Here is a 72,089-nt window from a genome sequence, read left to right on the forward strand (position 1 = left end):
ATGTAGCTCACCGCCCACCCCTGGAGTAATGGGGTATGTCGTGGCCGACCCCACACGCAGCTAAAGGTCTGCTCACGCTCACAGGCCGGACTGGGGAGACTACAAGGATCTATATTATCCAGCCTATCACCCAGCCGGCAGTTGATAGTAGATCTGAGGATCAAAAAACAAAAAATATAAGATCTCCTAGGACCAATGGGCCGACTGGGAGCCAGGTCCTTTTCTCCTATGCAAGGCAGAAAAAACTGAGCTGCTGACTGCAGAGTGAGGGGTTATGACCAGAGGGCCCGCCTCCTGGGCGGTGCTGTTCGGCTTTGCTGTATTACATGTATACCTAGTCCTCTCCTGATAGACAGAACATAACCCTACTGTCAAGATTGTTTAGAGCCGTCTCCGTCCATGAACAAAAGCGAAACTAAAACTGTGCATCACCCTGAACACACCGTCCCCACCATGAAACATGGCGGTGGCAGCATCATGTTGTGGGGGTGCATTTCTTCAGCAGGGACAGGGAAGCTGGAGTTGATGGGAAGATGAATAGAGCCAAATACAGGGCAATCTTAGAAGAAAACCTGTTAAGAGTCTGCAAAAAAAACAAAAAACCTTGAGACTGTGGTGGAGGTTCACCTTCCAGCAGGACAACAACCCTAAACATACAGCCAGAGCTACAATGGAATGATTTAGATCAAAGCATATTCATGTACTAGAACGGCCCAGTCAAAGTTCAGACCTAAATCCAATTGAGAATCTGTGGCAAGGCTTGAAAATTGCTGTTCACAGACGCTCTCCATCCAATCTGACAGAGCTCCAGCTATTTTGCAAAGAATGGGCAAAAATGTCAGTCTCTAGATGTGCAAAGCTGGTAGAGACATAACCAAAACGACTTGCAGCTGTAATTGCAGCAAAAACCTACGTTAGACTTACCGGTAACGGTATTTCTACGAACCTTCCAGGGCGGCACACTTGAGAGATGAGGGCTCCTCCCCACAGGAAACACTATCAATGAGAACTTGTTATAAGTCCCCACCCTTCTCCTTGATCCCCAGTATGTAATAAAGTAATCCCGACTGTTCAACAAAGGGGGGGGGGGGGGGGACATCGTTCCATATAATTACTTACCACCTAGCGTTTAGCTTATCTTTCCCTCCACATAGGGCAGGAAGTAGGCCTGCCGTCCTGTAAGGTTCGTAGAAATGCCGTTACCAGCAAGTCTAACGTAGGTTCTCTCCTATCACCTTCCAGGACGGCACACCTAAGAGGATAATAAAGAAACTAAAGGTCTACCTTAGGATGGGACCCCTGCCTGCAATGCATTTCTGCTAAATGTCAGATTTTGACTTGAATTTTTTTTACCTCCACTCCCTAGTGTGTGATGAATGTAGCTAGCTGGATCATGTAACTGACCTGCAGGTCTGCTTCACCTATGCCCCTGCCTTCTCTTCGGATGCAGGAACTAGGTGGCATGGGCTCTTAAAGATAAAATCTGAGAGTGTGAATTTTTGAAGATAGAAAGATTGACTGTGTCATCCTTCTAGCAATCGTGGTCTATAATGTCTGTAACTGCTGCATAGGACCACCAAAAAGACTAATCAACATTTGTTCTGTGAAACAAGGAACTACTTTGGTCAACAAAGAACATCTGGTTTTAAACCATTAGTCTGTTCAGGAGAATGGTTTAGAAAAAGGCTTCCTGACAGACAATCCTTGTGGGTCCCCTTTTTATTTGTTTGCCATAGCCATGGTGAAAAAGGAAAAAAAAAACACTTAAAGCGGAGCTCCACCCTCAAATTAAACTCTGCATGAGCACTTTTTAAAAAATGTCATTAGCTGAGTAAAAAAAAAAAAAACATTTTTTTTACATACCTTAAAACGGTTGTTGCTAGGCAGACTTCCTAATCTGCCTTCTTCCTGATCCGCGGTCGTTTTCCTCTGCCTACACCGCACAGACTCCTGGGATTGTTGAGTCGCCTCCCCTCCTAGTAACGTAGTATATGCAGTAACACCCCCCTCCCCTCTGAGACGCAGTCAATAAGTCAATAATCTTTGTATAATTGTCACTCGCAGCTCCCGCGGACCCCCCTCCCCGCTTCTCAAGAAATTTTTGTTTGATCTTCACTCGCGGCTCCTGCGGTAACCCCCCCCCCCCCCCGCTTCTCAATAAATTTTTGTTCAATTTTCACTCGCTGCTCCCGCGGTAACCCCCCCCGCTTCTCAATAAATTTTTCTTTGATTTTCACTCGTGGCTCCCGCGGACCCCCCTGCTTATCAATAAATGTTTCTATAATTGTCACTCGCGGCTCCCGCGGATCAACCGCCCCCCCGCTCCAGCCCCCCACCCCCCCCGCTTCTCAATAAATGTTTCTATAATTGTCACTCGCGGCTCCCGTGGATCACCTCCCCCCCCCGCGCTCCACTTCTCAGTGCAGCACTGAGCATGTGCAAGGTCTGCAAAGCTGAAATCCAGGAAGTAATACAGTCTGGCTTCATATGCCCACACTTAAGATGGCCACGGCGGCCTAATGCTAGTTTATAAAGTGTCTAAATGCTGTAACAACCTAACAAAACGGGCCTTAGTTTACAGACTAACTTTACTAGAATACATTAAGCTTGTGTATTACAGGGGTATTTACATTTAAAAAGTGAAATTGTGGCCGGAACTCCGCTTTAAGGATAATAGATTAAGGGAAGCTTATTCCCTGCCCCAGGTCATTATAAAATGACGCCGGCAGGAACCCTCCCTCTGGGTGGACATCATATGATGTCCTTTCTTCCAGGCAATCTAGGGCGCTCGTGACGCGGTGCGCGTGTCTGGCGGCCGCGATGTCCACCGGGCACCCGCGATAAACACACAGATCCACCTTCTGTCAGAGGTGAGGAGACCGATGTGTGTTCCCAGTACAGAGGAACACACATCGGTCTCCTCCCCTTGTGAGTCCCACTCCCCCTACAGTAACAATAACTCCAGGGAACATTAACCCCTTCAGCACCCCCTAGTGTTAACCCCTTCCCTGCCAGTCACATTTACACAGTAATCAGTGCAGTTTTATAGCACTAATCACTGTATAAATGTGAATGGTCCCAAACATGTGTCTAAAGTGTCCCATATGTCCGCCGCCATTACTAGTAAAAAAAAAACAACATAATAAATAAAAATGCCATACATCTATGCCCTATTTTGTAGACGCTATAACTTTTGCGCAAACCAATCAATATACGCTAATTGCGATTTTTTTTACCAAAAATATGTAGAAGAATACGTATCGGCCTAAACTGAGGGGAAAAAAAACTTTTTTTTAAATTGATATTTATTAAATCAAAAAGTAAAAAATATTGTATTTTTAAAAAAATTGTCGCTCTTCTTTTGTTCATAGCGCAAAAAATAAAAACCGCAGAGATGATCAAATACCACCAATTGAAAGCTCTGTTTGTGGGGGAAAAGGACAAATATTTAATTTGGGTACAGTGTTGCATGAACGCGCAATTGTCAAAGTGCAACAGTGCTGAAAATGAAAAATTGGTCTGGGCATGAAGGGGGTGAAAATGCCCTGTCGCTGTGTTCGGGAGAAACACAATCAATACTGGGGATCAAGGGGAAGGGTGGGGACTCATAACAAGCTGTCAATTGATTGTGTTTCCTGTGGGGAAGAGCCCTCATCTCTCAGGTGTTCCATCCTGGAAGGTGATAGGAGAAAGGTGGTTTTACACTGTACAAATGTATGCCACACTTTTCAGATTTGTAAAAAAAAAAATTAAAACCATTTATCATTTTCCTTCCACTTCAGAATTATGTGCTATTTTGTGTTGGTCTATCACATAAAATCTTAACACACATTACCACATTTTGTCATGCTACAGCCAAAAATGTAAAATTTCAAGGGGTGTGAATACTTTTTCAAGGCACCATAACACTTATATAACATTTTACACACAATAAAAATGAAAATATCAAAAAAAGGTAATTTATTCCAGTAATTATATTTAAAAAGTGAAACTTATTTTATTTTATATTACATGCGTTTCACACAGAGTAATACATTTCAAGTTTTTTTTTTTAATTATGGCTTATAGCTAGTAAAAACCCAAATCGTCACTGACTGGAAACTTCACACTGGATCTCATGCGACATGATTACTGTGCTTGATTGGTCAGCAGACTCGCCAGACCTAAACCCGTAGAGAATCTGTAGGGTATTGTCAAGTGGAAGACGAGACACACCAGACCCAACATTGCAGGCGAGCTGAAGGCTGCTATCAAAGCAACCTGGGCTTTCATAACACCTCAGCAATGCCACAGGCTGATTGCCTCCATGCCACGCCACATTGATGCAGTAATTCATACAAACGGAGGCCGACCTAGTATTGAGTGCATACTATACTGTTCATGGACATACTTTTCAGTAAGCCAACATTTCTCTATTAAAAATCCCATTTAATTGGTCTCATGTAACATTTTATTTTCCAAGTTACTAAAACTGGGGTTTTCACAAGCTGTAAGCATTAACGTGATTGTAAAGTTTTTTTTTTTTTGTCATACTTGCTCTGTGCAGTTGATTTTGCACAGAGCAGCCCAGATCCTCCTCTTTTTGGGTTCCTTTTCTGTGCTCCAGGCCCCTCCCTCCTGTTGAGTGCTCCACAGAAAGCATCTTGCTATGGGGGCACTCAAGCCGAGTCACAGCTTCATGTCCATTCAGACACAGGGCCACGGCCTGGCCCAACCTTCTCTCTCTGATTGGCTAGATGACTTTAATTGACAGCAGTGGGAGCCAATGGCACCGCTGCCATATCTCAGCCAATCAGGAGGGAGAGTCTTGGACGGTTGAGACACTCGTGGACATCGCTGGACAGAGATGAGGCTCAGGGAAGTATTAGGGGGGCTGCTGTACACAGAATGCTTTTTATCTTAATGCATTAAGATTAAAAAATAAAATAAAAAATGTGACTTTACAATCCCTGTAATCATCAAAATTAAAAGAAAGAAAATGTTTGAAATATATCACTCCGTGTGTAACGCTTCTATATAAAATATACAAGTTTCATTTTTTTTTATTGAATTACTGAAATAAATTAACTTTTTGAAGATATTCTAATTTTATGAGATGCACAGACATTCTGATAAACAAAGAGAGGAGGATGGGTATATGGCCAGAACCTCCCCTTGTCCATTCACAGAATCTCTTTAATTCTCTGAGCAGAACATTTTTGTGCATGACAAGAGGAGGGGAGGGGGTGGCTACACAACATGATTCCTGCATTATGTAAGACTTTAACTTGCAGCGCTGGAAGAAATGTGCAGACATTAGTATGCGGCATCCTTGACACCATTTTTTTTTAATACTACACAGCAGAAAGCAGGACCTAGGATCACCATCCTTAGTGATAACTCTTTTTTGAGGAGCAGAATTTGAAGAAAATATTTCCTGGTATTTAGCTTTATTTACAAGAGTCTAACTATGAATTACAATTTAACAAACTGCCCTGTTTTGCCGCTATATTTTTCTGGCTTTTTCATCAATTTAGAAAAGTTTGTGGTGTGAAAGAAAACTGCTGCTTAAAAAAGTAACACGGAACCAAACTGATATTGCCTTGAAGTCGTTTATACCATCTTCAAAAAGTAATTCACTTTTAAGGAATTAGTATTAAGGTAATTCAGAGAAATAGGGAAATAAAAAAAAATATAATATTTTATATATATATATATATATATATATATATATATATATATATATATATATATATATATATATATATAGATATAGTTTAACTTTAACACTGTGAGGGCCCAGAGGGAATTAAACTTGGTGTTGTGGCATGATTGAATTATCATCTGCATGTGTGTCAGACAACTGATCGTAACACGGACCTATTAAATGATTGTTTAATAGATTTATACCCTATCTGTTGCTTCACTCAATATTTTAATTGGTAATTAATTGGTTTTTGCTATCACTCGTACCTAAATTGATCACCAATCTGTGCTTGTATGGTCCCCTTTAGTCAGAAGGCAGGGGAAAATGCATACTAAATTTGTGTGCGCTTTCTAAAGCATATGCACACATTACAGAGTAAATATACACAGAATTTAGCCAATAAGATAAAGTTGAGATGTGCGCAAGAAAAACATCTTACCTTTTTCATTTTATTTGCACTTGATTGTGTATGTAAAATGAACACAACTTAATTGTATCTACTATACAAGAACATACGCTTTGTAGAGGAAGCCTCTACTGCTTTGGTAAATCAAACCTCAATGGATAGTGGTTTTATCATTAAATGTAACTATTGAGTTTTTTTTTTATTACAGTCATGCTAAAACATATTTAGATGTAAAAATGTTACAGTATGTGAACAGAATGGATATTTTCATGGAAATAAAATTTGATTACTATGGTATATACACAAATACATTTGCATGTCTATGAGAAAGGTGCTAGAGACTTACCTGGGCCTGTTTCTGTACACCCACAACAACCTGTAATGCTCATCATAACCTGCTTTCCCAACACCATCTCAATCAAATGTCTGTTTTTACTACGGTCATATTACTTCAAATTGCCATTTTACAGGTAGATGCATCTTTACAATTATAGGAGACTCCTGCTATGTTAAGTATAAATTACAGCCATACCCTAAATTCACATAATAGCATAAGGATAAAATACCCATTCAACACTGCAGGTAACCCATGCATACTGAAAATGCTGCAGAGCTCTACCTCCCACATTGAGACCGATTTACCAAAAAAGAGTTGAGAATCTTCACACAATAGATTCACTTTGATTATCCAATCAAGTAAAAAGCAAAATACCTGTTTACTTGTTTATGTCCCCCACACAGGATATGATAATGGAAATAAATATTCAAACAAACTACTGAGTGAAGATTCTCAACTGTGTAGTGAAAAGTAGTTTATTATAGCTGCCTAGGAGTATCATAGAAATTGGTTTTTATCTACAAGCTGCACGATCAAAGGCAAAAATGCATTGCTGGAATGTTGGCTCACCATTTAAAATGCATGAAATAGGCTGCTGATCTTGTCATATATAATTAAAAAATAAAAAGTTCAGCATTTTTACAAATATGTAGCAGAGTGTTGCACTCTCACTTAGTAGTTAAAACATTTTGCTTTATGAGATTCAGGATGCAATTCCTACAAGCACAATGTAGATGTAATATGGTGCACGTTTCCTCCCACAATCTAAAAACCCATTGGCAGAATAACTGGCGAGTGCCCAAAATAAAGTATTTGTAGAAATGTATTTGAAGGCAGTTCGTATCTGCTGTAAGACCATTCTTAGAGGAAGCAACCAGTTGAATGTAGTCTAATAGCATAAATAAATAAAAACGAAGTATAAAAAAAACATATCTATATTTGTTAGCTGTGGTTAGTGTGCATGTTTTTAATAAGTGATTAAGTATTTACTAGCAGCCTATATGTGTAGAAAGTAACTCTAATATCAGTTGCATACATTTTTTTGTCTAAACCTTTTATTCAGAGAATATATATATATATATATATATATATATATATATATATATACACACACACACACACACACACACACACACACACACACACATATATATATATATATATATATATATATTTTTACTGTTGACCAGAACACTGCTTAATACATTGTTGTTGTAAACTTTGCGGGGGCAGAAAGTATGCAGTATTTTTGCTATAATGAAAGTATTTAAACAAAATAATTTTCAGGAAAAATGAATATGTACAGGGACAAAATATATGTTATTAAGGTATGTAAAACATACTTCATGGGAATTTTAATAGTAGTATTAATACTTTAATGACATTTGTTAATTTTGATGTAATTTTGTTTATTTAAATGATGCAATCCTGATTTTAGGTCTGAACTTATAGGGAAACGTGTATTCTTTACTTCCAAAATATGTATAATGGGCTATAATTAGGTTAGGGTTTTATAATATATTACTTGCAGTGAGTTTTATTTCAGAACTGAAACATTTAAACCTTTTTTTGATTACCGTTTCATGTAAAATATTTGGGCTAAAATATTACTTTTTAAATGCAAAACGGTCTATCCAAACCTTGTGCTTTTATACAAAAATCTGTAAATATTTCTAAAGAAACAAGCAAACAAAAAACCCCCACAAAACTCTTTGTCATGGAGGAATCAAAATTTCTAATACCTAAAATATATGGTACTATCACAAAAAAAATAAAGAGTACCCCATTTGTTTTCTAACCATTTCCTATTAAGGTAATATTGTTTTTTTTTTTTTTTTATTGGGTACGTGTTAATAAAAATTCTACCTGTCATACTGTAACTCCTGTATTATTGCATTAAAAGTTACAAAACCACACAAAAGCAATAGGATTAGTGAGTATACAATATAAGGTTTTACATTTTGCTAAAAGTATTGCAAACATAATATGGTCATTTTGTAATTTTATATAATTTATTGAAGTTTGCACACAAATTAAAAAAATTTACTGAACATACACAAAGTACAAAATTTAAAACAGCATAATAAATTACCCTCCCATTTCCTGGAAAATAAATCACACAATGATTGTCAAAGCTAGACAGCAGTCATTCTTAAATTTAGTATTCAACACAGAGCAAGCTTTAAAATTATGCTAGGTCAAAACAAAATCTGCCTATTCATTGATTGTCTTTTCTAAACAAATGTAATTTTATTAAATTGTTACTACAAAAGTATCTAAGCGATGATACATTAAATTCACATCTTTCATATTTAATTTCAGAATGTTTTTGATTTTTAAGAAATACAACGAAATACAGCATACACCTCCCATTTTGGAAAATGCCCCTTATATTAACTGCTATACAATACTGGAGAGTTCTTTTAAATAAATAAATAAATAAATAGACAAATCAGTCTTAAGAATAAATAAATACTCTTTTATCAGTAGGTTTTCCCAATACACATTTTTATAACTTAATTTGTGTAGCAGGAGAATATTGTCATCTTAAGTGCTGGCTAATAAATATATTGAGTGGCCAGGCACCAAGTTACTTGGACATAAACCAATCTATGCCTCTACATCATGTCAGCTAGAGCTTCACTCAGGTGTTTTTTTTTAGATAAATTAACCATAATTAAAGAATCGTTTTGTTTTACAAAGTGCCATAATCAGTGTTCTGCTACATTTTGATGCACAGATCTTCTCTATTGAAAAAGCACTGCACATTCAAATTCGTGTAAACAGGTATATTTTTCTGGAAGCAAGGTGTGTCAGATAAAATAATCCAACAACTTATTACTTACAGTGTGGAGAGACTACCATTTAAATAAAATGAAAAACAACCCACACAACACGGTTCATGGTGTGTTTTTAAGACCACCAAGTTGCAATTGTAACAGCTTGTTTCAAAGAAAACATAATTATCTTGCATATATGCAATGTCAATAGTCAAAAGGAAAAAAAATAACCATGCATTTGTTATAATAAAATAAAAGCAGCATTTGTATGACATCACCTCATCAAGTTATACAAGTTAAACATTTAAATTTGAAGTTTAACACCTCTGATTCACAATCTTTATTTATATATATATGTATATATCAAACTAGGCCCTCTCATAAAAATGTGCAGTTAATCCCTTACCATTTACTGGTAAAAAAAAAAAAAAACTGCTCTTCTGCTCTTATGCAACAGTTTAAAACTTCTACCAAACTGGATACAAATATGTGAAGCTTTTAATTATTTTTTTAAATGTTTAAGAGGTAAGTTTAAATTTAATTTAGGAAAGTATTTTATGGATAAACCTATCACTTGTATCACACGGTCATCATTTCTTGACAGTGTGCTACATGCCTAACCAGTAGATTAATTAAAGTCCAATGTCTTCCTGCCAAATAATAAAATAAAGGAAATCCCATAACACATTAGCCAGTTTTAATATTCATAATATGAAAATCTTGAAACGTGCAATTTTGATACTTAATAACTGCAGTTATGGGGATAAGAAGGTTTTTCAGTTTTGTAGAAGCATTTTGGATACTTACATAAACAAGACAATCATTATAATTATTTATAAAAAATGGCTCATTTTATATTTGAAGACCAGTAACATCCGAAGAAAATTAATTTTAGCAGAGGGAGAGGCAGTCATGTAATAATTTGACAGTGCATAAGTGAATACATGTATAAGCATATACATAGGTTTATAAAATGTGTATGCACAAATGCATGCACATTCCATTTACTTCCAAAGATCTTGTGAACTATCTTCTAAGGTCCAATCTCTTACCACTGGCAAACTTATTGCTTCACTTTTAACAGATAAAGAGTTCACCAGTTCACAATGAAATTTTCTGATGTGTCTATATAGGTCTCCAGACTGTGTGAACCTTCGCTCACACCATTTACATGCATGGGGCTTCTCCCTTGTATGAACTACAGCATGCCGGCTCAAATTGTGGGAGTACTGGAAACTTTTTCCACACTGAGTGCAAGTGAAAGGCTTTTCTCCAGAATGAGTTCTTTCATGACGTTTAAGTGTGTACATGCATGAAAAAGTTTTACCACACAGGGAACAAGTGGGAACGTGGACATCATTAGTGGGCTTATTACGAATGCCATCTTGTTCTCTGAAGTGTGTGCTTAAATGGATTTGAAGAATATGTGGGCTTGGGAAAACCTTATTGCAGAGTGGACACATGAAGATTTGTCCACCAGGACTTAGTATGTTTGAAACAAAAGGAAGTAGGCTGTTGTCCATGTTACCTTCCATTGGAACTCTCTCATTTTCCGGAGTCATCATCTCATCATCACTTGCTTTTTGATCATGATCCAACTCTCTTAAGACAGCATCTTCCCTTACTGGACCAAGGTGAACTGACTCCTGATACTGTGTCCTTAAATCAGTGTTTACACCTTTCACAGTGCTGTGCTCTACATCATACTCATTGGTATCTATATCATTTTCATCACAAGAAACATCTTTTTCTACTTTTATTTGAACTAGACTGCTTCTCATTGTATCTGGTGAAGAAAGGTAGGAGCTGCTTAAAGGCTCAGTTCCTGAAACACTGGATTTCACTGAAAGGTCCAAGACACAGTCTGAATCTGCTATGTTCCTTAAGGAAGTGTTAGATCTCATAGATAATGAGCTAGCTGAGCTGCAAGGACTAGGTACTGTTTTTCCAGCTGTTGTGTGTATTTCTGTGTCTGCACAATTCTGTGTCATGCTTGTTGAATCCGAGGGCATTCGTATCCACATACTCTCAGATTCCACAGTCAAGTCACTTTTACCAGACATAATATTCAATTTTTCAGCTTCACCGTCTTCATCATCACTTACTAGATCACCTGCCATATGGCTGCTACCATCTGAAAGGCTCTCCACTTTATCTGAACAACTTGAATAATCTTCTTCCTTTTTTGTGCTGTCTGCCTCTGTTGAAGCTTTTTCTTTCAGTTTCTTTTTGCAGACTTTTACTATAGCGTACATGTGGAGAAAGCTGGCAGCTGCTAGTACATCTTCAACGGGGAGATCTTTAAACTGGAGTTTTCCTTCATACATGAATTCAAGCAGCAGAGCAAAGGCTGGAGCTGTAACAATGTCACTGTTCAGATTAACAATGTCTCTTTTGTCTAGCTGATCCTTGTAAAAGAGGTGGAAATACATGCTGCATGAAGCCAATACAGCCCTGTGAGCTCGAAAATGGGCATCTCCTACAAGGACAGTGCAATCGCACAGAAATCCTTGATCTCTTTGCTCGCTCAAGCACTGTAGCAAATGTCTGCTATGTTCTGGAAAATCCATACTGTCTTCATAACCTAAAAACAAAAACAAACAGAAAAAAAACATATTAGAGAAAGGTGGTAAAATTTACGAATGCAAAATGACACAATAAACTCTGCTGGCACAACTGCTACATAGACTATAAACAATCTATAGTAGATTTTGAAATCTTAAAATGTTGCATAGAAAGATATGGGAATGCTCATGTCTACCATATTTCTTTTTTTTTTATTTCTTTTCTAAACATCATAATTGATGACAATACTTCCTGAAGAGACAGGGCCTCTGGCATTAAAAGGAAATACAGCAGGGACATAAAATCATTTGTGAATGTCATTTTTAATACCAAGTTATAAAAGTTTATATTAAAATATACTCTTAATGTAAAACTGTTATATTCTGGTTACAGAACATGCTAAAGAATATAAAGATTAACAATTACAATCACTTTAAGTGCCCCGTAACCCACATCAATCCTAATCCTTAAGAGGGCTAAAAATAAAGATTGGAGGGCAGCTCACAAGGTAGCTGTGATCAAATTAGCAGGCTGAAAGGACAGAGGGACGAAGAAGGAAGCTTATAAACATCTGATCCAGCTGACGGTGGCCATATGGCAGCTGCTGCCCAGATAAAGAGATTAAGAATAGAGGAGTGCGATTACAGCTGTCTGGCCAATTCAAGCTGCTCAAATCTACAAGTTCTAAATTAGTTTGCTAGTAGATAAACCAGTCCAAAGCATTAACAAAACAAAAAAAAAAAAAACACAACACAATAAAAAAAAAAGAATATTCATGCTAGGTACATCCAGGAAATCATTGATTCCGGTTACCATGCAAAATGAAAGTGCGATACATGTGGGGGGGGGGGGGGGGGGAAACAATGGTATTGTTAACAAAATACGTTCATTAAATCTTGCTGCATGCTTTATATGTTCTTTGCAGGCCATTCCTGGTTTCATCTTTACACACAGATACATGCACAAATATTTAGCATTTTGTATATAAACTAGAAAGTAAAATTAATGACTCGCTCATAATAATGATACACTTTTACAAACAGATTAAACATCACATTTACATAATGAACTACAAGGAATACAGTAAAATGTGTATGGCTTAAATGAACATTTAACTTTTTTTTTTTTTTTAAACGTCAAACACATTTTTATATACTGTTATGACTGATATACAAAAAATAAAGCATAAATAATAAAAAATGTCATCATGTTACATAGGACTGATCTGGCAACTATATTACTTAAAATATATATAACATGTATGTTGTAAATATTAATAATAATAATTTTCCATCTGCATTTCCCCCCACCAAATAAAAATATGTTCAAACATACACTGATAAAAATGAAAGAAAAAAAGTTTAATTTAAACTAAGAAAACAGTATTAAAGTTTAATTATTATTATTTTTTTAACGAGAAGTCCTACCTTTTTTATACATAGACCTGTATTATGCTCTTTCCCCTTAGAAGTGCTGTATGATGGCTGTAGAGATCGGCTCAAGAAAGAAATTAAAAAAAACGGAAGAAAAAAAAAAAACCTGACAAACAGATGCAAAGTGGAGAGGATGTTAGAGAGGAATAAGATACCTTTTCCCCACACAGCTCTGCACACACTAACTCCCTGGCTGTGTGTTAGAATAAAAGGCTGAGGGATGGCAAGCTGTCAGCTGCTCTGACATCATGTTCAGATGGAAATGCTACCTCCAGCTGTGCTCCTTTTAATGCCATATGCTGCTCCTCTACACTCCTGCCACCAGCTTTTTCTTTGGAGAACTTTTTTTCTTCAGTTTGTATAAACAAAAACTTCAAAGTTTCCTCTTCTCTAAACTTTCTTCACATACCAACTTAACATATGGACTATTATAATTATGGAATTTTCTAACAACTTCACACCATTCTTGATGGTTTTATGCATTGAAGGTATGCACTCCCACAACATGCTGCTTAAAAATATATATTAAAAAAAAAATGTATAGACATGTGACTAACCAGTTTTTTTTCACATTCCTATTTTTCCCTGCCTGTAAAAATTAGATAGATGTTTATAAATTATATTTCACAATTATACGATTAGAAGTACGAAAAAGCTATTGTTACATCACACTCCTTTTTAAAACGAAGACAAAAAATGTATATAATTCCCTTCCTTCATGTTAAAGTACAGCGTTCCTCTGATAGAAATAATGGGCGCACTGGTGATGAGTGTGCGTAGAAAAAAATAATAATTCCGTTCTTACTGCATGTGGCTGATGAAATAGCACTGCAACCTTTTAGAGTAGGTGCACATATCTATTGTGTTCATAAGCCTCACATCTGTGTCAGCCACATAAACAAACACAAAATATTAAGTGGATTGTGACTTGGTTTTTTAATTTGGGTCATAATAGCTGAAGCTACAATTGTCTAAACAACACAGACTTTAAAAAATACTGTTTAGACATTAAGATGGTATATCTGCTTGTGCCTTAAAATAAGCACAAATCTTGCCATGGGACTTGGCTCAGCTTAATTTATAGGAGAAGGTATCACCTTGAAATAAAATGTTTAAACTGAAAACATTGTTTTTCCTTCTTCTATTAAGTCATCAACTGCACATTCTCTCGTGGTTAAAGCACATACCGTAGTTAAAATATGTGTATAGGAAAAATATTCCTTCATAACAGGACTATGGTACTTGAACTGGTATCTCACATTATAACGAGAAAATGCAGAAGGATGTGTTTTCTGTATCAGATTAAAATCAAATAAAAAACACATATAAGAAGTGTATAATCCAGTACATATTTAACAAAAAAAAATAAAAAATATGGGGAATTCCTCTTTCAATAGCATTTGCCAAATGCTGCTGGGGGATGCAATGAGTGTTGAACACCAAGGGATAAATAAATGCCAATGCAGATACATGATATGAAGTAAGGAAGCCTTAGAATACTCTAAATAAATGTTATGCGATAAATCAAAAGATTAAAGCCAGAATATAGTCTGCACAGCTGAATGGCGTAAAATATACATTCATCAAAAAAAAAAAAAAATTTCTATAGGAAATCATATTATATCTTTAAAATAAACAGCAAGGTGGCTTTCATCATTGCACAAAAGGCACGCAAACATGAGCCAGTGATGACCTGCAGTATTCACGTGCACTGCAGTGAATGAGTACATTTAGCACGTCTGTATTTATGTGCTAGGAAACTGAATTCTGACCCGCAGTTCTCGGCTCTGTTAATGAACAGCATCTTCACAAAGATGTCTAAAAGTAGCCGGTAAAATACTGCATTCCATATTTCTAGAGCAACCTAGTGTACAACTACGCAGGAAGTTTTGTAAATCAGTCATGAACATAAAATACATTTTAGAGCGATTTTTACACAATGCAATAAACATACCTGTAAGGCCACATTTGCACACACACATCAATGTGCAGTACTCCACACTTATCGACCATTTATGTCAGCCAGTTAATTTTCAATGGGCTTCCAATATGCCACAACACACCAAAAACCAGGCATTCACTTTTTAGAAATGCACAATGCACAGATGGTTTCCATTTTCATTGTGGTGTGCCACGAAGCATGTTCATTGTGGTGCATTGGGAAGGTGAATAGCACTGCAACACACATGGAAGTTGATTTACTGTAGGGCAAATATACTGTGCACTGCAAGTGCACTTGCTCTAGATCTGAGGGGAATATCTGAAATTAGGGGAAGCTCTGCTGATTTCTATCATCCAATCTTGTGCAAGCAAAAATGCTGGGTTTTTTTTTCAAATTTTCCTTGTACGTTCCCCTCAGATCTAGAGCAACTGCACTTGTGGGTGCAATTGCAGTACACAGACTATTTACCCTTAGTAAATCAATTGTGCGTTAATATTCACTGCAGTAATAAAAGGTAAACCATGCATTTTCGTGTGCATTACCACAATTTACAGATGTGAATCCAGGGCAAGGGCCCATTTGCACCATTGTAAACTGCACATAAGCCCATGTGTTACTGCAATGCATGGTAATGCACATTCCATGCTCTGCTGTACTGCACTGCCATTCATTGTGAATGGCACCTTAAAAACACATGTGCACAGTAATGCGCCGTAGTAAATGCAGAGCCCTGTGCTGTGCACTGCAGGAACATTCAACCTGCCCTATTTTTCTATGTGTTGTGGTGAGTTGTAGTACATTCATTTTGAACGCTCAGTTTAATGAACAGCAATGCAAGTTGACAGCCCTAAGTGTTCAGATTGATGTTGTCAGTGAGGTTTCCATAATACTGCCTTGGTTTGTGCTGAGAAAACTGAGCACCACAATAAGATGAGGGTAGCTGAATGCTTAAAGTAAGAGCTTTAACACACCAGCCCTTTTGGGCTGCATTGGGCAGCGTTGCCCAGTGCAGTCCCAATGCATACACAAGACATTTTTTTTCCTTACGTCTTAGGCTCTACTCACACATTTGATTCCAAATTGCAGCAAAACGCAAGACGCGTTTGCGATGCCATTACTTGTTAATGGCACCCTCAATTGCAGTGCGATTTTGACTCGATAAATTGCACTGCAATCGCAACGCAAGAAGCTCCTGCTCTTTTTTGCATAATAAGCTTTGCGCATTGTGATTTTACCACGACTGCAGCACAATTCATTGCACGGAAAAATCGCATTGAGATTCAGCTGCCATTAACTACTTAAGGACTTGAAGATTTTCCCCCTTAATAACCAGGCCATTTTTTGCAATACGCCACTGCGTCGCTTTAACTGACAATTGTGCAGTCGTGCAAAGACGTACCCAAACAAAATTGATGTTTTTTATCACACAAATAGACCTCTCTTTTGGTGGCATTTGATCACCTTTTTAGTTTTTGTTTTTTTGTGCTATAAACAAAAAAAAGAGTGACAATGTGTGAAAAAAAAAAAGTTCTTAATTTTTGCTATAATAAATATCCAAAAATAAATGTAAAAGAAATTATTTCTTCAACAATTTAGGCCAATATGTATTCTTCTAGATATTTTTGTAAAAAAAAAAAAAAAAAAAAAAAAAACACACACGCAATAAGCGTATATCGATTAGTTATTTTTTTTTTAACTAGTAATGGTGGCGATCAGTGATTTTTTGTGGGACTGCGACATTGCAGCAGACAGATTGGACACCTGACATTTTTGGGAACCCGTGAAATTATTACAGTAATCAGTGCTAAAGATATGCACTGTTATTGTACTAATGACAGTGGCAGAGAAGGGGTTAACACTTGGGGCGATCAAGGGGTTAAATGTGTCCCCTCAGTGTGTCTACTAACTGTATGGGGAACTGTGTAACTGGGGAAAGAGACAGGATCTGTGTGATATCCCCTGTCTGTTTACACAGGCAGATCCCCGTTCTGTCACTGCAGGGAACATTCACGGGTGGCTGGCGGACACCGAGTCCACCCCAGCTACTGATTGGCTCCCACGTGTGCCCACAAATCATTGTGTACGAGCCGACATACGATGATGGTGATTGGCAGGAACCAGCCACATTGCCGCCGTACAACTGCGGCTGGTCCTTAAGAGGTTAACAAGTAATGGTATTGCAAATGCGCCCCGGGATTTGGAATCACGGGTGGAATTGCTTGTATTCCCCAGGTGTGAATGGAACCTTAATGTTTCAATTCACACCAATGCACTGTGTGCTGAAAAAAGGACAGGTTGCATTTCTATGCTGTGCAGCACACTGGGACGTGTTAAAACACATCACAACGCGTTGTGGCCCATACAGTTGAATGCAATGCCATTTGTTAAAAAGCAAATAAAAATTAAATAAAAAAAAAGTAGTGGGGTGCAATGTAACAGTGCATTGCACCAAACCTACATATTGCACACCAGAAAGCACGCATTACACTGAACATAAGTGCACCCTCTGGTGTGGATGGGCCCCAACTCAAACTTAGAAAAGTGGCAGGATGAATCAGAAGAAACTTTTACTGAGCCAGACACACACTGGGGTTGATTTACTAAAACTGGAGAGTGCAAAATCTGGTGCAGCTCTGCATAGAAACCAATCAGCTTCTATCTTCAGCAAAACGTGGAAGCTGGTTGGTTTCTATGCAGAGCTACACCGGAATTTGCACTCCCCTGTTTTAGTAAATCAACCCCGATGTGGGCTCACCATTGCATCCTATAGGGCTCATGCACACTGCAGCTCAAAGAAGATGCGCCTACAGGCATTTGAGCTTTCATTTCCTTTTTTTTTTGCCTGGAAACTCACCTCCACATTACCCAAAGTATAAATGTGTTTTCAGGCACATAAGCTTACGGGCAGTAAAAAAGCAAAAAATACATAAATATATATATATATATATATATATTATATATATATATATATATATATATATATATATATATATATATTTTTTTTTTTTTTTTTTTTTTCTGCCTGTAAGCCTGTAAACTCCTGCAGTGTGCATGGGGGTTATTTATTTACAAAAGGCAAATCCACTTTGCACTACAAGTGCAAAGTGCACTTGAAATTGCACTGAAAGTGCACTTGGAAGTGCAGTCGCTGTAGATCCGAGGGGGACATGCAAGGAAAATAAAAAACAGCATTTTAGCTTGCAGATGATTGGATGATAAAATTAGCAGAGCTTCCCCTCATTTCAGATTTACCCCTCAGGTTTACAGCGACTGCACTTCCAAGGGCACTTTCAGTGCAATTTCAAATGCACTTTGCATTTGTAGTGCAAAGTGGATTCGCCTTTAGTAAATAACCCCCATTGCTGCACTGTGTATGAGCCCATAGAGAATGTTTTTTGTGCTCCAAGTAGCAATATCTTGCTGAATCAGGGAAAGGTGCGTATAAGCATGGTAGTGGGTCTTCAGTACAAGTGTAACTGCACTTCAAGATTACATCACAATCTGTTACTACACATGGGCTGACTTACTAAAGGAGCCAACAATCTTCACACAATAAATTGTATGAATATTCACTTACATCTATCCATGTGAAAAGCAAATTCTTGTTTATTTCATCTGTGCATGATGGGAAAATTACAATGAACATTCACACTTTAGTTAGTCAGCCCAAATGTGTTTGAATAAAAATGTACCTGTATTCATTTTGAGCTCTATTTATACAGGCAGTTTACATGGATGTATATGAATTGTAGTTTACAGTAGTCACTAAACACCAAAGAAGTGGCGTTACAAATGAACCAACACTATCAATATTAAGCCTTCACAAGCTAACAGATATTCCAGGCTTGGGTGGCTCAGCCAACATCATCCTGCACAACGAGCTTCGTTTGAGAAATGATGGCGCGTACACACGATCATTTTCAGCATGAAAAAAACAACGTTTTTCGGCATGTAGAAAAAACAACGTTTTTCCAACTTCATCATTAAAACGACATTGCCCACACACCATCGTTTTTTAAAAATGCTCTAGCAAAGCGCGGTGACGTACAACGGCACTATAAAGGGGAAGTTCCATGCGGATGACACCACCCTTGGTGCTGCTTTAGCTGATTCCGTGTTAGTAAAAGACGATTCGCACTTTTCTGTCTGTTACAGCGTAATGAATGTGCTTACTCCATTGCGAGCGGTAGTTTTACCAGAACCAGCGCTCCCGTCTCATAACTTGCTTCTGAGCATGCGCGGGTTTTTAACGTCGTTTTAGCCCACACACGATCATTTTTTACAACCCGAAAAACGACATCGTTTAAAAATGCAGCATGCTCGAAAAAAAATTGTTTTCATTTTTCAGAAGCTGAAAAATTATGTGAAGCCCACACACTATCATTTTAAATGACATTTTTTTAAAACAACATTTTTTTCATGCCGAAAAATGATCGTGTGTAAGCGGCATGACAGTCGGGCAGAAAAATTTGGTTGAACAGGGACTGCAGCCAATCAGGAGGCAAACTGTTAAAATACAATAGACGGCAGTGAGAGATTCGCAGGCTGAACAAGAAAAAAATTAAATGCTTATGGCCGGGCTTAAGAACTTAAAAAAATAAAATAAAAAAACATAGAAAAGAAGAATAAATAATTGCTGTTGACAATGAAAAATCAACAGTTGGCCATTCTAATTTCCAAATCTGCCTTGGAAACACTACTGAGCATCTTATTGAAAGCCCATAACACATCAAAACGGTTTCCTCGGGTCAGGTGGATAAATAGGTTTAATTAAAATGGAAATTGAACTCTGGAAGCAGAGGCAGGCAGAGGGCAAAGGACAAGCCACCAGCATTGCCTGTGGTCTCTTTGCAGCTCATCTTTTACCTATTACTGACTCATTTTGCCTTATTCTGTGGGCAGCAGAGCCTCCTGCATGAACAGTGAGCAGAACGGTTGTGCACAGTATTAGTCACTAAAACTCTGCGATTAGCAATCAGGGGTAGCAGTGTCTCAGATGCCTTCCACAGCTATGAGGTTGTAGGCATAGGAGTGCCTAGACATCCTCACATACCAAAAAGTACACAGATCATTTTCAGGAGGATTTTAAGACAGGCAAAGGGGTACACTTTCAGGTTACTGCCCGAATAAAAAAAATAAAAATCAGCATTTCCAAATGTACCCTATAGCAAATCTTTGAATGAAATTAGTACAGGTCCACTTTAAAGCCCATCTCTTGGCAAGATTGGGAATGATCCTCCCCCATCCATAAAAAAAAAAAAAAAAAAAATTCCCAATTACTGTTTTACCCACCAATGCCTCTTATAGAAGAAAAGAATGATGATCCACTGCAGCTGTCCTGTCCCACTGGCAACACATCTTGTCATTGCCCCTTGTCATTATGTCACCATGCCTCAGGATTCAGTATTTGGGCAACGTAGCTTTTTTATTCTATGGTGCGATTAGATGGGGGGGGGGGGGGGGTTGGGTTTTTGGGAGGGGCTTCCCTGGCCACACTTAAAAAACGTCTTTTAATATTACCACCCACTAAAACCAGTTGAGGCATGGACTCAAAAAGACCTCTGAAGGTATGCCGTTGTATCTGGCACCAAGCCATCAGTAGCATCCTTAAAGTGGATGTAAACCCTCCATACACCCAATGAAGTGAACAGCCTCAGATGATACACAGAGATTAACCAAATCTCCCTACATAAGTTTTACATGTAAATCTGCTGTGTTCACATTTATATACTGAGATTTTCTCTTCCTGGTTAACAGAGTGTGATGCCTGGGCATACAGCCAAGATAGCTAACATTGCTGATTGGAGGAAAGGCACACACCCCTCTCATCATAGGCAGAGACTCTCAGAGCTGTTTTGTAATAGGAGCTGCTCTCTGCTAATCTATATTAGCAACCTCCTTTGATAAAAGATTCAGGCTACTTTTGACTAAAAGTCAAAAAATATGTCAGGAGTTCTCAGGCTGATAACAGAGGCACCGTTCAGAAGAGAGCTATAAGACTTAGCTCATTGAAGAGAGATAACAAAATACTGCAAATATATGTACCCAGCTCAAATTTCATGAATCGGGTTTACATTCACTTTAAGTCATGTAAATTACGAGGTGGGCCCTCCATGGATCAGCCTTGTTTTTTTTTTACCACATCCCACAAATGCTCAATTGGATTGAGATCGGAAGAATTTGGAGGCCAAGTAAACACCCTCGTATTCCTAAAACCATTCTTGAAGTCCATCAGGCCAGACCACCTTCTTATATTAATGACACGCATGTTTTTTAATGTAAAATCAACTTCACAGTACAAAATTAGTGTGCGTCACTGACAAACAAAAACTATATTGAAATAAATGCTGCTACTTTTTTGTGTTTATTTCAATATAGTTTTATTTCATATTTTTAGCACAGTGACACACGCTAATTTTGTATTTTATCAGCTTCTTACATTGCGCCATGGTCCAGTTCTGATGCACACCTGCCCATTGTAGGTGCTTTTGGCTGTGGGCCAGCATGGGCGCCCTGACTGGTCTGTAAGTATGCAGCTACATTATGCAACAAACTGCGCTGCACTGTGTGTTTCAACACCTTTCTATTGCAACCAGCATTAACTTTTTCATTTGAGCTACATTAGCTCTTCTTTTGGATCAGACTGCACAAGCCAGCATTTGCTCCCCACATGGATCAATGAGCTTTAGCGGTCTGTGGCCCCATCACCAGTCCAACAGTTTTCCTCTCTTGGACCACTTTTGACAAGTCCTGATCACTGCAGACCATAAACATTCCACACAAGCTGCAGTTTTTGGACTTGCGATTTTTTTTCTGCTTTCAACACATCAACTTCAGAGAGAACATGTTCACTTGCTGCCTAATTTACCCACCCACTTTTGGATGCCATTGTAATGAGATAATCAATGGCATAATGTATATACGGCCCCTTTCACACTTGTGAGACTTGTCCTGCGACATGGGAGTGCAAAGTCACATGACAAGTCATACCCCATGATTCCCAATGATAACTATTCATATCTGTGCGACTTCAAGGTAGTCCCTGCACTACTTTGGTCCGACTTTCATACGAGTCGAGGTCCATAGACCTCAGGTGTGCGCAGGCATTCCCTGAAATCATGGCACAATCGTGGTAAAATTGTGCGACTCAAGTCACGGGAGTGTGAAAGGGGCCTTACATATACATTATACATATTTAAAAAACTTGGATCCAAGCAGTTTGTAATTAAGGTGGTTAAACAGACTTAAGGCTAATTCACACCAGCCGTGCCATCTGACCGGATCAGTGCAGTGATAATGTGCCGATCATGGGGCATTGCACTGTTCATTTTTTTTTTTAAATAAACCTTATCGAAATGTCACACAGACATTTCATAAAGTTCAACTGGGCACCACACAGTGTGAGGCAGTAAATTACCTCACATTGTGCTGCACTGAAGAAAAGTACTGCATGCAATACCTTTTTTTCAGCGTACATCACAACGCAGTGGTGGGAAAGGGGCACTTAGGCTCAGTTCAAACGAATGCCTTTTTTGCAGAAACGCAGTAAAGTTCATTTAACATGGTTTCCTATGGGACACGTTCACATCTCTGCTCTTTTCAGCCACTATGTTTTTGGAAGGGGTCAGTGACTTTTTTAAATGCAAAACTGTGCTTTTTTTTGGTTCAATAGACTTCAATGGAGAAGCTGCAGAAAAGCATGTAATGCGTTTTTGCCCCAACTTGCGTTTTTTAAAATCTGCCTAAAAAATAAATAAATGTGAAACGCATCAAAAACGTGTCTAAAAAGCACTGCAAAATGCACTGTAGAACGCATCAAACTCAACCTGCATAGGTGTGAATTGAGCCTTAAGAAGACAAGGCTTGTGTGGTGGGACTGCACTGGAATAGCTGCCCAAGTCAGTCCCACTACATCTGGCATGAATATACCCTAAAGAAGACAATTAGAAACAAGTACAATTCTTGTCTAGATAAATGGTTTGTAAAATTTATAACAAAAAAAAAAAATTTAAATCTGTAAGCCCTGGTTCACACTGAGCTGCGGGAATGAAGCCGTGCGAGTTCAGCTGAACTCGCACTATTTCACTCCTGCTTGTCAGTCCAGGTTTCTGCACAGATGTCAATGTAAATCGCAGCCCAAAATCGCACAAAGGGATCAGGAAGGTATTCTTTCCTTTGGAGCAAACTGGACCAAGCTTTGCAATGATTTTTGCTTTCCTCTGAAACAAAAGGGGTTTAGGATAACATTTTTAACTGGATGGAGAAGTGTCTTTTTTTCCAACTTATATAAAGCAGGCCATGTATTATAGTATACATTTTTTTTTCGTTCAACCAGAGCCATTGTGTTCTGCCGGTGGGGAAGGCTCCCAGCTGGCAGAACACAAAAGTGCTGCAGAAGCGATTCCATCATCTACATTAAATTTGTGGATCGGAGAAATTGGATTTGGATTGGCACTTTTTTTTTTCATTCAACCTGCCAACAGAATACAATGATCAGCGTTGCCGTTGGGTTGTCCCGATACCGATACTAGTATCAGTACTGAGCATTTGCACGAGTACATGTACTCGGGGCAAATGCTCCGACACTTCATCCAATACCTGGACAGTCAGGGTGATCAGTGCGGTGAGGGAGTTACAAGCACCGATCACCGCTGACTGTCCCCGTATCCTCCTCCAGCCCCCCATTGTTCTGCTCCCGTCTCCCCCTCTGTGCTGCCGTGTCCCCCTCCGTGCTCCTCCTCCACCCCCTCAAAATGTCAGGATGGAGAGCAGAGGTAGCAGCCAGTAAATCCGGCTCCTACCTTTTCCGAATGTACAGAGTCAACGATGTCCGTTCACATAACTGAAACATCGTAAGCTGTGTTTACACTTTTTCAGTTTATGAATGGAAAGGAGCCGCTGTCTTCTCTTGATTCATTTTCAGCACAGCTGAAGCTGCTGAGAAAAAGACTGGGGATTCCGTGTACCTAGTCCCTTTCCCTGTCTCAAAGGGGAGATGTCAGAGGTCTGTTAAGACCCCTGATATCTCACCAAAGCCCCCCAACAGGGCTGATAAAAAAAAGAATTGCAATAAATAATATATATATTTTTTTTTTCTTAAAAAAGGAAATAAACAATAATAATAATAAAAAACACACAAAGAAAGCATTTGTAAAAAAAAAAAAATACTGACACATGTGCCACTGTCACATGATTATAAAAAAAGTATCGGTAATAGGTACCAGCGAGTACTTGAAAAAAAGTATCGGTGATAGGTACCGGCGAGTACTTGAAAAAAAGTATCGGTAATAGGTACCGGCGAGTACTTGAAAAAAAGTATTGGTACTCGGACTTAAATAGGTGGTAATCGGGACAACCCTAGTTGTCGGCTATAGTTGGTGGCACAGATCAGGCATAAAAAATAAAAAAAAAATCAGGGTGCCCATAGATGGATTGAATTAATATTAGCCAGTCCCTGCTAAATCGGCCAAATTCCGATCCATCTATGGATGACTTAAATATATACTTATGTTAGAGTACCTATATTCATCACATATGCAGGCTCTGTTTCTTGCCTAGTAGTGCTCTATTTAGTGATAAGGCATTGCTGATATTATAATCACACTAGGAAAACACCAGAAAGAAATGGTCTTATTGAAAAACAACAGGCTCTTTCAGGGCTGGACTGGGACAAAAATTTGGCCCTGGACTTAACTCAGACTGGCCCACTTTGGCCCACGGGGCAAAGAATCAGTTCAGTGCTGCCCCTTACGGGACAAGATTAGGCAGAAGTGAAAAACTCCCAGGCCATAGCTGTTGAGTCAGCTGTCTGTCCTCTCCCCCATGCTCCTCTGTCGTCCCCCCTGCTCCTCTCCCTGCTTCTCTGTTCCCCCCAGGTGAGCGCTGTGGGGAGGGAGAGGAGGTGAGCGCTGCGGGAAGGGAGAGACAGAGGAGCAGAGGGAGCGGCAGTCCGCTGTCACTGAAGCCGGCCCACTGAGCCATCGGCCCACCGGGAAACTCCCTGTAGTCCCAATGGCCAGTCCATCCCTGGGCTCTTTGCAAAAAAACAAAATGCTCCTAGCCACAGAATGTAAATGAACCTGCTTAGGCTTTGGGTCACATGAAGAAATTTTGGAAGAAGCTGTTCTTGAGAAGCAAAAGAGATGGAGGATAGAACAGCCCAGCATAGAGAATCATTTTCTATGTGATAATGCCAATGGACTTTGGTGCAGTCTTCTGTATGTTAGCCTTGTCTGTATAACTAATTTGTCAAAGCAGACAGCTATGGCTCTCTATATGGATCGGTTTCATTCTCATCCCTTCTCTGACATAAAAGTATTATTAGTGAGAAACAAAGCAGAAAGTCACCCTGTTGGGCACTGTTAACAAAAGTTAACGGTAAGGTTTGGGAACTTCATCTAGATTCTAACATCTATGGAAGGCTTGTCCAGGCGATTCTGCAGGCCGTTTTTACAGTGCCAAGAATATGAACTGGATCTGGACCATTTCTTTGTTTTGTGCACCAGGCTTGTGACCATCTGGTAACTATGGAAGACTTGATATCCCTTAACAGTTAAAGGAGATTGCTGATGTTTGCCAAGGGATGCCTCCTTGTTAATCAGTTTATCATAAGGCCAGCAGCAAAACACCTGTGTGATTAGGCTCTCATGGGATAACCATTCCCTGATTGGTTTACCGCATACTAGTCCTGAGTCGATGTCCTGCAACTAGTAAGCAAAACAAACTGAAGAAAGGATGCTTTCATAGGAAGTGAATCGCACAAGAGTTAATTTGCGGTAGAGCCTCTAAAGCTGTCTGCATTTAAAATTGCACAAATATGAACACTTCATGCAATTTTCATTTAAAATGAGAAGATATATAACAAAACAGTGCGTTACAGTTAGCATGCTGACATAACTCACGGAAATCCACAGCGATATGAAATTTGTAAAGACTCAAAAGGCTTTGTATGCAAAGACAATAAAAATTGAGCATTTGGCACTCTTGGCGCCACTTCCTGATGCCTGCCGAATGTTGCCCAAAAAGTGCATTGAGCCAAATGGCTCAAAAATAGAAATACTCTGTGCTTCAATTAGTGCTGTAATAAGTTCCCTGAACACCGCCTTCAAGGGTCCACCACTGCCTAAAGAGGCAGGCCCATTCAATTTCATTACTTTTCACAGACTCCCAGGCTAGGCGAATGTTTGAAAACAGGAAAATTAACATCAATAAAAAAACATCCTATTCTATTTTGCCATCAAAATGATTTTAATTTGGACTAATGATGTATTGCTGTGATCAACGTGGTGCACACAATACAAGTACAAATAGGGACACTGGGGTTGATTTACTAAAGGGATATAGACTGTTCACTTAGCAAAGACTACATAAATAAAGGTGAAGCTGTGATCATTTCAATCAAACACAAGCAAAAAGCTTGTTTGTTAATTTCCTCCTGTGATCCCCATGAGAAGTGGGGACAAAAACTGGGCCTCACTTCTCTTTTAATCAGAAAATAAAAAGGTAATTTTGTACTTTGTGTTCCAATGGCGTGCACTATGACATGAAGGTATTACAGTCATCTTTGAAGCACCTCAGTTACCTAAATAATAGTCCAAATAAGATTGTTTCCTGTAAAGTAAATACTCACACATTTGCTGCTGCCTGTGCTGCTTAAGACCTCTCCATCGCAGAGAAATTGTCCCCTAAAATCTATGCAGATACCAACACTTCCAGGAGTGTCAATGTCCTGCAGTGCTTTAGTGGCTTCTTCTGTCAACACCAACAAAAACAAAGGACGCAGTAGTAGGGATGAGCTCCGGCGTGTTCACACAGTCCACGTGCAGAGCCTGCCAGGAAGTCTGCATGGCGCTGCGCTAACCTCAGGCAGGGACACATTTCCCGATCTCTGCTGCCGAGCATCGGAAATATGTCTCCCTGCCTGTAATCAGGGCAGCACCATGCAGACTTCATGGCGGGCTCTGCGCGTGGACAGTGCGAACACGCCAGAGCTCATCCCTACCCAGTAGTGCAGACAGAGAAGATTGGTGATCACCCCAACTACAACTATATTGGTAACAATGATCAAAGTGTACCTTAGAACCAGGCAATGGGGCAGGACGTGTTGGAGAGCTTTGGTCAAATTCCTTGCTGTTCATAGCAAACAATAAGAATGCCTGTTTAATTTTAATAGCAGTAATGAAAGCTCTAAGGTGATGCTATGGGCAACAATCCATCTTTTCTGCACTTTACATACAGTATATACTGTGGATATAAAAAGTCTACACACCCCTGTTAAAATGTCAGGTTTTTGTGATGTAAAAAAATGACAAAGATAAATCATTTCAGAACTTTTTCTGCCTTTAATGTGACCTACAAATTGTACAACTCAATGGAAAAACAAACTGGGGGGGGGGAATAAAAATCTAAAATAATAGGATTGCATAATTTTGCACACCCTCTTATAACTGGGGATGTAGCTGTATTCAGAATTAAAGGGTCACTAAAGGAAATGTATTTTTAGCTAAATAGCTTCCTTTACCTTACTGCAGTCCTGGTTTCATGTCCTCATTGTTCGTTTTTGCTCTGATGTTGCTGTAATCCTTCTCTGTTCTGGACACTTCCTGGTTGTCTGTTTCCTGATGACCACAGTACTGGGAGATTCTAGTTTCATTTTCCAAACCATTACTGCTCTATGGCTCTGTACTTGCACATAGGCAGGATAACATGCAAAAACGAAACTAGATGCAAAAACTAGAGGTACATTATATGATTGATTTTTATCTATTTTTAATCAATTTTAAAAGGAATCAGTTAACTATTATGTCTCTATACCCTGTAAACAGTCATTTCAGCAAAACAATGTTTTTCCTTTAAGCAATTACATTCAAACTGGTGTTAAATGGGACTCAGTACACACCTGTCATCATTTAAAGTGCCTCTGATTAAGCCCTGGTTCACATTGGTGCGTTTTGACATGTCAAATCGGCGGCAATTGCACCGTCCTAATCGGTGCGATGCTGCAAGAAAACTGGTCAGGGAGGCTGTTGAAAGGCCTACAGCAACATTAACCTCCCTGGGGGTATGATCCTTTCAGAAAAAATATGCTGAAAGCGGTACCATTATTTGCAAGGAAATTTGGCGTTTTATATGTAGGCCTGTAATTCTTAGGAATAACTCACTTAAATCTGACCAAACAAGAGACTAGTAGGCATCCCGGGTATGACATTTTTTTAAAAACTAAATTATAATATAATAAATAATTATAAATAATTATAACAAATAATAATATAATTCTAATAAAAATTATTCAATAATGTAATCAACTCAAAATCACTGAAATTTGCTCAGTTGCAGAATTGTTGCTGTCATTTTTTTTTTTATGACGAATTTCCCCACAAATCGCTATCGCACAATTCTGCAAGTGATTATAATTTATTATCGCTGTTTTCTAGCTGCTCTAAAACCATTTTTGACATGAAGGGACACTTTTGGTTGCTATGGACAATCTACAGTTTGCAGGGAGAACGAAAGGTTTTTATTATATAAAATAACATGCAAGACACTGGGCAGACCACTAGGGACAAGGGGTGTGTGTATTTTTTACATACAGTACTGTAATCTATAAGATTACAGTATACTGTATGTAATGTGTTTGTTTACGTTTTTGAATTTGGCGCCGTTCTCCGCTCCCGTGCGTCTTAACGTCTCAGGGAATGGAGATCGGCGGCACAGGAGGACGCTGTGTGAATCGAGCGAGGTCCCGCTCGCTCACACAGCGCGGTGGCATCGCTGGATCCAGGGACAAGGTAAGTAACTTTGTCTGCTGCTGCAGCGAGGCAAGCCCGAGTCTGACTTGGGGTTACCGCTTTTGGTATGAAAATCTCACCCCGAGTCAGACTCGGGAATACCGCCAGGGGGGTTAAAGGAGCTGCAGGAATATCAGGAATATCTGGCAAGTACTGGCTGCCTGGTACATGTGATAATCTCTCGTTTTCTTCATATGTTTGGGCTATGGGGTAGAGTGTCAAGACGGAAACATTGTCTTAAGAAAAACATCCAAGCCTGGCTAAACTTAGCAAAAACACATTTGAAGTCTCCCAAAAGCATGTGGGAAAATGTGTTATGGTCTGATGAAACCAAGGATGAACTTTTTAGCCATAATTCCAAATGGTTTGTTTGGTGCAAAAACAACACTGCACATCACCACAAGACCACATACCCACTGTGAAGAATGGTGGTGGTTACAGCATCATGCTTTGGGGAGGTTTTTCTTCAGCTGGAACATGGGCCTTAGTCAAGGTAGAGGGTATTATGAACAGTTTCAAATGCCAGTCAATATTGGCACAGAACCTTCAGGCTTCTGCTAGAGAGATGAACATGAAGAGGAACTTCATCTTTCAGCATGACAATGACCCAAAGCATACATCCAAATCAACAAAGCAATGGCTTTACCAGAAGGAGATTAAAGTTTTGGAATGGCCCAGTCAGAGCCCAGACCTAAATCCGATTGAAAATCTGTGGAGTAATCTGAAGAAGGCTGTGTACGGGAGATGCACTTGCAATCTAACAGATTAGGAGTGTTTTTGCAAAGAAGTCAAGATGTGCCATGCTGAAAGACTTATGCCGCGTACACACCATCACTTTATGTGATGAAAAAAAACGACACTTTCTGTGAAGTAAAAAATGACGTTTTTGAAACTTCAATTTTCAAAGACGAAGTTGCCTACACACCATCGTTTTCTCACAATGATCTTGCAAAGCGAGGTTACGTTCCACCACGTTTTACCATTGAAGCTCGCTTCATAAGTAGCTTCTGGGCATGCGTGGATGAAAAAACGTCTTAGAAAACTACGTTTTTTGCTACACACGGTCAATTTCTGTGAAGTAAAAAGTGCACTTTTGAAAAACGACACATAAAATTGAAGCATGCTTCAATTTTTTTTTGGTCGTTTTTTACAAGACATAAAACGACGTTTTCCCCCACACACAGTCAATTAAAGTGACGTTTTTAAAAACGTCATTTTTTTTCATCACATAAAGTGATGGTGTGTACGGGGCATTATACTCAAAAAGTCTGAGTGCTGTAATAAAATCAAAAGGTGCTTCAAAGTATTAGTTTAAGGGTGTGCACACTTATGCAACCATATTATTTTATTTTTACTTCCCTCCACCTAACAGATTTCTGTTTGTTGTTCAACTGAAATGTACAGTTTATGGGTCACATTAAAAGGAGAGAAAAGTGCTTTCTTTGTCTCGTTTTTTTACATCACAGAAACCTGACATTTTAAACAGGGGTGTGTAGACTTTTTATATCCACTGTAAGTATACAGTCATTGGGGTCAATCCATACACGGAGATAAATAGGTACAGTAAAGTTCAATCACTAGGCTGTACGGCTAAGCAGAAGTACAGTACGTATGTGTAATAAGAAAACAAAGCTACTCTATATACATATAACCTGACACAAAAATGAGAAGCTTCAGGTCAAAATAATATTTTTATAGCTCCTTGTGTTTGAGCTCTTTAGATAACAGACTACCAGTTTTATATATGTATATCAGTTGTTGGGATGGTTGCCAATATGCAAATCCTACTGTAAAGTGAACCTGTGCTATGTTACTATGCACACTTACACACTCCAGCACTTCCCTCTTGCACATACTGCCTGCTGTTATATCCTCTGCTCTTCTCTCCTACACAACTGTTATTATATCCTCCACAATCCTCTTAGCTCCATGGTGATACTAATTAAATAAAGAGGAAAATAAACTATGAAAAATAATATATATATATATATATATATATATATATATATATATATATATATATATATATATATATATATATATATATAAAAGCAGCCCCCTTTCACACATTTATGATGTATATAAAGTACATAAGTAAACACCTATTATGGTATATATTAGGTCAGGGCTTATTTTCAGTGGAAACGCAGTTCTGGCTTTTCCAACACTTAATGGCAAGGGGTGCTGGAGGGTGGATTGATGCTGGCGACTGAATGATCTATTGACGCTGGGGAGGGCTTATTGTTGCAGGATAATCTATTGTTGCTGGTAGGGGATCTTATGTTGCTGGGGGTCAATTGGTGCAGGGAGAGAACTACTATTAATGCTTGCTGCTGAAAGGCCTATTGATGGTAACTACTAATAGATCTATTGTTGCTGAGAGTGATTTATTATTCCTGGGTGGGGTCTATTGTTCCTGGGTGCAGGGGATCTATTTTACTTTTTTGTTATCGCATCATACTAATTACTTAGTACCACAAAAATGATACTTGGTTCTGTGTTCTCTGAAAGGGGCAGTACTGGGAATCTAGGGGGTGCAACCTAGGTACGATGCTCAGAGGTGGATGGGGGACAGAGAAGGGGGGAGTACCTGCACCTGTTCTCAGAGAAAAAAAAAACACCCATGTATTAGGCATCTCTATCCACAGTAAAGTTAGAAAAAAAATTACAGGGTCATCATTTAGATTTAACTTTAAAAGTAATGTGCTGCACAGCTTTTTTTTTTTTTTTTTTTAACATGCCGCTTTATTACAGCTTTAAAATATAAAAAAAAAAATAGCATTCTGAATCAAGATATATTTGGTACTTATTAAAGTCAACTTTCGTCCTCTATCTACTTTCCACACTATGAATCCCTTTCTCAATGAAAATGGATTTTTTGCCATCCCAGGAAGACGTACAAATCGGGCGCAGTGCATCGTCAGGGAGACAGCTGTGTATTCCTGGTTCTTGCATCTGGACACACGAAGATCTACGGCACATGTGGCTAATTGGGGACCAGCTGCAAGAAGAGACAGACAACCGTCTCCTGATCACTTCAGAAGAGCAGATGGAGGTGTGGGACCCGGGCAGAAAAGTTTATTGTTGATAAAACAACAAACAAGGTAATTAAAAAAAAAAAAAAACGAGGGGGGCGGGGTGTTAATGAAATGATTTAGAAAGCATATCATGCTTGTGTGTATATATATATATATATATATATATATATATATATATATATATATATATATATATTAATAAAAACCATTTCCTCAAGGTTTTCATTTTTCTTGATTTTTTTTTGACCACTTGCCTACTTTTTATTCCCACCTGGCTGAAAAAAATCGAGAACACTGCTTTTTATAAGCTGAAACACAAGAATATATTTTTACTGCAAGATGCAGTTTGAACTGCTATAAAATAACGCAATTTGCGTGCATCCAGCAGAGTTCATGGAATATAATCACTGGCTGTGCAAAGAGCCATGAATAGATGGAGCCGCTGAGAAATAGTGAACAGGACCGGCAGTGGCACCTAACCGCTGAGAAATCAGAAGATTCCTGGCGCTACAATTCGCACTGGCCTCAAAGGGGTTGTAAAGGTTTGTTTTTTATTTTCTAAATAGGTTCCTTGAAGCTAGTGCATTGTTGGTTCACTTACCTTTTCCTTCCATTTCCCTTCTAAATGTTTTTTTTCTTTGTCTAAATTTCTCACTTCCTGTTTCTCCTCAGTAAGCTTACCCCCATCATCCATGGGGGTTAGTCAGCCAGAACAGCTTACTGAGGAGGAACAGGAAGTGAGAAATTCAGACAAAGAAAAAAAACATTTAGAATGGAAATTGAAGGAAAAGGTAAGTGAACCAACAATGCACTAGCTTAAAGGAACCTATTTAGAAAATAAAAAAACGAACCTTTACAAGCCCTTTAATCGCAGGTGTGAATGTAGCCTCACTAACAGACAATTTGTTTGGCAGCTCTTCGCATTAACACAACACGCCTCATCAAAGAGGTATATATGAATAAATACATCTATCGGTGCTGTATTGTTTCTTGCGATAGATTTATTCTGCTGCTCACCAGAACAACCTGCGCAAACAGGCGGTGAAAAAGATGCTTGGAATGCATTCCTGATACCCTGTCAGAGACTGTGCCAAATGCCTGGGTGCCCATCATCACTTAGCCAAACAGTCCAACCACACAAAACTTTATTCTAACACAGGACCCTTCACTTTCTAATTCTGGAAAATCACTGGGAGATAGTTTTTTACAAAAATGATTGAACAAATACTTCCAAAACTGCATGCTTGTATCAGTTTGGCACATTCCTCACCTCTCAGAGCATGACTAACAGTCAATACTGTACACAAAGACAAAACTCATACGCAAAAAAACAACAGAAAAATGAATAAATAAAATGACCAAACGATAGGAAACACAGTAAAGAAAGCAGGTAGCACTTTTATAACTTGTGTCAAATTATGAAAGAAGCCCCGCCGTCTTTAAACTTTGCAATCACTAACATATAAAGCACACCAAATATTTAGCATTACTAAAAAAGGTATATAAATATGTGTAGAAGAAATTTACCAAACACAGAAGGACACAACTATACACACACACTGGGTGGACTATAAGCATAGAAGAGGATCAAGGTCAGTCTCTCTCAACCTTTATAACATGGAAGAACCCTTGAAATAACTTTCCATTCTCAGGGAACCCTTGCTAATAATTACTATATCTACAGCTCACAGTACATTAGTCTGATGGTCACTGAGGAAAATGCTCCGGACACCGGAGGGCATTGGGAAGAACGCTCCGCACACCGGAGGGCATTGGGAAGAACGCTCCGCACACCGGAGGGCATTGAGAAGAGCGCTTCGCACACCGGAGGGCATTGGGAAGAACGCTCCGCACACCGGAGGGCATCGTGAAGAACGCTCCGCACACCAGAGGGCATCGTGAAGAACGCTCCGCACACCGGAGGGCATCGTGAAGAACGCTCCGCACACCGGAGGGCATTGGGAAGAACGCTCCGCACACCGGAGGGCATTGGGAAGAACGCTCCGCACACCGGAGGGCATTGGGAAGAACGCTCCGCGCACCGGAGGGCATTGGGAAGAACGCTCCGCACACCGGAGGGCATTGAGAAGAGCGCTCCGCACACCGGAGGGCATTGGGAAGAACGCTCCGCACACCGGAGGGCATCGTGAAGAACGCTCCGCACACCGGAGGGCATTGGGAAGAACGCTCCGGACACCGGAGGGCATCGGGAAGACCGCTCCGGACACCATCGGGAAGAACGCGCCGGACACCGGAGGGCATCGGGAAGAACGCTCCGGACACCATCGGGAAGAACGCGCCGGACACCGGAGGGCATCGGGAAGAACGCTCCGGACACCATCGGGAAGAACGCGCCGGACACCGGAGGGCATCGGAAAGAACGCGCCGGACACCGGAAGGCATCGGGAAGAATGCTCCGGACACCGGAGGGCATTGGAAAGAACGCTCCGGACACCGGAGGGCATTGGAAGAATGCTCCGGACATCGCAGGGCCATAGGATGAACCCCTTCACTACAAAAGTCCATGTTTTAAATTGTGCCAGCAGTTTTACACCTGAAGCTCAGAAAGGTACATGAGTTACTTTTGGAGCAAAAAGGGACTTTCATCTCTACACTTCACTGGGAGAATGCGGAAAAAAACACATTACCTGCGATTTCTGATCCTACCCCTCCTAATAACATGTAAAAAAGGCTGAAAATCACCTAAATGTACATTATCTCAGGGGCTGACAGATAACAATGGTTGCAGTCAGTGATTACTCATCTGCGAGGCAGGAATTACTCAATGAACCTCTGGAGGATCCCTGATTTACATCATTTCAATCCCACGGATCACTAATATCCGATCACTTGATGAAAAGTGATTCCGCAAAGCCCAGCGTGTCTATTCTGCCAGATTTGCATGGACACACACCATAACTCCTATTGTAGCTCTTCAGATTGTTAAAGGGAGGCACATTTCCTTAGAAAGTAACTTGTCATGTAGAGAACAGTCACAGCAGGGCTGGCACGTCCCATCTGATTTAGTGGGCAAGACTCTGGAGCAGCTGTACACAACAACCAATCAGTTTCTAGCTTTCATTTTCAACGCTTAACTGAGGGAGCTGAAGCTAGACGCTGATTGGTGACTGTCCACATCTGCTGCCGATTAGGATCTGCTCCTGAATGGCACACGATGTGCCCGCTGAACTGGAGCCCAGGGGCCCCCGAGTACACAGGCAGTGATCAGAGAGGGTGCAAGTGTCAGCTCACCTGCCATGCACTGGACTCCTCTATTCCGTCCTCTCTAGTCTCCTATGGACCTTGTCCTTGAAGCTGCCGACACACACACAGTCCCCCTCCCTCCATTACCCTCGGCTCTTACTCTGAAGAATCCCGGTCACTGCTCGTCCAGTGACCGCTCCTCTCCTCCGCCGTGCTCGGGCTCTGTGTCAGGAAGGTGTCCCCAGTGCTGAGCCCCGGGGCGCCACTGGCAGCACACATCAGTCTGGCGCGCTCTAGGTGGGCCAGGTGCCAGAGAAGGTAACCACAGAGAAAAGCTGGGAAGGATGGCAGCATCAGGCCGGCCACTGCGCGTGCGCGAGACTTCACGGGCTGGGGGCGGGGAGTGTCACTACAATTAGTTCTTGTGACGAGCCCGGTCATCTGTTATTTCCCACCGTCATGTACTGTGCCAGATGTCAGGGTGCAAGTCGTCTGTGACCCTGGGGCTGAGGACAAAGAGGGTGCTTATTATCGGGGTGACTGCCTGGCACTGCACAGCTGTACACTCCAATACTACAGAGTGATAGCACCTGTAATCATGTATGCCAGCTTTTACCGTTACCGGGCGTTGTTTCCTCTGGGTTCTCCTTTATTCAGGTACCTGGATGGAGACTGGAGCAGCTGTGTATGGCGACCCATCAACTTCTGGCACTTATTTTCATAGTTTACCCTGGGTTCACATTGGTATGATTTGGCATGTCAAATCGCATGCCAAATCGGCGGCAATAGCACCATCCGAAGCGGTGCAGCGCCGCACCGATTCCCAAAAGTAGTTACTGTACTACTTTTGGCGACTTTGGGAGGCGACTTGTATAGACATATGCACAGGAACACCCACAGATGTCTGTCAAATCTCCACTAAAGTCGGACCAAATCGCCTGGTTAGAAATCGTGCGAGTTCAGCAAGATTTCTAACCCATTCCAATGGGAACCTAGGCTCAAAGTGGAATTTCCCCCATAAAGCGAAAGTTCACCTATATGCCCCATCCCTTTCTTCTTTTGGAACTTTTTTTGTGGGGGGGGAGCAGGTACCTGGTTATGACAGGTACCCAGTGGCAGTGCCACCACTAGGCGCACTGCTGCCTAGGGCGCCCAGCCACTGGTGTTCCTACTCTGTTCACTCTGCAGCAAGTTACTAAGCCTCAGCAGGCAGCCGCTGCTCCGTTTGCACATAGGAGATTTACTAAAACTGGAGAATGCTAAATCTGGTGCAGCTCTACATAGAAACCAATCATCTTCCAGGTTTTATTGTCAGAGCTTAACTGAAAAAGCTGAAGATAAAAGCTGATTGGCTACCATGCAGAGCTGCACCAGATTTTGCACTCTCCAGCTTTAGTAAATCTCCCCCATAGTGTCATAGGCACAGCAGCGGCGGTGGTCTGTGTCCCAACTCCCAAATGAAAGAAAGCAAGCAAACATTCATTGATAGGCGCTGGTAGGCTGCATTTGATGGGCGCTGGTAGGCTGGATTGATGGATGCTGGTAGGCTGGATTAATGGGCGCTGGTAGGCTGGATTGATGGGCACTGGTAGGCTGCATTCCATGGGTGCTGGTAAGCTGCATTTCATGGGCGCTATTAGGCTGCATTGATGGGCAATGGTGAGGCTGCATTTGATGGGTGCTTCATTAAAAGGTTGGGTATACATGGGCAGGGCAAAGGGGAAGGAGTCAGGGGTGGAGCTAAGGGGCAGGCAAAATAAGGTTTCGCCTAGGGTGTCAAAAATCATTGCATCAGCCCTGCAGGTACCCACTTGGCCTCCCAGATGTTTTGGAAATACCTGATGCTCAACTACACTGCAGAGTGCATGAGCATCATAGGAAATGTAGTTCCAAAACATCTGGGGTGCAAAGGTTCGCTAACACTAGCCTAGGCGATCCAAGTAGAAGTTTGCCCTCTGCTCACAGCCTTCTGGGACACTTCACGTGTCCCAGAAGGCTGCAGGACCATTCACAAAGCACAATGCATCTCACATGCGCAGTGGGAAGCCAACTGTGAAGTTGCAAGGAGTCAGAGGCAGCTTCCCTTAGTAAGCATGCTGGCGCTGTGGACCTAAAGGTTGGGGAAGGACCAGTCCAGTTGAAGTCGGTGTCCATTTTATTTTTTCAAAGAGGTGAAGAACTTCTTTAACCACTTCAGCCCCAGAAAATTTTACCGCTAAATATATGTACAATTAGGAATGATTGAGACAAACCTAATGACGTGTACCCAAGGTTAAAACATGATAAATAATCGTGAGTCCACAAATAGAATAGAAAAAAGGCTTAATGGTAAAGTCTCTTAAGCAATAATAAAAAACTCCAAAAAAATTAGTGAGTCAATCAGCAATAAAGTGACTTGTCTTCACAGGCATAGAGTGACAATCTGAAGTGCATCCACCACCGAAAATAAATGGAGGCTTACCGGATTCAGTGGACCCAAATAGGCTTATACCTAATGGGTCATAAAGACTTGTAAATGATGGTATCCAACTTCTAGAGGTATCTTAGATGGCAGGCAGGAGGGAGAGGTCCAGTGCAATGTAATGAACGTACCAGGAGAAGGATTATCCCAATAACAGCCTTTGATGTTTAAGGATTTGGACCCATGTAAGTGGTTCAAAATCACAGCAACAAACAGCTGTCACCACAGGCAGTGGATAGGCAACATTCCCAACGGGCAGTTAATGAGAATTTACCGCAACTCCTTGCTCTCTCACAGATCAGTACCAACTGTGTTTCCCAGGATAGAGACCCTCTATCCTATTTGGGTCCACTGAATCCGGTAAGCCTCCATTTATTTTCGGTGGTGGATGCACTTCAGATTGTCACTCTATGCCTGTGAAGACAAGTCACTTTATTGCTGATTGACTCACAATTTTTTTTGGAGTTTTTTATTATTGCTTAACCTCCCTGGCGGTATGATTCTGTCAGAAAAAACATGCTAAAAGCGGTACCATTATTTGCAAGGAAATTTGGCGTTTTATATTGTAGGTCTGTAATTTTTAGAAATAACTCACTTAAATCTGACCAAACAAGCTTCTAATAGGCATCCCGGGTATGACATTTTTTTAAAAACAAAATTATAAATTATAATATAATAAATAATTATAAATAATTATAACAAATAATAATATAATTATAATAAAAATTATTCAATAATGTAATCAAATCAAAATCACTGAAATTTGCTCAGTTGCAGAATTGTTGCTGTCATTATTTTTTTTTTTTTATGACGAATTTCCCCACAAATCGCTATCGCACAATTCTGCAAGTGATTATAATTTATTATCGCTGTTTTTTAGCTGATCTAAAACTATTTTTGACATAAAGGGACACTTTTGGTTGCTATGGACAATCTACAGTTTGCAGGGAGAAAGAAACGTTTTTATTATATAAAATGACATGCATGACACAGGACAGACCACTAGGGACAGGGGGGGTGTGTTTTTTTTACATACAGTACTGTAATCTATAAGATTACAGTATACTGTATGTAAGGTGTTTGTTTACTTTTTTGAATTTGGCGCCGTTCTCCGTCCCCGTGCGTCGTAACGTCGCAGGGAACGGAGATCGGCGTCACACGGAGGCACTGTGTGAATCGAGCGAGGTCCTGCTCGCTCACACAGCGCGGTGGCATCGCTGGATCCAGGGACAAGGTAAGTAAAACATGCCTGTGGATCTAGCGAGGCAAGCCCGAGTCTGACACGGGGTTTCCGCTCGCAGCAGGAAAATCTAACCCCGTGTCAGACTCGGGAAGACCGCCAGGCAGGTTAAGAGACTTTACCATTAAGCCTTTTTTCTATTCTATTTGTGGACTCACGATTATTTATCATGTTTTAACCTTGAGTAATTAGGTTTGTCTCAATCATTCCTAATTGTACATATATTTAGCGCTACACTTTTTTGTCTTATCGTTTGTTTTTACAGAATTGATCTATTTCTGTTGTGTTTGGCTTCCATTTGTATGTTCATTCAAGTAGCGCGGTGTTATTTATACTGTTTGTATAATTTTCTTCACCAGAAAATTTTACCCCCTTCCTGACCAGAGCACTTTTTACAATTTGGCACTGCGTCTCTTTAACTGACAATTGCACGGTCATGCAATGCTGTACCCAAACAAAATTTGCGTCCTTTTTTCTACAAATAGAGCTTTCTTTTGGTGGTATTTTATTTTTTGCGCTGTAAACAAAAAAAGAGCAACAATTTTTTTAAAAAAAATATATTTTTTGCTATAATAAATATCCCAAAAATGTTTTTAACCACTTAAGATCCGGACCATTATGCAGGTAAGGGACCTGGCCAGTTTTTGCGGCACTGCGTCGCTTTAACTGACAATTGCGCGGTCGTGCGATGTGGCTCCCAAACAAAATTGGCGTCCTTTTTTTCCCCACAAATATGGCTTTCTTTTGGTGGTATTTGATTACCTCTGCGGTTTTTATTTTTTGAGAGAAAATTTTGAAAAAAAATGCAATATTTTTTACTTTTTGCTATAATAAATATCCCCAAAAAAGATCTAAAAAAACATTTTTTTTTCTCAGTTTAGGCCGATACGTATTCTTCTACCTATTTTTGGTAAAAAAATCGCAATAAGCGTTTATCGATTGGCCTGCGCAAAATTTAAAGCGTTTACAAAATAGGGGATAGTTTTATGGCATTTTTATTAATAATTATTTTTTACTACTAATGATAGATCAGCAATTTTTTTTCGTGACTGAGACATTATGGCGGACACATCGGACAATTTTGACACATTTTTGGCACCATTGTCATTTTCACAGCGAAAAGTGCTATAAAAATGCATTGATTACTATGAAAATGACAATTGCAGTTCAGGAGTTAACCACTAGGGGGCGCTGTAGGGGTTAAGTGTGACCTCATGTGTGTTTCTAACTGTAGGGGGGCGGGGCTGGATGTGTGACGTCAGTGATCGTCGTTCCCTATATCAGGGAACAGACGATTACTGACATTGCCACAGTAAATCGGCTCTGAGGGTCCCGTGGGCACGGTCACGAAGTTTCAGGCCGGGTCACGGCTGGGCTCTTAAAGGCGACGTGTATATATACGTGACTGTGCCTAGCCGTGCCATTCTGCAGACGTATATCCGCGTTAGGCAGTCCTTAAAGCGGAGGTTCACCCGAAAACAATTATATACTGACATCTTCAGTATGCTGGTATTTTTTTTTTTCCGCTGTACATACCTTCTTATAGTTCTTTTTACCCGGCTTCCGGGTTCTCACTGCCCCAGGGAGTAGGCATTACTATGAAGATGCGTAGATGATTGACGTGCGGGTAAGGCGCGTCACACGTTCCGAAAATAGACGAAGTGGGACTCGGCTTTATACAGCGCCTGCGCAGTCAGCTCTACACGGCAGGTACAGGCGCCGTATAGAGTCGAGTCCTAGTTCGTCTATTTTCGGAACGCGTGATGCGCCCTACCCGCACGTCAATCATCTACGCCTCTTCATAGGAACGCCTACTCCCTGCGGGAGTGAGAACTCTGAGCCGGGTGAAAAGAACTATAAGACGGTAAGTACAGCGAAAAAAAAAAAATACCAGAATACTGTAGATGTCAGCAGTATGCTGGATGTAATTGTATATAGAGATGGTTTTTAGGGTGAACCTCCGCTTTAAGTGGTTAAAAAACAAATTTCTTAATCAGTTTAGGCCAATATATATTCTTCTACACCAAGGGTGTCAAACTTAATTTCATTGTGGGCCGCATCAGCATTATGATTGCCCTCAAAAGGCTGGTTGTATCTGTAAGATTAGATGTCTAGCGCATCCCCTCCCCTTACATTAGATGTCAAGAGCCACCCCACCATCAGAAGTTCGGTCCTCTACTCTCCTTTACATCACAGTGCACCTCCCTTACCTTATGCTGCTTCTGGGAAGAAGCTGGATGCATTACTTGAAAGCAGAAAGTAAGGGTCTGGAGGAGGGTCAGAGGAGGGCCGGAGAGGTGCGAGGGCCACATGCAATGAGCTGGAGGGCCGGATTCGGTCCGCGGGCCTTGTGTTTGACACCTGTGTTCTACACAATTTTTTTCACAATAAGCGTATATTGATTGGGTTGCGCTAAAGTTATAGCGTCTGCAAACTATGGGAAAGATTTATGTCATTTTTATTATTTATTTATTTTTACTAGTAAAAATCATCAGATCAGACACTTTTGGGTGGTGCTCCGCATTAACACAATCATTCTGTACAGAAAAGAAACAGTGGGAAAACACTACATACATAAAGTAACAAAGCTGTCCTGTGCATATAATATATCTGCTAGATTGATGCCTCCCCAGTACTCGGACCCCTCTGCACCCCAGATATCCCCCCAGCACTCGGACCCCTCCACACCCTAGATATCCCCCAGCACTCTGACCCCTCTACACCCCAGATATCCCCCCAGCACTCGGACCCCTCCACACCATAGATATCCCCCCAGCACTCTGACCCCTCTACACCCTAGATATCCCCCCAGCACTCTGACCCCTCTACACCCTAGATATCCCCCCAGCACTCAGACCCCTCTGCACCCCAGATATCCCCCCAGCACTCGGACCCCTCTACACCCTAGATATCCCCCCAGCACTCTGACCCCTCTACACCCCAGATATCCCCCCAGCACTCGGACCCCTCCACACCATAGATATCCCCCCAGCACTCTGACCCCTCTACACCCTAGATATCCCCCCAGCACTCTGACCCTTCTACACCATAGATATCCCCCCAGCACTCTGACCCCTCTACACCATAGATATTCCCCCCAGCACTGTAACCATATACCGTAAGATACCCCTTGTATTGTGACCCCACTACATCCCTGATATCTTGTGCTAAATGTGTCTCCTGTAAAAAATTTACATCTGCAGAGTATCGTTTTATTTCTGGTAAGACCTTATGGGCCATATTCTCATACATTTCAGGCGGCGGAACGTATGTACTTTACGTTACGCCGCCGCAAGTTTAAGTGGCAAGTGCCGGATTCCCAAACCACTTACCTGTGAACTTGCGGCGGCATCGCGTAAAGTCCACCCGTGTAAGCCATCCTAATTCAAATGATCCAGGCAGGGGGCGTGGATCATTTAAATTAGGCGCGCTCCCGCGCCGATCGTAATGCGCATGCTCCGTCGGGTAAATTACCCGACTTGCATCGCGCTAAATGACGTCTCACGGACGTCATTTGTTTTGACTGTAACGTAAATGGCGTCCAGCGCCATTCACGGACGACTTACGTAAACGACGTTCAATTTTGAAATTTCGACGCGGGATCGACGGCCATACTTAACATTGAGTACGCCACCTAGGGGGCATCTTTATCTTTACGCCGCGTATCGCTTACGGAAACGACGTTAAAACACTACGGCGGGCAAGCGTACGTTCGAGAATCGGCGTGAGTAGTCATTTGCATATTCTACGCTGACCGCCACCTAGCGGTCAGCGTAAATATTGCAGTCTAAGATACAACGGCGCAGGCTGGTGTATCTTAGGCATGTTTAAGTGTATCTCATTTTGAGAATACACTTAAACATAGGAAAGGGACTTACGTAGGCGTATCTGTTGATACGCCTACGTAACTTGTTTAAGAATATGGCCCTATGTCTTTTTGTTGGGGTATTTAATCCTCATATTGTAAGTTAAGAGATGTAATGTTATCATGTTGTCTAAAGCCTCGTACACACGATCGGACTTCCATCTGACTTTTCCGTAGATTTTTGTCCGAAAGGTGTTGTCCGTGAACTTGGTATTCATACACACGGCAGAACTTTTTCAGCCAACAAACACAAACGTAGTGACGTTTCAACGTACTTACGACACTTCAAGAGGAAGTTTAATTCTCATGCTTCACCCTTTGGGCTCCTTCTGCTAATCTCGAGTTAGTAGAAGTTTGGTCAGTGTTGATTCGTGCTTTTCAGTTCGTTTCTGAACAGTCGTTCGTCAACCAGCCATGTTGCGCAATCCTACGAGAGAGCGTGCTATTTATGGGCTTGGAGTTATTGCTTTGACTCTAGCCCGGTCAAGGAACAGGAGGAGGAGTCGTTGGACCAAAAATTGGTTGCTTAATCGTGACAAATTTTGAGAATAATCCTAATGATTTTAGGAATTATCTCCGAATAACGGACTGTTTTCCTTGCTGTCCCCCTATATTAGGAAGCATGACACCTGCATGAGGGTTGCTATTCCAGCAGAGCAAAGGCTCATAGCCACCTTGCGGTACTTGGCGACAGAGAGAAGTCTCCAGGATATTAAGTTTACCACTGGGATCTCTCCCCAGGCTCTGGGAGTCATTATTCCAGAGACCTGTTGTGCCATCATACAAGTCCTACAGAAGGACTATATTCGGGTACATTTTATTCTTTAATACCAAATTCTATGTACTTAATGTTTTCTAATGTCTTTTACAAATTTTTGGATTCCCATTATTGTAATATGCTATGAATGTCCTCTTTGACCCCATGCATGCTGTAAGCTTTTTCTTGGCCTACATGCATATTTTCCTTACTAACCTCCCCAGCATGCTACCCTGGGCTCATACACACCTGGCCTAGTAACGTAATTTTTTTTGCTGCTTCATTTTTATGTTTACCCTAAACGCCCCCTAAAATGTGTGACGATCTTATTATTGTCCTCAAATTCATGCAGAGTGCAAGAGTCCTTTTTTTTTGGGTGCACAAACTCTATAAGCCTCCCTTCCACCCCAAAATGTCGGCTGACTTTGCAAAACCCATACACAGTATACCTCTTTTGTGGTAAGATTTCTGCATTAATTCTCCAAAGCATGTAGTGCAAGGGCCTGCCTGATTATCTTCAAATTGTACACTATAAATGTTTGGTCTCCTAAAATTCTCCAAAGCATGTAGTGCAAGGGCCTGCCTAATTACCTTTAAATTGTACACTATAAATGTTTGGTCTCCTAAAATTCTCCAAAGCATGTAGTAAAAGGGCCTGCCAGATTGCCCTCAAATTGTACACTATACATTTTTGGTCTCCTATTATCTTGTTAATGGTAAGTTATGTATGTCAAAATGTGCTTCTATTTGGACAGTGTGCATTCTTCTTTTTGGATTATGACACTTCTTACCTGTCCACTGGGCTGCCAATCTTAAAAAAAAGGACAGAGGGGCTGGCCAAATTATCCTTAATGTTTTATGCATTTAGCTCTCATGGAAGTGGAGAGGGTTACTGTAACGGCTACCCACTGGTAGTGAGGGGTATCAGCCGTTGGAGACGTCCTTTTTGCTGACAAGTTATGATATGCAGGTACCGCCGGTATATCCCATCGAACGCCCTTCCAAGAAACGAGACGGGCTACGTTTGAAGGGTCAAGCAGACTGACTTTATTTGGCATATTTCACCTGCTTATATCTGCTTACAACTGTTACAAGAACAATGACAGTTTCCGCCCCCCCCCCCTTCACCCAGTAGGGGGCTTCAACACAGACCCCCTGAAACAATGACATCTCCTTGAATTAATCACTTGACCAGTCTCTAGATGCTTCGGTACCGCAAACCACTTAACATTTTCTGGCCAGGCACATTCCTTTCTCAATAGAATTCAGTTAACCTTTAAAACAATTATCACTCACACATAATCCCCATCAGCATACACCTCACAGGGGGGCTGTTACCTACACAAGAGAGAGTTCTCATTAGCTATGTGAAGGGAATATTAGCATTCAGCAATGAAAGAGACTTGTCCAATTAACCCTTTGAGCAATGTGGTACATCCAATTGTGACAAGCCATGCAGTTCCTTGTAGTCCTTCCTGCCTGAAGATTATAACTGTCCCGGCAGCATGCATATGTCCGTTACACTACTCCCCTTTTGTGGAACACTCCGGCAGACCCGGATTGATCCTTTTCGGATCAACTTGGGGATGTCCGGTCTGCTGTTAGGGTAAAAGTTCCGTTTGCCTGGACAGTCCGTCGGCCTTCCCATTGGCTTACCAGGTCGGTAGCTGATGGTGACGGTGAATAATAGAATTCAATTCTGGAACAGTCACTTGCTTTGCTCTCTCAATGGCTCCCAAAACCTGTTGCTGATGCTCTTGGGACAGATACGGCACCACCTGGATGCAAATCCCATTTAATCTTTTGACAATTTCCGCCTGTTTGTGCATTTCAATGTTCAAGCCACGGGACATCTCATAATACATGACATAGTGTCGTTGCATCTCTGATTTCTCACTGGCCAACTTGTCACATTCCCATTTTAGACTGTGATATTGTGCCGGATCTACAGTACATGTCGGGGAAGGTACTCTTACCCGGTTCTCAGCAGCAAGCGGGTTGATTCCAGCAACGCGGGTGGTCACGGCACAAGCAGCAGCAGGTGTAGGTAAATAAGCCGAAGTCAGAGGGCCAATGTCGTTGCCCAGCACCACCTCGGCAGGTAGGTTGTCCATGATACCAACTGTGGTCTTTTCTGACCCGGCTCCCCAGTCTAAGTGCACCCGTGCGGTGGGTACGCGAAATACAGCACCCCCTGCGACCCGGACGGCAACTGTGTGAGTGGACACGTTCTCTGGCTTTACCAGATGTTTTTGAATCAGAGTGATAGTAGTCCCGGAATCTCTTAGGCCTTGTGCTACTTGTCCATTCACTCGTACCTCCTGACGGTGATGCTGACGGTTATCTGGAGAGGCCGCTTGTATTGGGTCTGCCTCATACCAAATTCCCAGACATTCCTCAGGGCCCCCCTCGGTCTCCAGGCAGTGGGCCGCAGAGGGACGTGATGGAGTGACCTCTGTGTTGGGTGTTGTGCGTCTCCAATTGTTATTTGTAGCTCTCAAAGGGCAATAACGAGCAATATGTCCCGTGTCGCTGCAGTGATGGCACGTCACCCTAGGCGAATCCCGGGGATAGTTGCTAGGCCCCTGAGGACGTGGTGGGACTGGAGCCCGAAACTCTGGGCGTGGGGTGACGGTTGGAGTACGCGGTTCTACCTTCTGAGCCAGCCGCATAGTACCCTGGCTTACTTTCCTTGTCTCCGCGTACTCATCTGCTAGCCGAGCCGCCTCGTTTAAGTTAGCGGGACGGCGATATCGTACCCAGTCTTGTATGTCTGCGGCCAGGTCTTGGAAGAAATGTTCCATTAGGAACAGCTGCAATACTTCCTCCCCGGTGTTGGCCTTGGACCCAAAGGGATGCCACCCTTTGTAACTGGTTGGCCCATTCCATGTGGGAGTCCACAGCCATCTTCTTGGACTCCCGGAAGCGACGGCGGTAGGCTTCTGGCGTTACGGCATATCGGGTTAGCAGCGCCTTTTTAACTTGCTGATATTGTGAAATATCCTCTGGAGCGAGAGCCCGAAAGGCTTCATTGGCTTTGCCCGACAATTTCCCCGACAAAATAGTGACCCATTGGTCTGGTGGTACCTGGTGTAGTGAGCACTGCCTCTCAAAATCCGCCAAGTATTTTCTTTCCTGTAGCAGCAGGTGGGGGGGTAGGAACTGCAGGTGTACTGGGCTGTCTCGCTCTTACCAGTTCCAGTTCTTGTCCCCTCTTCGTTTGTATCTCCTCCCTTGCTTCCCGGAACAGCTGGTTTATTAGTTCCATGGACGTTTCGGTATATCCCATCGAACGCCCTTCCAAGAAACGAGACGGGCTACGTTTGAAGGGTCAAGCAGACTGACTTTATTTGGCATATTTCACCTGCTTATATCTGCTTACAACTGTTACAAGAACAATGACAGTTTCCGCCCCCCCCCCTTCACCCAGTAGGGGGCTTCAACACAGACCCCTGAAACAATGACATCTCCTTGAATTAATCACTTGACCAGTCTCTAGATGCTTCGGTACCGCAAACCACTTAACATTTTCTGGCCAGGCACATTCCTTTCTCAATAGAATTCAGTTAACCTTTAAAACAATTATCACTCACACATAATCCCCATCAGCATACACCTCACAGGGGGGCTGTTACCTACACAAGAGAGAGTTCTCATTAGCTATGTGAAGGGAATATTAGCATTCAGCAATGAAAGAGACTTGTCCAATTAACCCTTTGAGCAATGTGGTATATCCAATTGTGACAAGCCATGCAGTTCCTTGTAGTCCTTCCTGCCTGAAGATTATAACTGTCCCGGCAGCATGCATATGTCCGTTACACTACTCCCCTTTTGTGGAACACTCCGGCAGACCCGGATTGATCCTTTTCGGATCAACTTGGGGATGTCCGGTCTGCTGTTAGGGTAAAAGTTCCGTTTGCCTGGACAGTCCGTCGGCCTTCCCATTGGCTTACCAGGTCGGTAGCTGATGGTGACGGTGAATAATAGAATTCAATTCTGGAACAGTCACTTGCTTTGCTCTCTCAATGGCTCCCAAAACCTGTTGCTGATGCTCTTGGGACAGATATGGCACCACCTGGATGCAAATCCCATTTAATCTTTTGACAATTTCCGCCTGTTTGTGCATTTCAATGTTCAAGCCACGGGACATCTCATAATACATGACATAGTGTCGTTGCATCTCTGATTTCTCACTGGCCAACTTGTCACATTCCCATTTTAGACTGTGATATTGTGCCGGATCTACAGTACATGTCGGGGAAGGTAGTCTTACCCGGTTCTCAGCAGCAAGCGGGTTGATTCCAGCAACGCGGGTGGTCACGGCACAAGCAGCAGCAGGTGTAGGTAAATAAGCCGAAGTCAGAGGGCCAATGTCGTTGCCCAGCACCACCTCGGCAGGTAGGTGTCCATGATACCAACTGTGGTCTTTCCTGACCCGGCTCCCCATTCTAAGTGCACCCGTGCGGTGGGTACGCGAAATAGAGCACCCCCTGCGACCCGGACGGCAACTGTGTGAGTGGACACGTTCTCTGGCTTTACCAGATGTTTTTGAATCAGAGTGATAGTAGTCCCGGAATCTCTTAGGCCTTGTGCTACTTGTCCATTCACTCGTACCTCCTGACGGTGATGCTGACGGTTATCTGGAGAGGCCGCTTGTATTGGGTCTGCCTCATACCAAATTCCCAGACATTCCTCAGGGCCCCCCTCGGTCTCCAGGCAGTGGGCCGCAGAGGGACGTGATGGAGTGACCTCTGTGTTGGGTGTTGTGCGTCTCCAATTGTTATTTGTAGCTCTCAAAGGGCAATAACGAGCAATATGTCCCGTGTCGCTGCAGTGATGGCACGTCACCCTAAGCGAATCCCGGGGATAGTTGCTAGGCCCCTGAGGACGTGGTGGGACTGGAGCCCGAAACTCTGGGCATGGGGTGACGGTTGGAGTACGCGGTTCTACCTTCTGAGCCAGCCGCATAGTACCCTGGCTTACTTTCCTTGTCTCCGCGTACTCATCTGCTATCCGAGCCGCCTCGTTTAAGTTAGCGGGACGGCGATCTCGTACCCAGTCTTGTATGTCTGCGGCCAGGTCTTGGAAGAAATGTTCCATTAGGAACAGCTGCAATACTTCCTCCCCCGGTGTTGGCCTTGCACCCTTGGACCCAAAGGGATGCCACCCTTTGTAACTGGTTGGCCCATTCCATGTGGGAGTCCACAGCCATCTTCTTGGACTCCCGGAAGCGCCGGCGGTAGGCTTCTGGCGTTACGGCATATCGGGTTAGCAGCGCCTTTTTAACTTGCTGATATTGTGAAATATCCTCTGGAGCGAGAGCCCGAAAGGCTTCATTGGCTTTGCCCGACAATTTCCCCGACAAAATAGTGACCCATTGGTCTGGTGGTACCTGGTGTAGTGAGCACTGCCTCTCAAAATCCGCCAAATATCCATCAATTTCCTCCTCACTTTCTACAAAAGCTTTAAATGCAGTGAACGGTATTTTCTTTCCTGTAGCAGCAGGTGGGGGGGTAGGAACTGCAGGTGTACTGGGCTGTCTCGCTCTTACCAGTTCCAGTTCTTGTCCCCTCTTCGTTTGTATCTCCTCCCTTGCTTCCCGGAACAGCTGGTTTATTAGTTCCATGGACGTTTCTGGATACAAGGATAATCTCCGCTGTACAATCCCAGTAATTACATCTTCTTTGCTGACTGGTGCAAGGGGCTCAGTTCCTTCCATGGATCCATCCATTTCGTCCAGCTCCAGAAGTTCAGCTATCAGCTCCCTCCGTGGTCTGTTGCTGGCGCTCCTACCACGAATCTCCAATAGATCTTTTAGTGTGGATCTTTTCAGCCTGGCATACTGCGACTCCATTCAGAACTTGTTCTTTGGATAAAAGGACCATCCCGCTGCTGCCAACCAATGTAACGGCTACCCACTGGTAGTGAGGGGTATCAGCCGTTGGAGACGTCCTTTTTGCTGACAAGTTATGATATGCAGGTACCGCCGGTATATCCCATCGAACGCCCTTCCAAGAAACGAGACGGGCTACGTTTGAAGGGTCAAGCAGACTGACTTTATTTGGCATATTTCACCTGCTTATATCTGCTTACAACTGTTACAAGAACAATGACAGTTTCCGCCCCCCCCTTCACCCAGTAGGGGGCTTCAACACAGACCCCCTGAAACAATGACATCTCCTTGAATTAATCACTTGACCAGTCTCTAGACGCTTCGGCACCGCAAACCACTTAACATTTTCTGGCCAGGCACATTCCTTTCTCAATAGAATTCAGTTAACATTTAAAACAATTATCACTCACACATAATCCCCATCAGCATACACCTCACAGGGGGCTGTTACCTACACAAGAGAGAGTTCTCATTAGCTATGCAAAGGGAATATTAGCATTCAGCAATGAAAGAGACTTGTCCAATTAACCCTTTGAGCTCAGAATACAATGTGGTACATCCAATTGTGACAAGCCATGCAGTTCCTTGTAGTCCTTCCTGCCTGAAGATTATAACTGTCCCGGCAGCATGCATATGTCCGTTACAGTTACCTGTCCAAACCATCTACCCATTCAACCCCCCTCTAACATTTTTAGAATGTGCCACCAGAGGGGGCAAGGAATCATTTAAGTAGAACTTACCCTTTTTATTGTAAATACTAATTTAAATGGTATACTTTTATGTTGCCCAAGAATGTTTGTGTCAAATATTCTTGCAATTTTATGAGCTCAAGTGGTAATTCTTTTTGCCTTGTTTGACTCCCCAGTTTCCTTCAAACCCCCACCAATGGCAGGATGTGTCGGTGGCTAAATGAGTGTGTTTGAAGTTGTCACTTACGGTTTTGGGAGGAAGATGGCCCTGTTGTCTCCCCTGTTGGGGCCCGGCCAAGGAAAGCCTCCATTTGTCCCCTCTGGTGGCTTGTCTGGTGACTTTTTGATTTAATTTTTCCTGTTGAAAGAATAAAATACATTAACCACTTAGGGACCCCTTCACGCCGATATACGTCGGCAGAATGGCACGGCTGGGCACATCCACGTACCTGTATGTGGCTCTTTAAGCCCAGCCGTGGGGTCGCACGTGCGCCGCCGGCGCGTGCACGCGACCTGGTCCGAAGCTCCATGGCCGCGGGACCCACGGACCCGATCGCCGCTGGAGTCCCGCGATCGGTCCCCGGAGCTGAAGAACGAAGAGAGCTGTGTGTAAACACAGCTTCCCCGTTCTTCACTGTGGCGCTGTCATTGATCGTGTGTTCCCTTATATAGGGGAACACGATCAATGATGTCACACGTCCAGCCCTGCCCCCCTACAGTTAGAAACACATATGAGGTCACACTTAACCCCTCAGCGCCCCCTAGTGGTTAACTCCCAAATTGCAACTGTCATTTTCACAGTAAACAATGCATTTTTATAGCATTTTTTGCTGCGAAAATTACAATTGTCCCAAAAATGTGTGAAAATTGTCCGATGTGTCCGCCATAATATCGCGGTCATGAAAAAAAACTATCCCCTATTTTGTAAACACTATACATTTTGTGCAAACCAATCGATAAACGCTTATTGCGATTTTTTTTACCAAAAATAGGTAGAAGAATACGTATCGGCCTAAACTGAGGAAAAAAATTGTTTTTTTAAATATTTTTGGGGGATATTTATTATAGCAAAAAGGAAAAAATATTGAATTTTTTTCAAAATTGTCGCTCTATTTTTGTTTATAGAGCAAAAAATAAAAACCGCAGTGGTGATCAAATACCACCAAAAGAAAACTCTATTTGTGGGAAGAAAAGGACGCCACTTTTGTTTGGGAGCCACTTCGCACGACCGTGCAATTGTCAGTTAAAGCGACGCAGTGCCGAATCGCAAAGACTGGCCGGGTCCTTTACCTGCCTAAAGGTCCGGGTCTTAAGTGGTTAAAAATGACTACACAAAAAAAGGGTACAACAAAAACAAAACAAGTATAGTTCATATCTGCTTTAAATTGAACTTCATCTTTACACAAAATATTCATACCTAGATTAGAGAAAACATTGGGCCAAATTCTCAAAAACTGTGCGTAACTTAAATTTCAGCAGTTAAGTTACACTGACTTAAAATTTCTACCTAAGTACCTGATCGTCAAAGCACTTAGGTAGAAATTACACGCTGTGTAACTTAAGTGCCGCCGTCGTAAGGCGGTCCTCCTCTCCTGGGGGCGTTTAAAATTTAAATGAGGCGCGCTCCCGCGCCGGCCGTACTGCGCATGCGTGTGACGTCATTTTCCCGACGTGCAGCGCGCGAACGTAATTAACGCCGGTCGGCTTTGAGAATTTCGACGGGACACTAAAGTTGCGACGGGTGAAAAAAAAAGACGCGCCGGGAAAACAATTAATTATAAAAAAAAATGACAGCGTCGCTCAGCATGCATTCCTGAGAGGGTGAACTCCATGCCAATTTTCAAAAAAAAAACCGGCATGGGTTCCCCCCCCAGGAGCATACCAGGCCCTTAGGTCTGGTATGGGTTGTAAGGAGACCCCCCCACGCCGAAAAATTGACGTAGGGGGTCCCCCTACAATCCATACCAGACCCGTATCCAAAGCACGCTACCCGGCCGGCCAGGAATGGGAGTGGGGACGAGCGAGCGTCCCCCCCCTCCTGAGCCGTGCCAGGCCGCGTGCCCTCAACATGGGGGGGTTGGGTGCTCTGGGGCAGGGGGGGCGCACTGCGGGCCCCCCCACCCCAGAGCACCCTGTCCCCATGTTGATGAGGACAGGACCTCTTCCCGACAACCCTTGCCATTGGTTGTCGGGGTCTGCGGGCGGAGGCTTATCGGAATCTGGGAGTCCCCTCAAATAAGGGGGCCCCCAGATACCGGCCCCCCACCCTAAGTGAATGGATATGGGGTACATCGTACCCCTATCCATTCACCTGTAGGCAAAAAGTAAAATGTAGTAAACACACAACACAAGGCTTTTTAAAATATTTTATTATTCTGCTCCGGATGCCCCCCCTGTCTTCGTTATTAGCTCAATTACCAGGGGGGGCTTCTTCTTCCACTCTCCGGGGGTCTTCTTCCACTCTCCGGGGGTCTTCCGCTCTCCGGGGGGGGCTTCTCCGGACTCCGGGGGGGCTTCTCCGGACTCCGGGGGGCTTCTTCCATCTTCTCCCCTCTTCCGCTCTTGACTCGGCGAACCCCGGTTCTTCTGCAGCTCTCCGGTGCCTTCTTCTTCAGCGCTGGCTGCCTGCTATGTTTGTGTGTTAGCTCGATTTCAAACAGGCAGCCGGCGCGGTCTTCTGTGATGCCAGGGTCTTCTGGTCTTCTGTTCTTCGATGTTGCCTCGTCGCCTGTTGTCGCTGTAATGATGGAAGCGCGCCTTGCATCACATTTATATAGGCATCACCGTCCCATCATGCTCCGGTAGGTACCCACGTGGTGGGTGCACGTGGGTAGGCACCCACCACGTGGGTACCTACCGGAGCATGATGGGACGGTGATGCCTATATAAATGTGATGCAAGGCGCGCTTCCATCATTACAGCGACAACAGGCGACGAGGCAACATCGGAAGAACAGAAGACCAGAAGACCCTGGCGTCACAGAAGACCGCGCCGGCTGCCTGTTTGAAATCGAGCTAACACACAAACATAGCAGGCAGCCAGCGCTGAAGAAGAAGGCACCGGAGAGCTGCAGAAGAACCGGGGTTCGCCGAGCCAAGAGCGGAAGAGGGGAGAAGATGGAAGAAGCCCCCCGGAGTCCGGAGAAGCCCCCCCGGAGTCCGGAGAAGCCCCCCCCGGAGAGCGGAAGACCCCCGGAGAGTGGAAGAAGACCCCCGGAGAGTGGAAGAAGAAGCCCCCCCTGGTAATTGAGCTAATAACGAAGACAGGGGGGGCATCCGGAGCAGAATAATAAAATATTTTAAAAAGCCTTGTGTTGTGTGTTTACTACATTTTACTTTTTGCCTACAGGTGAATGGATAGGGGTACGATGTACCCCATATCCATTCACTTAGGGTGGGGGGCCGGTATCTGGGGGCCCCCTTATTTGAGGGGACTCCCAGATTCCGATAAGCCTCCGCCCGCAGACCCCGACAACCAATGGCAAGGGTTGTCGGGAAGAGGTCCTGTCCTCATCAACATGGGGACAGGGTGCTCTGGGGTGGGGGGGCCCGCAGTGCGCCCCCCTGCCCCAGAGCACCCAACCCCCCCCATGTTGAGGGCACGCGGCCTGGCACGGCTCAGGAGGGGGGGGGACGCTCGCTCGTCCCCACTCCCATTCCTGGCCGGCCGGGTAGCGTGCTTTGGATACGGGTCTGGTATGGATTGTAGGGGGACCCCCTACGTCAATTTTTCGGCGTGGGGGGGTCTCCTTACAACCCATACCAGACCTAAGGGCCTGGTATGCTCCTGGGGGGGAACCCATGCCGGTTTTGAATTTCAAAATTGCCGTGGAGTTCTCCCTCAGGAATGTATACCAAATGCCGTCGCTGGAATGGGCCTTTACAAGGTTTGGCTAACTTTCCACATTGTAAAACCAGCCCTAATTTTGCGCCGACAAATTCGGAACTTAGGCAGAAATCAAAGTGCTGAAATGCTTTGAAAATCTACTTAAGTCCTCATTTGCATACGCAAAGCTGGATTTCAATGAGAAATGCCCCCAGTGGCGGATGCGGTACTGCATCCTAAAATCTGACCGTGTAAGTGTCTTACACATGTCAGATTTTCTGCCTAACTTTGGAAAAAGCCTTTTGAGAATCGTTTCCAAAGTTAGGCACAGAGATACGCAGGCTGAACAGCAGTTAAGTCTGCGTATCTCTTTTGAGAATTTGGCCCATTATGTCTAATTTTGAAGACCTACTTGTATAAAGCAAATATACAGACAGCTAATTCCAACATTTACATAATGATTTAAGTTATTAATCTGGCTTACTTTTTTTTATGATGCGATGGATGGAGTCCATCTTGGTCTCTCTCGCTGTGTTTCAAATCTAACCAGCGTGTGCGGATTTGATCTTTTGTTCGGTGCACCGAATATTCTCCCTCCAATACCGCGATGACCTTCTCCAGAATCCAGTCTTTTTTGGCTTTTGGGCCTTTCATAGTTCTGCTGCTTACAGTCCTAGTCATATTTCTCCAATATGCGCACCATCGCCACCATCTCCACCTTGTTCATGGGGGTGGCCTTATGTTTTCTATAAGCTCCACCACCATGAGGCCTGCTATTTTTCGGTGATTCCGCCATCATGTTGTCCCTCCCGATTGTTCCGCCGTGTATGTCGCATGTAGAATAGAGAATCTGGTCACGCCCCAGCGTCATGACGCTCTGAGAGCAGAGTTTCACGCATGCGCAGGGTGTATCAATCCATAACGAGCGGTCAATGTAACGGCCGTAGGAACATTCCGATAGTTGCGAAACGAACGCAAGCCAAAAGTAGCCAACAAAAAAAAGGTACGTTTGAAAATTGGGTCACCGGTGGTTAGTGGCATATACTGCTATAACAGGTGCTCTCCGCGCTGTCATTATTACGTCATCACGCGGCGGCGCGTGTGTTCCACCGTGGAACGCGGAAGTGCGCCGCAACTTACGGTGGTTTCCTTTGAATCAGTGCTTATGCACTGCACCTGCCTCTATGCTATAAACAGAGCTGCGTTCTGACTGCACACCGTTCTATTATTGTCAGCCGTAGCTCGGCCACGCTACAAGCAATGGTGCCATCGTTCCCCATGCTGCAACTTTGACCAGCCTGCAACTCCTGCATTAATGCTGTTACAATTGCTGCAACAGACTGCCATTGCCGGAGACAACTTTAAAGACCTTCCTTGCTGACACCCTACACTACGGAAACCCTTGTTGCTACACTGGAGCCCTGCAAATGGATAAGTAGCAATTGTTTCACTTGTAGTACTATAGAAAGACCTGCTGCATATATTCCATGTAAGACAATTGCTGTTATTTATTATGGCTTGTAGCTATTAACATACTACTTGGGATAGACTGTTGTGCCTATGACTGTTTGCTAAGGAACATCTTAAAGGGACATCTACTCTCAAATTACCTGAGCTATGTTTGCCTCTCATATGCAACTATTAGTTGTCTTTACAATTCCTATTTACTACGTTCTTGACATAAGTGTCATTTGTTTATGGGCCTTGCCCTAACTTGCTGAACATGTTCGCTCTTGTGTCCTGTCTTGCAGCCATCTGATACTTGCCAACAAAATGAAGGAAAAGTTGAATTCCCACAAATTCTTGGTGCAATTTTTCCAAAAATACAGGGAGCTTTTGTTGCCGGAAAGTTTGAGAGCATTCACAGCAAACATTTGTCCAATGAAAAACCGAACGGTCGGATTGTCCGATCAAACACGTCCGTCGGACCATTGTTGTCAAAAAGTCTGATTGTGTGTATGGGCCTTTACTCTCTCTTCTCTCTACCGAGTGCCATTTTTCTTCTTCCAGTTGTAGTTTCCCTCCTTATCTCTGACCATCCAGGGATATCCAGAACCGGTAGCTCCATTTTTTTTCAATTTTTTTTTAGCTCATCCGGGAATATCAATTTTGCTGAGCGATCTTTTTTTTCCGGCCAACCAGACATACAGGGAAACACCAGTTATACTGTATATCCTGTTTACACATCTGTTCCAAGAGGGGTTTGAGATGTCTCCTTCTCATTAATGTTTCACAGTTACATAGTTAGTTACATGGTTACAAAGTTACCCACGGACCTACACAGAGCCAGGAGAAAAACACTGTCAGCAGCCCCACAACAGGAGAATCTCCGGAAAAGCCACGGCCACCTGACATTCAATATCAATTCTTAACTTTGAGTAACATTGTCAACTATATTGTCCCAATCAGGGACCAGAGGCTGACTAGCAACACGGCAGATGAGTGTGATCCACATCATAGCTCCTTTTGCTTCCACCCACTATCTTCCAACATTTGGAGGCTCACAGTCACCCCCAGTGAACCGCCAGATCTCTCACTGTACTCACCCTGCAAAATCGTGCTGTACTATCCACACACTGCATTTTTGTGCGATCCTCCTACAAAGGGAACACATACTTTTTGGAAAAATATGATAGCACTGACTATTTAAAAGTTTCGCCCTTTGGACATTTCTCCCTTCTCTAAAAGTGAGAAAATTACAGTGTAAATTAATGTTTGTTTCTGTATCTGCCTGTAGTCTATGCCATTAAGACTCCCTGGGGATCTCAGACTGATCAGTGAGGACAGAGTGTATATGTACTAGCCAGAATTAAGGCTAACAACACTAAGGTTTCCTGCTGTCTCATTGCAACCTGACCAATGCTGCATGATAAGTAAATTTGAGGGGCGATCTCAGATATCTATTTAAGAGAAGACGTCAACAATGTATCTGTACAGCCATATCTAGGCTAACAACACTGAGGTTTCATGCTATCTCACTAGAACTGAACCCCCACACACTTATCTATATCTATTTACAGTATTGCCTGCACTTCATTATAATTCACGATTGTGGTCTGCATGTGAACCCGGATGTGTGCAACGTTGTCCTATGTTTTAACTTGAATTGTGCAGTCCGCATTACTGTATCTGTCAAATTTTGATATATAATAAAGTTCATAATTATAGGTAAAAACTCCTCTGGGTATCTTCCCCACTCTGTATATTTACAAAGTTAATCACGTTTGAAAAAAGACATACGGTAAGTCCATCTAGTTCAACCAAAAAAATAAATAAAACAATCTTATATACACAATCTTCACCCACAGTTGATACAGAGGAAGGCGAAAAACCCCAGCAAAGCATGATCCAATTTGCTACAGCAGGGGAAAAAAATCATTTCATTATCCCCTGAGAGGCAATCCGATTTTGCCTGGATCAACTTTACCTATAAAGGTTAGTACTAGAGGTCGACCTATATATCGGTCGATATTTGGCCATTTTGGAGAAATCGGCATCGGCCCATTTTTATCCAAATTAGGCCGATATTTAACACTGACCGCACCATGCCCATGTTCCTCCTCCCTTCTCCACACTCTGTTGGCAGAGCAGCGCGGCGGTGTGTGAAACTGACATGTAACTGAATGCAGAGAGAGAGAGGAGCTGTCAAAATTGAGTGCTAATGTCGGGGGTGGGCGGGACCCAGCAGCTATCAAACACCAGCCAATGGGATGGGATCTGGGGGGGGCCGCTATGTGAATGTGGCCCGCTCCTTTTTAAACAGCCCAATCATTAGCTAGTGTTGGATAGCTGCTGGGTCCTGCCCGACCCGGGTCCCACCCACTCCCGACATTATCGCTGAATTTGACAGCTCCTCTCTCTCTGCATTTAGTTACATGTCAGTTTCACACACCATTACACTATCGGCTCAGTGTGAAACCTGCCAGTGCCATCCAGTGCCACCTGCCAGTGCCAATCAGTGCCACCTGCCAGTGCCAACCAATGCCACCTTCCAGTGCCAATTAGAGCAAATCAGTGCCAACCAGTGCCAATCAGTACCAACCATTGCCACCCATCAGTGCCAACCAGTGCCACCCGTCAGTGCCAACCAGTGTTGGATCTAATGGATATCTATGCGTAACTGATTCTAAGAAGATTCTAAGAATCAGTCGCATAGATACGACGGCCCAGATTAGGACTTACGACGGCGTACATGGCGCTGCGCCGTCGTAAGTCCTTTGTGAATCTGGGCCTAAATCTTTTTTCCTCTAGGATGTAAAGAGTGCCCCCTTGTGCTCTGTCATGACCTTAAAGTGAATAACTTGAACACCAAGTTCACTATATGGACCACTTATATATTTGTACATGTTGATCATATCCTCCCTAAATCTCCTCTTCTCCAGAGGGAATAGATTCAGTTCCCTTAATCTTTCCTTATAGCTGAGCTACTCCATGCCTCTTATAATTTGGTTGCCCTTCTCTGCACTTTCTCCAGTTCCGATATCCTTTTTGAGAACTGGTGCCCAAAACTGAACTGCATATTCCAAATGAGGTTTTAATAATGATTTGTACAGGGGCAAAAATCAGCCTCTCTCTCTCTCTCTCTGGAGTCCATACCTCTCTTAATACAAGAAAGGACTTTGCTCGCTTTGGAAACCGCAGCTTGGCACTGCATGCTATTATTGAACTTATAATCGACCAAAACCCCCAGATCATGCGAGAGGTCGGGAAAGATCTGGGGATTTACACTTTCATATATCAATGGTGACACTCCCCTCAAGCTTCTCCATATTTGAGCTTTTTTTTCATAATAATGAAACCTAACTATTATGTGTTTTGGGGACTCCACTGCTACACCTTGTGGTCTTCTGATTCTATGAGCTCTTTCTATTTTTAATGGCTCAGACATTGGTCTACATAATAGTGGGTGAAGCCTCGTACACACGACCGAGAAACGGGCGAAACACATCGTTTTGCTCGTCGAGTTCCTTGTTAGGCTTTTGAGGATCTCGGCGAGCCAAATTTCTCCATTCCTGTCGAGGAAAAAGAAGACATGCTCTCTTTTTGGCTCAACGAGATCCTCAACAGTTTCCTCGTTGAAAAGTGTACACACGACCGGTTTCCTCGGCAAAAAAAAAAAACAGCAAGTTTCTTGCTGGTTTTTGCCGAGAAACTCGGTCGTGTGTACGAGGCTTTAAACATAGTTACATAGTTAGTCAGGTTGAAAAAAGACACAAGCCCATCCAGTTCAACCACAAAAAATTAAAAAAACAAAATAAAAAACACAGTACAATCCTATACACCCAACTCCATACCCACAGTTGATCCAGAGGAAGGCAAAAAAAAAACAGCAGAGCATGATCCAATTTGCTACAGCAGGGGAAAAAATTCCTTCCTGATCCCCCGAGAGGCAATCGGATTTACCCTGGATCAACTTTACCTACAAATCTTAGTACTCAGTTATATTCTGTACATTTAGGAAAGAATCCAGGCCTTTCTTAAAGCAATCTACTGAGCTGGCCAGAACCACCTCTGGAGGGAGTCTGTTCCACATTTTCACAGCTCTTACTGTGAAAAAACCTTTCCGTATTTGGAGGTGAAATCTCTTTTCCTCCAGACGTAAAGAGTGCCCCCTTGTCCTCAGTGTTGACCGTAAAGTGAATAACTCAACACCAAGTTCACTGTATGGACCTCTTATATATTTGTACATGTTGATCATATCCCCCCTTATTCTCCTCTTCTCAAGAGTGAATCAATTTAGTTCTTCTAATCTTTCCTCATAGCTGAACATTTTTCTCATTAGTTCTATTAGGTCCTCTCCTTGCGTTGGTTCTAGTAGGCCTTGAAAAAAAAAAATGAAGTAAAAGAGCGACCAGTCCACAGTCTATATATTACAGCACAATGTTTGCAAGTAAGCAACTTACCTCTCCTGGTATGTACAAGTTTGGTCTCGGTCTTTCCATAGACCAAAAAACATTATTTTTTCAATTGTCCCCTGCAAGGTGTTTTAATTTTTTGTTACTCTGTGGTGCCCTATGGAGTCTTTCAGGTATACCATCCTCCTGACCCTCCATATAATGCTGTTCAGTCCTTTCATGGGCCCTCCTGGGCTCTGCTCTGCTGGATTCAGTGTGTTTTGACTGTGGCTTTGGTTTCCTTAATGGAGCCTCAGGACCTCAAGATTCTGCCATTGGTTCCCACCTTTTCCAACACTCCGCTGCCGCCTGCGCTCCTGCAGTGACTCACGGAAATCTCTGCTTCCGCGCTATGCTTCGCCGTCACCTTGAGCCTTCACTATGACTCTGACCGAGACCCACCAAGCTCCCCTGAACCTCCAAGAGCTCCAACCGGGCCAGGCCCCAGCTGAGCGTCTCCTCCTCTGCTGGGTCCTGCCCGCCACTCTTCAGACTGAGCCCAGCGTCCCTCTACTCTCGGACCAGAACTCCTATGCAGCATTTACGCAGCCACGTCAGAGTGAGCCTTAACTGAACTTAAACACTCTAGTTCCCACTGCTAGCCAGGCTCCCAGACAGAATTTGATGATAGCAGTACTCCAGCTCTGAATATATGCTGAGTTTCTCTTGGACTTAGTATCTGTGGAGAATTACATAGAGAACTCTGATATACCATATCAGATGGCTATTATATACTAAGGCTTATAAGCTGTCTCATGCCGCAGGGTAGTGACAACCACCTCTAAAGGGTGAGAAGCTAATAACGTTGGACTTTTTTTGTTCATTATTGAGGCATTCTCTTTTCTTCTGTTTTTGAGATTCCATGTTTCTGCTTGACCTTGTGGATGTTTCAAAGAAAGTCCAGTCTGGGTAGCCATGAAACTTTCAAAGCTCTCCTGAGATGGCTGTGTTCTTTGTCTTTAGACTCTGTATTTGCTGCTATAATTTTAGCCAAACGTTACAGAGTCCCAATACCACTATAAACAATATATCTAAAAATGGGGAACAGAGAAAAGCAGGGGAAAACTAGGAGGTGCAGGGAGAAGATGGGAAGGGGGAACAACAACTGTAATCAGGAACAAGGGGGAGCAGGTGCAAGGCAGCAAGGTAAGAGTACAGAGTACAGGCAGTAGCAAGGTTAGGATCAATGGCAAACAGAATCTGTCAGAATCAAAACATTGAAGCGAGAGGTACTAGTAAGAGAGGACGTAAATTCCCTCCCTGCAGAAACTGGCAGAAACTGAATACTGCGATCTTCTGGCTGCTTGAATACACCAGCGGGTGATTCAGGTTTTGACCCCCCCCTTTAAAGACCAGCCTCTAGGTGCTCCATTGTGCCCTTGCTGCCAGGGTCTGGAAGCTAACTGGGTATCTGGTTAACAGAGTCCAATTGGGCAGCAGGAAGGGAATCGACAAAGTTCAGGTGGGCAGCGATCCAGGAATCAGCAAAGTCCAGCTGGGCAGTGGCCAAGAAACTGTCAAAATCCAGCTGGGCAGTGGCCAGGGAACCAGCAAAGTCCAGCTGGGCAGTGGCCAGGGGACCGGAAAAGTCCAGCTGGGCAGTGGCCAGGGGACCGGAAAAATCCAGCTGGGCAGTGGCCAGGGGACCAGCAAAGTCCAACTGGGCAGTGGCCAGGGGACAGGCAAAGTCCAGCTTGGCGGCAGCCAGTGAATCGGCACTGGCCAACTTCACAGTTGGCAGCGGATTGCCAGAGGCCGGCTTGTCAGCTGGCAGTGAACCATCAGTGGCTAGCTTGGCAGCAGACCGAGGATCACTAAAGGAAGTATGCAGCCGATAGTGGATCACCAAAGGCAGGCTTGGCAGCAGACAGCAGATCCCCAGAGGTAGGCTTGGCAGCAGACAGCCTATCACCAATAGCAGGCTTGACAGCACACAGCAGATTACCAGAGGCAGGCATTGAGGCGGACTGAACCTCATCAGCAGGCATTAAGGCAGACTGAAACCCATCAGCAGGCATTGAGTCAGACTGAACCCAATTGGAAAGCATTGAGGCAGTGTGAACCCAATTGGCAGGCAGACTGGATCCAATCAGCAGGCAATATGGAGGCAGACTGACCCCATGGGCAGGCAGCACAAAGACAAGCTGGACCCCATTGGCAGACAGCTTAGATAGTGCAAGAGTTGTATGAGTAGGAAAGAACTTTTGCTTATTTTTTAGTTAAAATGCGGAAGCCCTTCAAGTGATTGCAGGGTGCTGACTAGATTGTATTGCAGATTGTGTGGGGAAAATAGTAACAGTACTGGGGAGCATAGAGTGAAGGGAAGCAGAAGCAGGAAAGATGTCTGAGAGGTTGCTATAGGTAACGGAATTGCATGGGGAGCCGTCAATGGGTTAAATACAGGGGAAGTATGGTTAATGAAGGCAGAGTACTGGTATTCAGGAGGTAAGGAACACTTAAGCCCCGTACACAGGATCGGAATTTCTGATGAAAAAAGTCAGACGGACTTATTCCATTGGAAATTCAAACCGTGTGTAAGCCCCATCGGAGTAATTCTGATTATTTCCATCGGAGTTTAGATAGAGAACGTGTTCTCTTTTACTCCGATGAAATTCCGTCGGAATTTCGATGTGAGTTTGGTCGGACAAAGGTCCGATCGTGTGTACGGAGCCTTAGGAGCAGCTGTGGTTGCTAAGGGTAATGAAGGAAGAGATTCTTGATGTTTAGAGGCACATCTGAATTCAGTGAATCAACTGAAACTGGGTATAGTATCTCAGACCAAGCTGGAAGCAGAGGCTGACCTTTAAAGTTACAGTTCCCTTGTCTGACTAGGGAAAGCACATCAGTAACCCAATCTAACAGGAGCTTTATGAACAAGCTAAGTACTACTCAAAGAAGTAAGCTGTATCATCCAGCAAGTATACATAGTTAGTCAGGTTAAAAAGTTCAACCAATTAAAAAATAAATAAAATACAATCCCATATACACAATCCTATATCCACACTTGATTCAGCCAAAGACTGGAACTGAGGTGTATTGAAGTAAAGGGTGAAATCATTATAGCAACGAGCAATGTAGCAGGCAGGGCCTCTGATAACCCAGTACAACTGACCATGTTGTACCGGGCCTGGCCAGCAGGGTGGCCCGGCAATCAGAGAATAAAAGAAAGCAGAATAAAAAAAATATATAAAAAAATTCCTTCTCCAGCTAGCACCCCCACCCCCCCCCCCCCCCCACTTATATGAGGGTTTTTTCTTCTTTCTGTATACCTCCTTATTGATGTTCTTGTGGGTGTGTGGGAGGGACTATTTTTCTATTTTTTCTATTTCGGGTGCATGTCATGTCAAGTCCCAGCCTCCATATTCCCTTCCCTCGCTTAGTGATTCATCTCCCTCCACTCGTGGCAGTGGCAGACATATACAGGACACAGTAGTAGCCATTGGGACTGGGCACCATGCTGCAGGGGACCTCTTTGCCCCCCCCCCATTCCTGAATTGTTATAAAGGTGGCTGCCGGATACTCAGCTGGTATGTAAATCGTCAGTGCAGAAGCTCAAGCTCACTATTGACACTGAAAGTGAAAGCAAAGGGAGAGGTGTCTTGCACAGTACCCCGACATGGAGAGTGAAGGTACAGTGCTGCTGCTGACAATTTTTTTAAAAGCAATCTGTATATGTTTGTATGCATCTATGTGTTCAGAATTAGGGGGCAGAGAAGAAGAGGCATATAACAGACTATAGTAGATGGTGAATTCTCACAGTATCTCGCAGGAGAGGAGACCAAATACATGGATTTTGGATGTACAGTAGTAGTGAGGGGCCTATTCTGTTGAGAAAGCATGGCCAGAAATCTGTCATTTTTGTTCCCTGCTATGTAAATTTTTCCTCATGCCTTGTGTAACTGCAGGTCCCCCCTTAGCCGACAGCTACTGTTTAAGAGGTGTGTCTGTGTGAATGTTTGTGTGTGTGTATATTTATATGTGTGTATATGTGCGTACATGTGTGTTTACATGCGTGTGTGTGTGTATACACACGTTACACACAAACTGATTTTTTTTTTAGAGCGGGTTCATAATACCAACAAGAAAATACCATTCCTCTGAAAAGCAATGCAAACTTGAATTGCTTTTCAGAGGCAGTTGACAGACAGTGAAAAGGGAATATATTTCGCCATGACTGGTAAAATGTTGAGAAATACTGATCTAGAGGAACCGGTCTCTCTAATTTCCTCCTGCAGCCACTGAAAGCCTGGAAGGGGCTAGGGGTGGGGCCAAAGGAGGAACTAGGGGTAGGGCCGAAGGGGGCACCGTCATATAGGCTGTACGGGGCCCCATGATTTCTTTCAGAAGCCCTGGTAGCAGGTGAAGGTAAGTCAGTCAGAACAAACCTGAACCAGAGGCTGTATTTCTCGAAATGCTACCTGAATGTATTCCAACAGTATTTCACTACTGCAATCCTGCAAAATCTGGCAGAAAATATCTTGATTCTTCAATGCCAATGTCACATGACAAATAGCCTCCGCTAGATGCATTTTGACATGTCTTCATGCCAAAATGCATCTAGGGGAAGCAAATACTGAGAGTAAATAGATCCCAGTTTCTAAGTGCAGCTCATTTGGTTATTATATTAGTGGACTCCAGTCTCCAGTGTTATGTCAGGAATCAGCAGCAGAGATGGCCAGATCTACATAGCTACACGAAGGAGACTGGGACCAGACTGTGTATGCTTTAAGTGGTATTTACTTACAGTGAAACAAAATCCATCCAAACACCAGCACACGGCAAACATAAAAATTTAAGGGAACCAAAAACCCAGTCACAGAACATCTAGTTAGTCAACTAACAGAGAGCATAACTACAACTATTAGGGTTGCCACCTGTCTGGTATTCACCCAAACAATCTGGTTTATGAGACATATGTCCAGGTCTCTGCCCACCTGTAACCCGCTCAGTGCTTCACCCGACCCGCGTCTCACTGTGCCTGTACTGCCATGTTTGCAGTGATTTCTGCCAGGCCAAGGTTTCTCCCCCCTCATTTAACCCCTGCACCCAGCGCCTCCATCCGCTCAGTATGCTTCAGACGGGAGGCAGACTCTGACCATTGCAGCCTCACAGTGGTGCCCACCATTGCAGCCTCACTGTGCCAACTATTGCAGCCTTACTGTGCCCACCATTGCAGCCTCGCTGTGCCCATAATTACAGCCACACTGTGCCAACTATTGCAGCCACACTGTGCCAACCATTGCAGCCTCACCTGGGAAGAAGAAGAGAGAGGGTGGCCGAATCATGACAAGAGGAAGAGGAGAGCCGCGGGATAACAGAGCAGGATAGCACACCGGAACAGCTTGCATTATAATTGCTTTCGCTCTGCTCGCTGTCACACACAGCCCTGCCTCCTCCTGACCCCGGGCATGTGATAGACAGAACGCATCCCAGCATTGGACCCACGTTCTGTCTATCACAGGCGTGGGGTCAGGAATAGGCAAGGCTATGTCTGTGATCCCATGGCTCTCCTCTTCCTCCATTCTCTCTTCCCCCGGGGCGATCACTGGGAGAATAGCTCCCGATCAACTCGAGAGGCAACCTTACTAACTATATACAATATAACAAAAATGGGAAACAAAGAAAAGCAGGAAAAACTGGAGGTGCAGGGAACAAAAAAAGACCAGGAAGGCGGTACAGGCACAAGGCAGCAGGGTACAGAGCAGGAGCAAGATCAATGATTAATGGCAAACAGAAACTGTCAGTAGCAAAAGACTGGAGCAAGAGGCAGTAGTAGGGGAGGACCTAAATACCCTCCCAGCAGCCAGGATTAGGTGGAAACTGATTACTGAGGTCTGCTCGCCGATGAAAACAGTTCTGTAGCTGTTTCTTAATATTGGTACAAATTTACATGCGGGACGTAGTCTATTGGAAGCACTGTTGATCATGGCTCAATGACCTGAAAAAACATCAGGCTTGGGGGCTGCTCTGGTACCCAAAAAAATGTTTGTCAACCCTCAGGAAATGTATAGATTCGGAATTAATGGCTCCTACATAGTTACATAGGTTGAAAAAAGGCAATAATCCATCTAGTTCAAACAATAAAAAAAAAAAAACACAAATATCTCCTCCATATAAATGATCCTATACCCATAGTTAACCTCTTCTATATCGGGCCTTAGACAAATGACGCCGGCAGTAACACTATCCCATCCCGGGTGGACATCATATGAGTACCTGTTACCAGCCCATCAAAGTACCCGAGTACCTGTCACCAGCCCATCAAAGTACCAAAGTACCTGTCACTAGCCCATTAGAGTACTTGAGTACCTATCACCAGTCCATCAGAGTACCCGAGTTCCTGTCACCAGCCCATGCTTTCCAAAATTGGGTCATTTTGTAGGTAACTCCATTTGTCCTGTGCTCCAGGACCTTCAGGACGAGTAGCAGAATGTATTTTGGGGTGTCATTTTGTACATGCTATGTGTTGGAAATATCTTATAAATTGACATCTCTGTGTAAGAAAAAATAAGTTTTAATTTTCTTTCCACATTTTCCAAAAACTTGTGGAAAAAAATTACATGAGGTGTTTGCTTTCCAAAATTGGGTCATTTTGTGGGTAATTCCATTATCCTGGTTCTCCAGGACCTTCAAAAGTGGTAAGAATGAAGGGCCAAATCCTCAAAGATCCTGCCTAACTTATCTTTTCCCATTTAAGTTACACTGCCTTAAAATTTCTACCTAAGTGCCCGATCCACAAAGCACTTACCTAGAAATTTCAGGCCGTGTAACTTAAATTCTCCCGGCGCAAGGCGGTCCTCTTCTCCAGGGGGCGATGACAATTTAAATGAGGCGCGCTCCCGCGCCGGCCGTACTGCGCATGCTCGTGACGTCATTTTCCCGACGGGCAGTGCGCGAAATTACGTTACGCCGGGCTTTGTGGATTGCGACGGGACAATAAAGTTGCGTCGGGTAAAAAAAAAGTTACGCGTCGAAAAATAAAATTCTAAATTTAAAAAAAATAGCGGCGATCGAAAAAAAGGTCTGTTTTTACAAGGTGTAACTAGTTTACACTTTGTAAAAGCAGAACTAATTTTACGTATCCAAACGTAAACTTACGCAGAAAACACAAAGCTGAAAAGCTTTGTGGATCTCCGTAAGTCCTCATTTGCATACGCTAGGCGGCATTTCAACACGAAATGCCCCCAGCGGCGGATGCGGTACTGCATCCTAAGATCCGACAGTGTAAGTCTCTTACAGATGTCGGATCTTCTGCCTATCTTTGGAAAACTGCTTCTGAGGATCAGTTCCAAAGATAGGCACAGGGATACGCAGGCTGAACAGCAGTTCCGCCTGCGTATCCCTTTTGAGGATTTGGCCCTATGACTTACACACCGACCAAATAATATACACTAATTTGGGTTATTTTTACCAAAGATATTAGCAGTATAAATTTTGGCCCAAATTTTTGAACAGAAATTTCTTATTTGCAAAATTTTATAATAGAAACTAAAAAAAGTTCTTGCTCTTTTTTTACTTACCGTATTTATCGCGGTATAACGCGCTCTGGCGTATACCGCGCACCCCCAAAGTGGCCCCCAATCCTGTGGAAAAAAAAGATTTTTTGTTGTTTTGTACTTACAGTTTTGATGTCTTGCGCGGCGTCCATCTGCGGCCTCGTCGGGTCCGGCGTCCTTCTGCGGCCTCGTCGGGTGTCCTCTTCGGCGGGTCGGGCGTCCATCTTCGGCGGGTCGGGCGTCCATCTTCGGCGGGTCCGGTGTCCATCTTCGGCGGGTCCGGTGTCCATCTTCGGCGGGTCCGGTGTCCATCTTCGGCGGGTCCGGTGTCCATCTTCGGCGGGTCCGGCGTCCTTCGGCGGCGTCCTCCCGCTCGTTTCCCGCCGCGACTTTGAATACTGCGCCCGCACAGTACACTCGTGAATCTTCGGGCAGGCTCGGGCGCCTCTCGCACTGACGTCCTGTACGCTCAGGACGTCAGGACGTCAGTACGAGAGGCGCCGAGACTGGCCGAAGATTCACGAGTGTACTGCGCTCGCTATATGCGGGCGCAGTATTCAAACTCATGGCGGGAAATCGGGTATCGGCGTATACTGCGCACCCACGATTTTGCCCTGATTTTCAGGGCAAAATAGTGCGCGGTATACGCCGATAAATACGGTATATCGCAAAAAAAAAACAACCCAGTGGTGATTAATCACTTGCCGACCGCTTCACAACATATACATCGGCAGAATGGATTGTGCGGGCAAAGCAATGTACCTGTACGTTGCTTTAAAAATCCAGCAGTGCGGGCACACCCACCGCAAGCTCCGTGAACGTGGGACCCATGGACTCGATGTCCACCGGTGTCCCGCGATCGTGTCACGGAGCCTTGTGACAGGACACTGATCCACTGCTCCCTGTCATCAGGAGCAGTGATCAATGTCGTGTCACTGGTAGCCCAGCCCCCCACAGTTAGAATCACTCCCTAGAACACACTTAACCCCTTCCTTGCCCCCTAGTGGTTAACCCCTTCCCTGCCAGTGTCATTTACACAGTAATCAGTGCATTTGTATAGCACTGCTCGCTGTATAAATGACAATGGTCCCAAAATAGCATCAAAAGTGTCCGATGTGTCCACCATAATGTTGCAGTCACGATAAAAATCCAGATACAATATTGGTCTGCATTAACATATTCAGGTATATTTTTAAAGCAATGAATAAAACATTCAAACATTCACTGAAGTATGTTCACTGTGTAAGTTCCTGATGCATCTTTTTAACCACTTTAGCCCCGGAAGATTTGGCTGCTCATTGACCAGGCCATTTTTTGCGATACGGCACTGCGTCGCTTTAACTGATAATTGCTTAGTCGTGCGACGCTGTATCCAAACAAAATTGACGTTCTTTTTTCCCCCACAAAAAGAGCTTTCTTTTGGTGGCATTTGATCACCTCTGCGGTTTTTTGGCGCTAGAAAAAAAAAGAAGAGTGACAATTTTGAAAAAAACACTGGAGGGTTATTTTTTGAAAGGCAAATCCACTTTGCACTACAAGTGCAAAGTGCAATTGAAAGTGCAGTCGCTGTAAATCTGACGGGTAGATCTGAAATGAGGGGAAGCTGATTTTATCATCCAATCATGTGCAAGCTAAAATGCTGTTTTTGATTTTCCTTGCATGTCCCCCTCAGATTTACAGTGACTGCACTTCCAGTGCTATTTCAAGTGCACTTTGCACTTGTAGTGCAAAGTGGATTTACCTTTAGTAAATTAACCTCAATATCTTTTACTTTTTGCTATAATAAATATCTCAAATTTAAAAAAAACATAATTTTTCCTCAGTTTAGGCCGATATTTTTATTTTTTTTACGAAAAATATGTAGAATAATACATATCGGCCTAAATCAGCTTCCCCTCATTTCAGATCTACCCCTCAGATTTACAACGACTGCACTTTCAGTTGCACTTGTAGTGCAAAGTGGATTTGCCTTTCGTAAATAACCCCCAATATCTTTTACTTATTGCTATAATAAATATCCCAAATTTAGACCGATATGTATTATTCTACATATTTTTCGTAAGATAAAAAAAAAAATCGCAATAAGCGTATATTGATTTGTGTGCACAGAAGTTATAGCGTCTACAAAATAGGGGATAGATTTATGGCATTTTTATTATTATTATTTATTTTATTTTACTACTAATGGCGGTGATCAGCGTTTTTTATCGGGACTGCGATATTGTGGTGGATATATTGGACACTTTTGACACATTTTTGGGACTAGTGACAATTATACAGTGATCAGTGCTATAAATATGCACTGATTATTGTATAAATGTCACTGGCAGGGAAGGGGTTAACACTAGGGGCCGATCAAGGGGTTGGGGAATGGGACTGACTAGGAGGGGAGAGAGAGAGAGATTGGTGTTCTTACACACACAGATCCTAGTTCTCGCTCCTAGTAATCGCAGGTGCCTGGCGGTCATCGCACCTGCCGGGCACTTGCATCGGCGGCGAGCCGCATGCCCCCTAGTGACCAAAAGGCGAAACTACGTGACGTTGTTTTGCCCACCCGCGCCATTCTGTTGCAGTAAAACTGTGTCGGCTGGTTGGAAAGTGGTTAAAATTATGGTTGTTTTATTTGCAGTGCATGTTTAACCACTTGCTTACTGGGCACTTATACCCCCTTCCTGCCCAGGCCAATTTTCAGCTTTCAGCACTCTCACACTTTGAATGACAATTACGCGGTCACGCAACACTACCCAAATTAAATTTCTATAATTTTTTTTCACACACATAACGCTTTCCTTTGGTGGTATTTAATTACCACTGTGTTTTTTATTTTTTTGCTAACCAAATAAAAATAAAGACAGAAAATTTTGAATTTTTTTTATTTTTCATATATTATACAATTTTGCTGGTGGGCACCGCTGACGCGGCACTGGTGGGCACTGATCAGGGGGCACTGATGAGGCTGCACTGATGGGTGGCACTGAAGGGCACTGATCGGTGGCATTGATGGGTGTTCTGTCTCAAGGACATATAGCTAAAATAGACCTCAATAAGTACAATCTTGCATACACTACAGCATACATTGCAGAAACAACAATCTACAATATAAGATGAGATAGTAAAAACATACTTTTAAGGTTTTCTAAGGGGTGATGGCGATAGATTGAGAATTACTTATCTTGCTTCCTGCAGTATCTTCTAAGAGAATGGTGGCTGCTTCACTTCCTGTGAAGATTCTACCCAGAAGTCCCTGCTTACTAACAACATCCTTAAAGGGGTTGTAAAGGTAAAAAAACAGGTGGGAAAGTTCATGGAGTAGGCCTTGGGTGTAGAGCTGCGTTGTGCTCTGTGCTGTCACATTCTGTACATTTGACACTGACCTTACAGTCCCTGGTGAAGTGTGTGGACAACAGATGTTGTTCTCTTTGAGGAAAGCTTTGCGATCCTGGATGGTCTTTGTTCTGAAGGCTCTGCATTTCAGAAGAGGATGCTGCATCTTATGTAGAGGGCAGAACTTAGTAGGGTCGCTGTCTTGATCCTCTGGCTGAGACTCTGCAAATCTGTGGGAAGAAATGTTAGTTTTGTGCACTGCTACTGGAGCTCTGAGTTGTTTGGGGCCAGAAAAAGTGGTGTAAGACACTGGAAAAATGAAGCTGGGGTCATCTTTCATTCCTGCTTGTCTGTCCACAAACTCACTAAAAGGCAGAAAAGGCACATTGGGGGTTATTTACAAAAGGCAAGTCTACTTTGCACTACAAGTGCACTTGGAAGTGCAGTCGCTGTAAATCTGAGGGGTAGATCTGAAATGAGGGAAAGCTCTGCTGATTTTATCATCCAATCATGTGCAAGCTAAAATGCTGTTTTTATTTTCCTTGCATGTCACCCTCAGATCTACAGCGACTGCACTTCCAAGTGCACTTGTAGTGCAAAGTGGTTTTGCCTTTTGGTAAATAACCCCCATTGTGTTTTCGTTTGTAGTTACAGCCATGAGCAATTCATTGTTCGTGTAACTCATAAGGAAATTTTTGTGCTAAGGAGTTAATACCTCTAGCAGAGTCAAGATAAGAAAGGCCAGGTAAGTCCCCTTCTGCTTTAGCAACTTGTAACTCCATACACAGGTCACTGAATTCTCTGGTTTGTTGGTAACCTCTGCTAGGTATTTTTGGGAAGTCTTCTATCCTTTTAAACAGTGTAGTCTCTGTAGCCTCTGGTGAGCCATAACATCTATCCAGCCTGTTCCTATCTCAGGGTGATTTATATTAACCTCCTGAGCGGTGTTCCCGAGTCTGACTCGGGGTGAGATTTTTGGGCTAAAATCGGTAACCCCGAGTCAGACTCGGGCTTGCCTCGCTGGATGTACAGGGAGTGTTTACTTACCTTGTCCCTGGATCCAGCGATGCCACCGCGCTGTGTGAGCGAGCGGGACCTCGCTCGATTCACACAGCGTCCTGCTGTGCCGCCGATCTCCGTTCCCTGCGACGTTACGACGCACGGGGACGGAGAACGGCGCCAAATTCAAAAAAGTAAACAAACACATTACATACAGTATACTGTAATCTTATAGATTACAGTACTGTATGTAAAAAAACACACCCCCCTTGTCCCTAGTGGTCTGCCCAGTGTCCTGCATGTCATTTTATATAATAAAAACCTTTTTTTCTCCCTGCAAACTGTAGATTGTCCATAGCAACCAAAAGTGTCCCTTTATGACAAAAATAGTTTTAGAGCAGCTAGAAAACAGCGATAATAAATTATAATCACTTGCAGAATTGTGCGATAGCGATTTGTGGGGAAATT

At 43.0% G+C, this 72,089-nt stretch overlaps 1 protein-coding gene across 5 annotated transcripts; it reads right to left on the reverse strand.

Moving 5' to 3' along the window:
• Window positions 1-8,422: 8,422 nt before the first annotated feature.
• ZBTB18 (zinc finger and BTB domain containing 18) lies at window positions 8,423-35,541 on the reverse strand. Of its 5 annotated transcripts, none has more exons than XM_040350688.1 (2): window positions 35,339-35,541; window positions 8,423-11,793 (listed from the first exon to the last, which is right to left on the reverse strand). In XM_040350688.1, exon 2 carries the CDS (start codon window positions 11,777-11,779, stop codon window positions 10,214-10,216), a length of 1,566 nt encoding a protein of 521 aa, XP_040206622.1. In that variant the 5' UTR covers window positions 11,780-11,793; window positions 35,339-35,541; the 3' UTR covers window positions 8,423-10,213. The 5 variants fall into 5 exon arrangements, with proteins under 5 accessions (XP_040206622.1, XP_040206621.1, XP_040206619.1 ...); XM_040350687.1 differs by lacking the exon at window positions 35,339-35,541 and adding an exon at window positions 35,227-35,311; XM_040350685.1 differs by lacking the exon at window positions 35,339-35,541 and adding an exon at window positions 15,162-15,306.
• Between the last annotated feature and the right edge of the window lie 36,548 nt (window positions 35,542-72,089).

This window comes from Rana temporaria, chromosome 4 (genome assembly GCF_905171775.1).
Source record: "Rana temporaria chromosome 4, aRanTem1.1, whole genome shotgun sequence".
Lineage (NCBI taxonomy): Eukaryota > Metazoa > Chordata > Amphibia > Anura > Ranidae > Rana > Rana temporaria.

Bases quoted from the DNA above. Each gene is read 5' to 3' on its own strand.
- ZBTB18 (XM_040350685.1), bottom strand. From the start codon at position 15,189: ATGTGTGTGTGCAAATGTGGCCTTACAG. The intron at 11,794-15,161 runs GTATGTTTATTG...TTTTGTTTTTAG, and splicing joins GTGCAAATGTGGCCTTACAG to GTTATGAAGACAGTATGGAT.